Source organism: Tachysurus vachellii, chromosome 18 (assembly GCF_030014155.1).
Source record: "Tachysurus vachellii isolate PV-2020 chromosome 18, HZAU_Pvac_v1, whole genome shotgun sequence".
NCBI classification, from domain to species: Eukaryota; Metazoa; Chordata; class Actinopteri; order Siluriformes; family Bagridae; genus Tachysurus; species Tachysurus vachellii.
In genome coordinates, this window is record NC_083477.1 from 7,936,948 (window position 1) to 8,009,036 (window position 72,089).

Consider the following 72,089-nt stretch of genomic DNA (forward strand, 5'->3'; position numbering starts at 1 on the left):
CGTGCCACATTTATCAATAATAAAAAAGTCTTTTTCTAGTGGTGAAGATTTTAGCCTGCAGTGCTATTTTATTTCTCAGAGATGTTCTGTATATATTCATGAGGCCTGCATATCAAATTTCAACACATGGCTTATTTCCAGCTCTGCAGTGCAGTCTTATCGTTCATACAGTCCGCAGGCTGAACATTATACTTCCTGCTGTAATTTTACCTCCACGTCCACATTGGAGTCGATCCTGCCAGAGGTAAGGTGAGCTCAAGACCTCTCGGTTTTTTCTGCTCGCTGATCACAGGGTTTGAATGTGAGCAAGAATTAGCATAGAGCGTTCTTGTTTTGCGGAAGAATCCAGTTCATGCTCCAAAATTTGTCACAACACAAACAGAAGAAATGAGGAACACGAGACGACGTCTGTAGCCTGTCACTCTCTCATGTTCAGAGATACCAGTGTGTCCAACCAACCTGACCTGTGCATCATTATGGTAACCTTTTGGTGTAAGTGATGACTAATAATAAGTGTTGATGTAACGGTGCCGCCTACACTCCACCCTCCGAAGCGCCAGAGAGAGTCATCACCAGAATATTGACACTTCTCCGTTCATGTTTATGTAAACCACGCTCACGCCAATGTATGTTGAGTATTGTAAAGTATTATAATGAAGTATTGTCAGCCTGCTGCATATCAAGCTGTTTACTTTTTCTACTGTGTCCCACTGTGTATTGACCCTGTTCTGTTCTTTGATTTCACATGTTTTTGCATTGAATTTTTTTTTTGCTATAAGGATTGTCTTCTCTGGCTATTTGATTCTGTGCCTGGTTTTCCCCAGATTGATTCTGCCTGCAGTTTATATCGTATTTCTTCATTAAAACCTCATCCTTACATAATACTTTGCCAGCAGGGAATCCAGCCAGAATATCACAGCTTCAGGTTCACCAATAGCAGTTGTCTACGCAACATCTTTTTGCTGCTAGGCCTGAACCAGCCAAGATGGAGCTTCCAGAGAAATTTAACTTCTCAGCAGAACATTGGGGGTTCCATCAGCAGTGTGGTGATTTTCTTCACGCACCAATCACACGCCTACAGCAACGATTCCACCAAGTGCTCATTCATGTTATTGCTGCTCACAGGGAGAGCCCTTGATGGGCATCATCGTTCTGGGATGGAGATGCTGGCTTTTAATTTTCCTCTGCTTCCCCCTCCGCCACACAACTTTGTTGAGCAGAAACGTATATCTCAATATATCTGATATACTCAAACCAGGCTATCTGGTACCAACAAGCATGATTGATCAAAGTCACAAAGATCAACCGCACTTTTTCTTTATTCTAATGTTTAATATGTAAATGACCTGAAGCTCTTGACCTGAATTTGCATAAGAAAAAAAGAATAATTATTTAAATCTGAACATGAACAACTGGATGCAATATGACAGTTTCTGCCTGAGGTGCTTTGTGTTAATTAGATTTGTTTGACTGTAAGTGATCGGCGCTGCTCGTGCTCTGGTGAGCGTTATAGCTGAGGGACCCTATAAAAGCCAAGTGAGCAGAATTGCTGTTGACTCAGTGCTGATACAGTTCATCTTTACGTCCTCTTACAGAATTCCTTAGATCACAAACTACTTCGATCAGGGTGTTTAAATATCCTAATGGTTTTTCTCAGAATATGTCACTCCAAATGGTCAGCTTTATAGCGCTTTGTACAACAAAACAATTTTTATTATATAGCATGTAGTTACTACACTACATAATGAACTGTTCTGGTTAATTGCTTGGCTTTTTTCTGATACAGTGGTCAGTAGCTTCCACTAACAATGCAGATCATGATTTATTTTACACTGACAGATATACGCAATAAAACACTAGAATACATCACTATTTATAAGCACCATGCAAACTATTTACACTATTTATAAGCATAGATTGTTAGTGTGAACCTAAATCTTGCAAGAGTGAATCCAGTTTGTTCTCGAATTAAGTGTGATGTTCTGTTGTAACAGATGTTTACATTTAATATGCAACTTTTGGCCTCTTCCATTAACCCTGTAATCATCAGCAGCTTAGTAAATATTAATGTTTTTATTCCTCGGGTCATACTTAAGGACAGACAGTCTAGAGATTATTATTACTGCTTTCTTGGCCTCCAGGAACAAATTCTGAACAGGTTGTCTCATTAACGTTGTTTAGCATACATGGCTTAATATTAATTAATAGGGGCCCTTACAATAGAGGATTTAAATAAAACCTCTCCAGCTGAAAGTTGTTTTAATGGTTTATATTGTGTGGTAATAGCTTTGTTACATACTTTGTTTAATTATCAGAGATTACAATAGGGCACGTTATATTCATTCATTCATTTTCTACCGCTTATCCGAACTACCTCGGGTCACGGGGATCCTGTGCCTATCTCAGGCGTCATCGGGCACCAAGGCAGGATACACCCTGGATGGAGTGCCAACCCATCGCAGGGCACACACACTCTCTCACTCACTCACGCACGCCGGACAATTTTTCCAGAGATGCCAATCAACCTACCATGCACATCTTTGGACAATTTATAAACTGTTGTAGAAAGGACATTATTTACATTTCCAGCCACCCTTATATCCAGAGAAACTTACATTACCTCATTTTTATACAACTGAGCAATTGAGGATTAAGGGCCTTGCTCAGGGGCCCAACAGTGGTAGTTTGGTGGAACTGGGATTGAACTCACAACCTTCCAGTTGGTAGCCAAACACCTTAACCACTAGGCTACCACATGATCATTATTTCCTCTACAGTGGCACCCAAATGAGGACGGGGTTCTCTTCTGAGCCTCAAGGTTTCTTCCTCATATCATCTCAGGGAGTTTTTCGCATAGATATTAGTGATAGATATTAGAGATAATTAGTCATTTAATTTTAAACTTTACAATATTTATTCTGTTTCTATGCTTCTATAAAGCTTTTAATCATAGGCACTGAGACGAAGTCATGAAGCAAATTCCAATGTTAAAAGCATTATACAATCAATTAAAATTGAATAAGAATGAAAAAGCTAATAAAGACTTTACACTTCTTGGCTTTTGAGGTAAGGAAAAATGGTTTATTTTTACTTGTCAGGTAACTGTTTTACATTTATTTCATACATTCTAATAAAAAAACAACAACAACAACAGTTTACTTTAGTTCATTGTCCAGACTTTAGTATCTTGATGGTTCGGGGATTCGAACACACAACATTCTGACGAGTTGTTCAGAGCCCAGTGACAACAGTGACTTCTTTCTGAACTATGCCTTTAAACTGAACCTTTGGCTCCATGCTGTTCATATCATGGATGTAAATTTTTTAACGAGTCATTTACGTAAATCGACTCCTTGAGCGTCCTTTTAAATCTCGCGAGAACACACACAAGAGACACTAAAACGGGATGTTGGAGGCTGTTGTGCGTCTGACGACCACGCAGCCTGCGTTGGGAGGTGTTTAGCTGTTCGTGTCATCTGAGAACGGAATCAGAGGAGATATTTTCACGCGTTTTAGTCACCAGATGAAGAGTCGCGACACAATCCTGAGTCTGTTGCTTGTTGTCTCGATGCTCCGGCTTTAGTGTAGATGCGCGTCCCATAGAAGAGAGCAGAAGAGGAGGAGGAGGGATCATGAACACACCGCCGAGGAGGAGGAGGATGGCTCTCCGCTCGCATAACGGTGTCGCTCGGGCTGAGAACACGGCTTTCTCTGCGTCATTCTGACTTTACATAACGCGTATTGGTCCCATTACTGAACCCGTCGCATTTAAACGCGTATCCAGATGGGTGTTCGGGGGTCGAGTGGTTGTAGGCCTGATGTACGGCACTCGGATCCCCAGACCGGGGCCGTGTTGTGCTAGCTAACGCTGCTCCTGCTAATGCCGCTGCACAGAGTCAGTCTCGGGCTCTCATCAGCGACATACCGCTTCATAACGGACACACAGACACTAACAGCCGGCTCGTGAGATGTAAACACGGCTGTTATAGTATCTACAGCGTGGACTTTAACTGCCCGACGGAAAGCAAATGTGTCCAAACGGCATCTGAACAGCGTTTCTGTAGCCGCACAGCTCGAGCTCAAACTGCTACTCAGAATCACTCGCACTTTCAGGGACAAATTTCCCCCCATCCGCAGTTTCACCTCGACACAAACTGAGATGGATAAACTGACCATAATTTCAGGATGTCTCTTTCTGGCTGCGGATATATTTGCCATAGCAAGCGTCGCAAACCCGGACTGGATAAACACTGGCGAATCTGCGGGTAAGAACGTCAAGATTCCTAAAATACTCCACGTGTGTGTTTACATAAGTACATAGGTTATAATCCGAATAGTTAATAACACAGAGGTTTAAATTAAGAAGCTCTGTTTAAAACCCACCAAGAAACAACTATTTTCCAACAGCATCTTGAACTTTCTGATCATTGTTTATATTACAAACCTTTTTAAAATAGCTTTTCCTAAACAGAGAAGCTATGAACAATGAATTTTAAATGGAATTCATTTAGTTTTTGAGCATGACTTCATTTTCCATTGAAGTGACCGAGGCATGTGTAGTGATGCAAGTATTTAGACTCAAAGTTTAACACACTAAAAGAAAACTACTAGAGTTCAAATTCTTTCAGCCGTTCATTATTTAGAAATCACTTTCAGGGAAACAGAATGGATCCTGGGAACCAGCTGCGACGCACAAACACACCCTGAATGGGACAACATCCATCACACATACATTCACACTCGGAGTAGTCCACGGACTCGTACCCTGGGAGAACATGCACACACAAACCTCACGCAGACAGTAATCTGAGCTCAGGATCGAACCACGGACCTTGAAGCTGCGAGGGAACAAACGCTTCTAGCTGCACCACTGCGATGCCCTAATAGCCTTTAAACGCCTGCTCTTTAAAAGTGCACTTTGCTACTTTCCCTCCAGCTTTACGAAAGTAGACAGGGTACTTACTGATGGACCGCTGTGGGTCAGAGTGTCTTCCCTTAGTCAAAGGAGAAATTTACTTTTGTTTCTGGGCTTTGATTCCGTCGGGCTGGCATCACCCTCTTTCCGAATGTGAGCTGTGAGCATCTTGCATAATTTCAGAGGTTTGTGCGTGAATATTCAGTGGGTGTCAAACACATTGCAATATGTAGCAATACAGCTGCAATGGCTTTATTTTCAGGAAGTGTGTTGTGTGTTGTACAAACCTCGCACCTCACTGTTAAAACCTTCTTAATGTCAGCAACTCGGGGGGGAGAAACACATTTACTTTAATGTGTAGATCTCAATAGTCAGACTAAAATATTTTCACTGAAAAGCTGGTTCATACTGTATACAACGTGGAATCGATAACATAAAGTGTATTTTTGGCCAATATGTTTAAACCCTAAACGTATTGAATGTAAAGGCATAAGCTAGCATGACGAAAGGAGCTGGAACCAACAGAGGCATTATTAAAGCTCTGTCGAATACTGTACAAAAACAATGAACGTGAGTAATCAGAGAGCACGTTACAGTTTGCGTTTAAAGTTTTCCGAGCAAGTAGCAAAGTTTCCTCATAAATTCAGAAAGGACAAAACAAATTACCAGCTCAGTTTTAACTTTCATCACAGGCTGATGAAGCTTGTTGCCCCTAAACCTTTGCTCCATGTTGCATGTAAAACCTGATCACTCAGTAAAAACTCACGTGCATCTCCAAAAATCCTGGCTCACACTGTGCGATAATTTGAAAACTCCTAGAGTAAATAGAGTCTTAGGGTAAAACCATTGTCTTTGATGACTGGTTTGACATGGTCACTAACTGCCGATTAACGGCCGTTGCGATCATTTTTTTCCTCAGTGTCAAAAGCTTTCAGACACTTACCTGTAGTGTGACCTCTCCTACGACGAGCGTCAAACCAATAACCAATAGGAACGCCGGACCGAATGATGCACTCCCGCCCAACTTCAAAAAACCTCAGGGAAAATGTCGAGACGAGTCAGGTGGACAGTACGGCAGGAAGAAAAACAAAAATACGTTATAGATTGTTTTCGTTTGCTGCTACCTGCCATTTTAGCGAGAGAATGCTGGTCTGAACGTGTCAAGGATTGATGACATAAAACCCCGGACATGTCTTTTTGTGTGTCCGAATTTTACTCGTCTTGACTGTCGTACAGTCTGACATGATGACAACTGAGATCTTACAGTATGACATGGGGATGGCAAAGCATTATGGGAAATCGCACAGCATGAGCCCGGCTTTAGGCAGCAATTTGCAAAGCTAAATGTTCAATGCTGAAAGTTAAACTCAATCTTATTTGCCAGTTAAAGGTTGTCAGCTGAGGTTGAGTAAAATACGCTTTGTGTTAGTATGCAAGAAAGACGAACGCTCAGTTATCGCTTTTCCACCCGAGGACACTGTTGTCGAAGGGCACCATTAATATAAGCCCAGATCTGTCCGTATCCTAGCGGAGCGTCAGTTTCTCGTTACGTAACGTTCCCTGCGAAAGTCGGAGTTATCCCGAGGATGTAGGACGATGGACACAAATGATTTGTTTGCCTGAAGCAAAATAATTACTACAGTTAAGTCAATAAAAAATAATTAGCATAAAACCATTTGAAACAAATGAATATCTGGCAGGTATGAAATGAAGATTGCTGTGCTGTACTGTTCCATAGAAACACAACCTTACGTGTTCAACCTCAGACACAGGACGGTTTTGTGAAGACTGAGGAGGTCCACCGTTGTATGACGTGACCCTCAGCTGAAATCCCAGCTTCATACAGATGTGTCAGTTCTCTCATTTTTACAGCAGTCTAAAAGAAGCCTAATTAAACTCATGGAGATTTATATCGACTCCATCACACATCAGCATTCTGTGATTAGTTCTGTACAGCTTTCATTGCTCACTGACCGTTACGCCGTTAAGTCGAACAAAACAAAACGGATAAATACGCCGGAATCCTGACGATACCGTGTCGTCGTTTCGACTCACGTGGCGAGTTCATATAAAGGAAATGCTTTAATGATTGTGCCTGGTGCTTGTGATTTTATATATCCATCTTGTTTTCCTTCCTCGTTCAGTCATCGAGATTGCATCGTACGCGCCTCTGCCCTTCCTGCTGAAGACGAGGATGAAGGGAAATTAGAGCGTTCTCTCTAGAGACAGAAACAATTTCCTAGACGCTGGCTTTGCACTGACTAGCTGGACTCCAGAGGCTGTGGGCTTCACTATTTTTAATATGACCTTTAGTTTGGTCTATTCCTGTTTTTTTGTTTTTTTTTTTTCCCCCAGAACATCTGAAACTTTAAAGTAAATCCCAGATTACTTCAGAGGAACCATGTGATGTCCAGACATTTCGTGTGTTATTTTGCCTGTGTGATTAATGATTAACGCTTGTTTAGATGGCAGAAAGTGCCCCGAGGCGTCAACATTTTTTACGTACGTCGAAGCTTTCAACAGCTTTTAACATTACTGTCATTTGCGTTACTCATGCATCAGTGCCAGTGGATGTTTACGCTCTTTCTGGGTGAAACCTAATTGCCACGGCTGTGACGGCTCGAGGGCTGAGAGATGCTGCGAAAAGCAATAAGTAACCGTGAAGGAACACGTTCCTACACACCAAGGTTTTAGTAGAGGAAAAGACACCTTTTTAAACGTCTCTGAAAATCATCTTCCCTTTCCGTCGTTCAGTCAAAATCCATCTCGCAGTTCATCGTTCAATACAAAACAGTTGCACAAGCGATGCTGAAGAAATCATTTTAAACACACCAACCTTGCGTACAACAGATTTATTAAAATAAATGCAAGTCAGCAGCCGGATTGCAGCATTTCCAGTGAAAGTGCAAAGCAGTTTACGGAGCAGAATTCACAGCGTACGTATTTCGAGCCTGTCCCGTGAGCAGCGCGTGAACGCTTCAGCGTTTACTTTTCTCATGTTACTTCACAGACACAGACTGAAGCTCACATCACATCACATCAAACACTTTGCTTCAGGTTGGAAGAACGCATTAATTTCGGTGCTCCTGTTAGCTTTCTTTTCCCCCTCCAGGTGTTAAGCAGCAGTTGTGAAGGCTCACACAGTCACCTGACACCACAGGAGGATTTGGCACACGTATACAACTCGCAAGTCCAAGCAGGGAATCAAAGCACAGTTGAACTTTTCTCACCATTTTCTCATCAAACACAAAAGTGAGGGAAACCTCATGTCCGTCACTGTGCTGTACGGGAAGGTAATTTCACAGCAGAGATTTCTAACACCTCCCTCTACAACATAATCTAAACCACACACACACCATGTCATTAACAAATCTGCTAGATATCTTGGGAATTAGCAAAGGTGCATGACCAAAATGTCCAGAAAACATAGCTTCAGAATCTCTCTCTCTCTCTCTCTCTCTCTCTCTCTCTCTCTCTCTCTCTCTCCCCCCCCCCCTCTCCCTCTTTCTCTCTCACTCACAATGACACACAAAGCCACCTACACCTTTTCAAACCGTTGCTTATAAAGCATCGCAGGGCAGCGTAAGACACCTGAGAGTAAAGCACCATTCTGCCGTCCTACTTCAGCTCCGAGAAACCCACGATTGGCTAGTGCTGCTGTGATTGACAGTACATAATCCCTCCCTCTCAGACGATAGTCAATCCTTCCTAATGATCAGCAGTCAAGGTTTTTTTTTGCTTTTCTTTTGTGTCACATAGGAGCCCAGGCATCTCTACACCCATGCCAACACCTCGTGCCTTGATATTATTGTTTGTGGACTCGACTAACTTTATCAGTTTATCTCGTTCCAGATTTGGTCCTTTTATTCTTTTAATATGCTCCAGTTTTCTGAGAAGGCTTTCCACTCTATTTTGGAGCGTGGCTGCAGGAGAGCTAGTTTGTAAGAGCTAGTTTAAGTGTTTCAGGAAGAGGCAGGTCTTCACCCGTCATTTGAAGAACAACCGACTCAGCTGTTCGGACATCAAGGGGAAGTTCATTCCACCACCTCGCTGCCAGAACAGAAAATGGTCTTGCTGTATTTATTATCTGACCCCTGATTTACATTCTCAGTGATGTTATTTGAAATACCCAATGCAAGCTTGATAGCTCTTGTGTTTCGGATTTCCACGTCCGTCGTCCATCTTGGGCGAGACAGAGTTTTTATGACTGACTGACATCTTGCGTAACACGTCTCTAACACGTGTCTGATTTCTGACACGCGTCTGTCGAGGAATGTTGGCGATGGCCGAAAGTCAGGGTGATTTTAACTCAGTTAGTGATGCGGACACTAAAGATTCTATGATTTGGGTTTCAGCAGGAGATGATGACGTGTCCTGGAGTGTCTTTATACTAAAGAGAAAATCAAGCCCCCGCCCCCCCAGGATTTAACAGAATCTTTAAACCTGTCAATTTGAATCGGCTTTACTAAATTACCTACTGTAGGGCTATTTTAGGGGTCATTTCTACTAGCTAATTTCTACAATTTGTAAAATTTGCAAACGTGATGGATTCAGACGGAACTAAAATCCCAGAGATCTTATCCAAAAAATCTGATCCAAGGACAATACTTTTGCAGCGTATTAACGTACGTGACCCAAGCACCAGTTACCCTCCCGTGAGACTCGGGATTTGTCAACAGTTAGCTATTAAACAAATGCCATTTTTATCCTTAATCAGATAACAAGGTTTTATGGTTTTTACTCCTTATTTAATTCCGTTTTGCGTCTCTATTTGGAGCAACCGCTTTAAGTAAACAAAAGATTGTTTCTTACTTGATTCTATTTTCGAGTCTGAATCTGCTGTAGTTTATTTCAGCACAATAAAAAAAGCACAAGCACTCCAACAAGCTCTGCTGCTCACACAATGGAGAGTCTTCACACTCGGCCTGTGACTAAGTGTGTGTCACAGGGACAAAAGGCGAGCTTGGTGGTTTTGACATTTTGAAAACAACAGTCTCTCCCAGCCTTTCATGTCCAGCAGCACTCTGTGAGCAGAATGATTAATACGCCTCTCGCTCTGCTGTATGCCACTTATTCACGTTACAAGTGGGTTGATTGTGCACAGTAATGGCTTGTTGTCAGACATTTTATTTAAAAAAAAAAAAAGGCACCATTTTCATTCATGGTAAAATAAGCACGGCGGTGTAAATGCCAGCCGCAGCCTGTAGCGTGTTGATGCAGGACACGAGCGCAAGACGTCAAGCACGACGCACTCAGAAGTGACCTCTGCTGAACAAACTGCATTCTGCTCGACTACTGAAATCAGTCAGCTTAAAAAACCACCAGCTGAATATTTCTGCTATTTAAATGTGTTTATAAGCGAATATCTGGGGATTAGTACTGTACTGTACACATCAGAGATTTCGTCTCACTTTTGGAGTGGAATGGTAAGATTTTAGCAAAGAAATCCGGTATAATCCAGTCTGACTAGCAGCAGGAAATGTAAACACTGCCGGGCTTTTTAGTGCTGGAACCGCTGAATATTTAGCTTCAGACAGTGTTACAAATGTCCTCACGCAGGGTTCGTCTTTACGTTTACACCTTTGCATTGCCTTTGGTCATCATCGTGTCAGTTCAACAAGTCTTACTTACAGGAAGAGACGAGCAGCATAATCAGCAATGTGGTTTAGGTGTGAGATGTGCAAGAATTTGTGTGTTTACTGCCGTTTACTCGTCTCACACCCAACACACACACGCACACAAATATTAATGTTTTTTTATATTCAAAAAGTTTGTTAGCTAATAATATTTTAAAACAAATTTATTTTTGAGCATTGTTAGTGAATCATTTATTCATTCATTCATTCATTCATCTTCTACCGATTATCCGAACTACCTCGGGTCACGGGGCGCCTGTGCCTATCTCAGGCGTCATCGGGCATCAAGGCAGGATACACCCTGGACGGAGTGCCAACCCATCGCAGGGCACACACACACTCTCTCATTCACTCACGCACTCACACACTACGGACAATATTCCAGAGATGCCAATCAACCTACCATGCATGTCTTTGGACCGGGGGAGGAAACCGGAGTACCCGGAGGAAACCCCCGAGGCACGGGGAGAACATGCAAACTCCACACACACAAGGTGGAGGCGGGAATCGAACCCCGACCCTGGAGGTGTGAGGTGAACGTGCTAACCACTAAGCCACCGTTCCCCCCCTGAATCATTTATTAGATGATAAATTGTTTATTTATTGCATGCGACACTATTGGCAGTTAGATCAAGTTAAAACACGGATACACTGAATGGCCAAATGTTTATGGACGTCGGACCTTCACACCGTTATGTGAGCCTTTACAAAGCAGTAACTATGAGTCCAAACCTGTCTCAGCGTGATGGTGCCCCGGTTAATGTGGAAGAATGGAAGAGTCCTGACCTCAAGCCTGTTGGGATGAACTGAAAGGCAGACTGCAGCTCAGGCGTCGTAACCCAACATCAGTGCTAATGGTCTGATGGGAAATACTCGTGTCCGTATAGCGTGTATCATGAAGCGTATCGTGTTGACATGATTTTTACTACAGGGATATAATGATCTTGTGATTCGGCCCAACAGTTAAATGAAAAAACGGCTCATATTTGCATGGAATATGTATGATGTCAGGTTTACTGTAAAACAGAATTGGCTGATGGAAGGCATCTATATGACTTTATCAAATATATCAAAATGCGTGTGTGTGTGTGTGTACGTCCCTTCATGTTCTAGCTGGTGAAGTAAACAGTGTAAGCATGCAGCAGCTCCTCCAGTGTATCTGCTTTCTCATCCAGTGAGATGATGATGGTGATGATGATGTTATGGGGTCTGTTCATAGGGTCTAACACACGCTCCAAAATGGCATCCCGGTCACTCCCTTCTATCAGGTTCATTGCGGCTGAGCACAGAGGAAGGTGACCTCTAACCCTGCTCTTGTTGTGTATTTAGGTGTGTCTTAATCACAACAAACAGTTTCTTGCCCTTTCTAATGGGGTGGGCTGCTGGGAACGGGACACTGCTTTGTTGCTTTGACTTCCATGTAATGTTTCAGGTTTATTTATCCAGATGTGTAGCTGCAGAAGACCGATCCAGATTTGTGTGTGTGTGTGTGTTCGTGTTTAAAGCTCGCTTCTCTGGAAGTGCACCGTGGCATGCCAGCTGCGTGTAAGGCAGGAATTTGAGCGTAGTTGTGAAGCAGCGGGGGGAACGGAGAGAGCCGAGGGGAATGTTTACAGGATGCAGACACAAGTCTTTATCGAGCTCATTAAACGCGTTCTTCCCACCAAAACAAGGCACCATTTGCTTTCATCAAACTCAGACATAAACTTTGGAGTCTTACCGTTCTCAGGAAAGCAACAGCACACGATCAGGACCTTAGCGGACACGGGGAAGGGCAATTTTACCTTAAAGCAAGTCGAGTCAGACTGAATCGCTCTCAGATCATGGAGTCTCAGCCATTTGGAAAAAAATCTTTATGCCATTTGGAAAAAGAACAAATATAAACAAATCCTTAACTGAGTTAAAAACCTTTCCAGATATGTGTGTAAGCTTTGTATACACACGTTAGCATGCGTGCTTTACATCGCTAACACTGGTCTGTTTTCAGTAATAAGAAGTAGATGGTACATTTATTTATTTTTTTATTCTATTCTCCATATTTCCCAATTTAATGATATTTTCTAATTTCAAGCTGATTTATGAAAGTTGACACACTCCTGTCTCATTGAATATATGGAAAACATTTTTGATACTGATTGATTATTTTTTTTTAATCATCTTTGAACAAAAACCTTTGGGCAAATTATTGGGGTGCCAATAATTCTGCAACTTGCTTTCAAATACATCTTGTTTAATAGGTGTAACTTACAGTGGGGTCAGTATGAAAATGAGGAAAATAAAGAACTTATAAAATGTAAAATGCACATACAGTATCAGCTTGCAGAGAAGAAGCTAATGGCGTCTGGAAGAAATCCTTTATTCTAAAGGTCTTGCATTCTCAATTTCATTTCCTGCCTTTTATATTTGTACTGATGTCTTATCAGCTATAGCTCTCGCTATGGCGGTCACGGCGACGTTACGGCTGTAGGATCGTGTTGGATTGGATATTGTGGCACGCTCATCCTTGTCCCCTGGCACTTTTTTTTTGAAGAAAGTTCTGCCCATGAGTCAGTGGGGTTTCAGAATGACGAGCTGACTAATTTGCCTAAAGAAAGCTCTCTATAGCCCTGGCTTATTAATACGGCGTAAGGTCACATCCACCTGACACCAGCCTGACGTGCACAGTCCTTTAATAACTAATGCAGGTCGGTCTATTTGTTGCTTAAATAAATGATTAGACCCTTTTTATTGACCTGAAACGGGACCTGAAATGGGGGCAGATCCCGCATAAAGAACGACAATGCCGATGACGGTACAGAAAGTCTTGTGGGATTTGCCTTAAAAAGTTGTAGTTGAAGTGAAGTAGCGCTTTATGAGCGATGAATAATATCTGGATCATTCCAATCTTTAATAATATGCAGACTGTATGATGTCACTAGCATGAATTATGAATGTGGCATCATGATGTGCCTGAAAGAGAGGTGTGTGTGTGTGTGTGTGTGTGTGTGTGCGCACGCACAGGGAACTGTTTTTGCATCCCTCTCCTACCTATTCTAAAAAGAAATTCTAAGTAATTGCACTCACTACAGCAGACACACTTGTCCTATACCTCTCACACCTACACTGTGTGTGTGTGTGTGTGTGTGAGAGACCAATCACACTTGATTCCTCCTGTTTAATCAGTCGCTTTTGGCTTTCACTAGACTCAGGTGTGGCTTCTGCTCGGTTGGAATAAAAACCAGCACTCACGCCGGTCCTTTCCAGATAAGACTGGACACCGCTGCATTAGCAGATTTAATGTTATTAGTGTTTTTGTTCTCAGCTCTTTTGACTGCTGGCACATTTGATATCTACTTTTTTAGAAACGACACGTATTCCTACTCGGTTTACTGTAGCCTTGGGAATCAGAGGAGTCTGTGAATCTCATGGCTACTTTATATTTATATCTTCATCCCTAGGATGAAGGGGCAGTAGTGTTATTGTGGGACACACTTTTTATATTGCTTATCGTTGTGTTGCAGAAATAACAGATGTGTAATCACATCCATCTTTGTTTATAACCCTTATTGAAAGATGACTAGCTAGATTTAAAAAAGAAAGCAAGGTGAAATTTGCTAAAATATACATGCATATTAAAGTGATTTTTTTTTTCTTTGCTTTGCTTGCTATGTCCGAGCTTGTTATTAAGCAGTCAGAGCGCCGGATCACTAGACTGCATCACTCACCTGCTGAGATTTGAACTAATAATTTTCTGATCAGTTCCCCAAAACTACTGAGATACCTTTTGAAAAACACACACACAAAAAAAAAAAAAATTCGGTTTTAATATCTGATTGGCTGAGCCACGTTCCAAGCCAAAGTAAAATCTCGATATACGTACACATGTGACTGTCACAGTAATACAGTCTTTATTAATGCACTAGGTTTTCAATTAAAAAAATGTATTCTTTAGCCTTTGTTCAGGCCATTGCGTATCCTATAGTGTTCCCAGACTTACACATGCTTTCCTAATAAAGAGTGAAGAAGCTCCAGCATGTCGTCTCTGTAAGACAAGAATGATCATACGTATTAACGCACCGTTATGTTCTTAACGACGTCGGACGACGCTTTTACTCTTCAGGAGCCTCCTGTAATGTCTCCCTAAAGAAAATTCTGGAGTTCTTATTGAGCATTAAAGCGAAGGACCTCATATAGGCTGAAAGATTTTATTGTAATCAGCCATTGAAATATCTCACTTCACCTTCATCATGCCATGCAAATAGCCTTGGTGCTGGCATGGGTATAAAAAGATCAATAAACAACAAACAAACAAACCTTATCGAGATTGTTGACTCCAGGAGAACCCTGACTGATGATGATGAGTCATGAAGGAATCCGATGGTTGAAAAGTGAAGCTAAAGTATAGCTGCTCCAGTCTTCTATTCCTCATTGTTCTGACGGTGTACCTTTCCTGTTATTATTTATTGTACTGAATAATTCACAGTAGGCTCCGAACGACCAGTTATAATGAATAACCCAGTCATTTCAAACTGAAATATTAGAAACGAAAATCTGCTAGAAAGAAAGAGAGAAAGAGAAAGAAAACTCTCGAACCCGCTTCAATAATTCAATAGGCGCCCATCGGGAGAATAACCGATACTTCATTCAGGTTTTTAGTCTGTCAGAACGTACCTACGATAAACCGTGTGTTCCAGCTGGAAATCGCCTCGTGACTAGAAATTCAACACTAATTCTATCCATCTGCATTGGCATTCAATTAACAAGCGCTGTGTTCCTCATATTTAACACACACGCTTGAGTCTCATCCCAAGCTAATTACAGTCTCCCACACCTTACAATTAAAGCACAGCAATTAGTTATACCTCCTCCATAGACTGTGTTTTTACATCCTCTTTTAGTGCTTTCCTCATGTCTTTCAAGGCAGTTTTGTTTTCTTTCACCGTCTCTCTTTAACCCATAACATCTTCTAAATGGAAAGATTTAATTGACTTTGAATAAGAGAAATGTATTATGAATTTTGACGATTATTTGATTTGACCCCTAAACAGTGGAGCCTCAGAAACTATCACCAAAAACAGGAATGAACCAAACATTTGTGTTTATTTTTGTAGGTAACAGTAGCCTCTACTGCAGATTCCTGCTCTTGGTTAACAGGAAGTGGGACCGGGATGGGTTTTCTGCTGTTATAACCCATCAACCACAAATTTCAATGTGTTGTGCGTTCTGAGATGCTCTTCTGTTTGCCGCAGTTGTAAAGAGTGCTTATGTGAGCTAATGTAGGCTTTCTGGGACACGTTTGTATCTGCATGATGTAATGCTTTACACTGCTGGTACATGATTGGCTGCTAGGATAATTGCATGCTGGTTGTTGACATCCAGTATATATCTTGTCATCTGCTCGGTTTGTGACGCATCTCACGTTTCTTCTGGTGTAATTATTTAGGAGCAACTTGGCTATATATTTGGTAAGAAAGGAGAAATGAATGATGTTTTGGTTTTTATTAGTAACTAGCGGATGCACCATCAATCATGGAGGCTGCTTCATAACTTGAGGTACTTTGCTATGTAGACTGTAATGAGAAGACTTTTAGCTGCACTAACCTTTTCCCAGCATGCTGAGACACAGCGTGTCCATGTTGTCTTCATCAGTGTTTAGTTAAAACGGTGTGGTTTGATGGACACTTGTATATAGCTTCGGTGTGATACACAATACAGGCAGCTCCCACTTTAGAGAAGCTTTAATGTTGCAAGGTGGGCCGGGTTTTTGTGAGTGTGTGTGTGTTTTTGTGTCTCTGTGTGCGTGTGTGCGTGCGTGTGTGTGTGTGTGTGTGTGTGTGTGTGTGTGTGTGTGCACATCTTTGTGTGTGTGTCTGTGTGTCCGTGCTCAGTCTGCTTGTTAAGAGTTTTTCTAATCCTGGATCTTTTCTTCAGAGGTGCACAAGGAAACACCCCCAGGTGCAGCCTGCATTAGTATTGACATTAATCTGTTTTGCTGTTTCTAACCATGTCTCTAAATCTCATTTCCCACACAAACTTTCTGATCTAATTGCTTTAGGATTCTACCAAGAAAAGACCTGGGCATATTTACTAGGAAAAAGGAAGCTAGCTACGAGTTTACTTCCCTTTAGACTCTCTGCCATGCCACATTTATAGCATTAACACGGTGAATCATCTGCAAATAAAACGCTGTTTTGAGTGTCCTGTACTGTGAGTGTAGGAGAGGCTTTGTTTGCTTCCCTCTCTATCACAAGGAGAGAAAAGCCACTTAGATTCGCTGATGCATGTGAAATCCTGAAATCCACTTATTCCTCCTGGCCAACACACGTCTTTTTTTTTAAACGAGGATTTTCAGATTGTATCGTCAGTGAGACAAATTCCTCTTCAGAGCACACGTAATCGTTTAAGGCAAAATTTCACCATCAATCTGAGTAACATTTTGGTTTAACCGGAACCATGATTTGTGTGATTTAAAAGAGGTGTCGTTTTTTTTATTCCGCTCAGGTTTTTTTTACTAGCAGCAGCATGTCCCTGGGTTCATACATCTCTTAGACGAGAGCTTTTTTGATTACTATTCATTTACATTCACAGACTCCTTAGTTATTTTAAGTAATAGCAGCAATGAGTCTGCATAATGCATGACTTTTTTTATATAAGAACCTCATTTACTTGAGTGGCTTTGCTCAGCCCTCATTTCAATGATTAAGGTGACATTTTAAAGTTTAAGGTGGCGAAGAAATTCAATACTGTATTATTGTGTGTTGCTGGTTTTGCAGTCACAAGGTCTACTATTGGGTCTAACTGGCATTATGGTGACAAAAGTGATGAAATGATGACAGCACATCCAGTATAATGAGTCTTTCTTCCCTCTTTTTTCTGCCTTTTTGCAAATTGTAATGAGTCACAAACACCAGATTTATTTATTTATTTATTTATTTATTTATTTTTTTGGGAAGGATGAGTGTGATACCATGTTGAATCCCACTCTGGTGAGCAACTGTGTTTAAATAATTTCAAGACCCATTTTTAAGATGAAATCGTAATGGGATGCATTAATTGACGACAAAACGTCTGCTGATCAGATCATTGTAAGGACTGTTGGGCGTGGCCTAATATTCTAATGAGCATGCTTGATTGACAGTCCTGCATTTAAGGCTCCCAGAATGTAGGGCTTGTTTAACCCGAAGACTAGAACTGCATTCAAACAAATTGGAGAATATAATAATAAATAATTAATTAAAAAAAATTTTTTTAACCAGAGTTGAATAAAAATGAGCACAGATTTGAATGCATGGCATAACGCACGAACGAATGAATCTGATTCATTAAAAAGACGTCATTTGATCGAAACACGGTGAATCAGGTTTAGTTGTGTGGATGCAACCTCCTGCCCACTAGACCTTATTTACATGTCATACGTATGCAGCATGTTCCGAGTTCTCCTAATATTCATCTGATTTCCATGAAACACATCCACATTTAAGCAGGTGTTTATAGAGTCAGCCAAGACAAAACTAAAAGCATTTGGATGACTTTCAAGATCTGAGGAAAACGTAAACAGAAGAGTACAAATCCATTTCGATGGCACTGAAGTTACTGCAGATGAGACAGTTATAGATGTGTGGTTTGTTGTTATAAAGATGTTTTAAGGCTGTAATCAGGCTGCAGACTGTTATGTGAGCTTTATTTAATTTCATTTCATTTTATTTTATTTATCTTGGAGCTTCAGTACCTTAAATACCTGTAGGAATCTCTTTCAATAGCTTGGGGCATCTGTCCAAGGCTCTTGGGGCATCTCTTGTACACTATATTTACGAGCAGATAAAGATCCATATTTACATATTAGATGCTGACAGTAAACCCCTTTACCTGCACTGTAATATAAATTTGCCATGTAGGTACATTTATTTTCTTTTATTTATCTGGAGAAAAAACTGGATTTTGGATTTGCATGATTAAGGACCAGTGAGATCAAATATTCCTACACTTACTGCACTAGTTACTGGTTGAAGTTACACGGTTATTTACATACATGTGACCTTACTAAGGTCTTAACGCAGAATATTAAAATAGCAACACAGAACGATTTTGGCACCAAGAAATGCACGTATCATTTTGATTCACATAAACTCACACGAATGGCTATTGTTTTTAAGTCGTCGTGTTTGTGTTCTCTGTAGCGTAACTCCGGCTGTGAGACCGGCCTGTAGCTTGTAGATAAAACGGCGCCTCACGAGTCGGTGACGGAGTGACTCTGACCTGAATAGCTTTTGTGTGATGGATACCAGTTATGCTTTGAAGTGTCTTCTCCTTATAGGCTTGGTGAATGATTCGACGACCGAGTCACAAGCTCTATCTCTACCTCTGTCCCTGTCTCGTTTGTTCTTTTCTTTTGCCTCAGGCTTATTTGAAAGTGTGCACATGCTCAAGAGCTGTCCTGTGCTTTATGTATTAGTCCTCAAGCTTTATGTACGTATTAGTCCTCAAGCGTTTCAGTCTCCCGTTCAGCCTATGACTCCTTGTGACTCTGTGCAGGGAAGAACAACAAACTAGGACCATTTTGGAACCTGAACCCAGAGAAACATCTGGAAGATCAGCCTTAGTCCTGTCTTAGTAATGTCATGTGACTAGTGGTGTGAGGGGGCTGTTAAACGTAGAACCCTAAGGGGTTTACCGGCTTATTACTTTTTAGGGTTTTTTTTTTCCTTATTTAGATACACTTTCAAGCTGAAAGCACAACGAGTCTCATTTATAAAGCTAAATTCCTAAACTGTTTGAAGGAGCAGAAAGCAAGAAATTTAGTATTTATGAAAATCCTGTTAGTTCGGGTGGGGGTGGGGGGGGGGATTCATATCCTCATACAGCTGCTGGGTTCTGTACATTTTACAGAAAGCAGAAAGTAACAGAAGGCTTCAAATCACATAATTTGTGGTGATTGAGTTGAGACAAAAGAAATGTCTCAGCAAATTATTATTAATTTTGAAATGATTACTAATATATATATATATATATATATATATATATATATATATATATATATATATATATTTCTGAGCATGCTTTCCAAAACAACATAGAGGATGCGTTCGTGCATTAGAGACTGAAATGTGCAAGACGCTGAATAATAACAGTGACCAAGATGGTTAAACAGATAAACGTAATATGTCCGTGATCATCCGCGTACATTTTATTGATTAATTAATTGATTGATTGATTGATTTAGCTAGCTTTCATGTTAAACCATTTTTTGGTTTTTAACATAATTCACCTTTTTTGCAATAAAAGATTACAGGAAAGATTACAGGAAAGATCCTGACACTATTATAAACAAAGCTTTTTTTTTTTTTTATAGTATGATTGTCATAATTCTGGCAAAATCACTTTTTATTTATTTATTTATTTATTTATTTGGTCATTTTGTCTTTAATTTCTCTTATGGAGTTTTGTGGGTGTCACTAAATGCAGATTAGCTGGACTGTCCATGTGCTTTGCACTAAAGTGGACTAAACTTTTGTAAATGGAGCAGAAATTTGGAGTTCAGCTTTTCTCTAAAATAGTCAAAGTTTATTGTCTAAATAAATCTTAGTTTATAAAGGAACCAGTATGATTATCATACTGGTTCCTTTATAAACTAAGATTTATTTAGACATTTAAACTATGATAATCATACTAGTTTATAAAGGAACTAGTATGATTATCATAGTACATAGTTTTTTTTTTTTTTTTTTTACTCAGCATAGTATAAGTGGAGTCACAGCTCTCTGATTTTGTCCTTGCTTTTTAATTGTGTGTAACATCAGTCCTGGTTGTTCACTGTTACAGTCTCACAGCACCGCTTGTGTTTCAGGTGCTCTGACTGTGGGTTTGGTGAGGCAGTGTCAGACCATCCACGGACGAGACAGAACCTGCATCCCGCCCCGATTGCCGCCGGAGTGGGTGACCACGCTGTTCTTCATCATCATGGGCATCATCTCCCTCACGGTTACCTGCGGCCTACTAGTGGCATCACACTGGCGCCGAGAAGCCACGAAGTATGCACGGTGGATAGCCTTCACAGGAAGTAAGTGTGTGTCCCAGCTCCTGCAGGAGAGCACTCCTACTCCAATGTCAATGCGGATCGGCTGCATGCTCCTTTTAAATGTTTTATTTATGTAATGTTCTGCATTTCACCGAGTCAGAGAATTTAATTAGGATCTGAAACCTGTCAAAAGCAATTTCTGCAGTCTGCCCCTCCAGATAAATGACCAGATTAGATTATGTTCTGGAGAGCTGGACATGGAGAAGCCAAACAGGACAGGACAAAATGGGAATGCTATAACTTTCTCTCTCACAGACTGGCTTTTTGGTGCTTTTGCATTGGGCAGAACAATATGGCAGGGGATAGTAAAAGGGGGGAGGGGGGACGATCTATGAACCCACTGTGTTATTCCTTTCAACTGGTGACTCATGCTAAATTTGGTGACCAAATTCTGCCAGGCTAGCAAGAGTACCAAACAGCAACAAAGAAAGTGCAGCTATAAATAATGCTGACCATAGGCAATGCGTCGTCACTCAAATCAGATGACCGCTGTATTGAGGGGAAATACTCAAAAGAAAATAACAAAAAAAAAAAAAAGGTTCTGTACCGAAGCATAAATCAGTCTACACAGTGGACCAATGGTTTTGGCGAGTCCCTAAAGGAGTATAGGTTTAGTTGATTTAAGATCGGTTTTAAGAAATAAGATTCCAGGATGTTGTTTATTTATCCATTTCTTTACCATTCAAAGACTTTGCCATTTTTCCAACCCTTCATTTATATGGCCATTGGGTAGTGAAGAGATCTAACTTAACAACAAATAATTATTAAAAAAGTTTCATTAATGACAAATGATCATATTGCTTCTTACTTGCTCTTTGCTTAACAGAAAGATCCACTAGGATCTAACAGAAAGATCCACTAGGATCTAACAGAAAGATCCACTAGGATCTAACAGAAAGATCCACTGCGATCTAACAGAAGGATCCACTGCGCTCTAACAGAAGGATCCACTGCGCTCTAACAGAAGGATCCACTGCGCTCTAACAGAAGGATCCACTGCGCTCTAACAGAAGGATCCACTGCGCTCTAACAGAAGGATCCACTGCGCTCTAACAGAAGGATCCACTGCGCTCTAACAGAAGGATCCACTGCGATGTAGCAGAAGGATCCACTGCGCTCTAGCAGAAGGATCCACTGCGCTCTAGCAGAAGGATCCACTGCGATTGACTCCATCATAAACCTAAAATCTTAATACAAGAGATGTATTAAATCTAAGCATTAGGTTTTGCTTGGTTTTGTTTTTTTATCCGTTTGTCTCATCGTTTCTGACAACGGAAATATTAGCGTAGATTGTTGCACCCAGTGTTTCCACCACCTTCATAGTAAACCATGTACAAAATCAGGACCTGGTTACAGAATGTGTTTCATTGATGGCAAGGAATGCAGGCGGTGCTTTTAATCCTCTAGATGTACGAAACGTTTGCAGAACGTTAGTCGCACACGAAGTGCCTCAGAGCACATAGAGTGCGCCATGGAGATTCTCATCAAGCACAACAGGAAACCTGGAAGGTTATGTTTATTCAGCTGCTTTATGTCTCTCCACATAAAACCAAATGGCAAATAAAAAGTAAATTAGACCTTGAAGATTCTCCATTTTTGCTGCTCTTAGTGTTACTGTTAAAGGGATGTGTGTAAGTAGAAAGGAGTGCTATGCAGCTTGTGGGATGGTGACATCTCCCGTGTGACGCATGTAAAGTGATGGAAATGACTACAGATACACAAAGACACGGACACGTCCAGTTAGGAAATCTGCACCATAGCCTCGTCTCCACATCACTCTGTTTCTTCTCAAACACCTGAGCTCCTGTCTGCTCTGACCAGCTTTTAGCCAAGAGAACATTTTCACCGTGTCCACGTCCAACACCATGTCTGAACATGTTACATCAGTTTGGTTCAGCATGTGCTCCTGGAGGAGGTGTGTCTGAGGATGTGGATGTGCTGCTTCACTGAAATCTATTATTTTGTCCTTTTAAAGACATTTCAGAGACACATTCTTTTTTTACCCCCCCTTTAAAAGAACTATCAGTTATAGTCTCCCTCTGGACATCACAGAGAGATTAAAATTAGTCAGCAGTCGACAGTTTCCTCAATATACATTAAACGCTGCGTTTATACTATTGCGTAAGTGCAGAGGTTCATGCTGCTTATATATTTTTCAGCTGTCTATGTTACTCATATCCTTTTAGTCGAGAGACCGTGTGGAACCAAAAAGGTCATTTTATTATTCCAAACTGTGCTGCACTCCACTTCAGGCTTCACTCGTCTCTTTGTTTTCAGTCATGATGCAGAGGTCACGACGAGCAAGTATAGTGGTTTTATGAAGTGGAGCAGGAAGAGAGCTTGACCGGGAGAGCTTCGCTTTTAAATGCAGCTTTTATCTACTGGATATTTATATTTATTTAGTGTAGAGCAAATTTGTTGGAATGTGCTGAAAATAACCTTGTGCTGAAAGGTTGTGTGGGGGGTGTAAATGTCAGGCATTATTTGCAGCCACATAATCAAGTGACAGCTCACGAGTGCGGGACAAGTGGACCTATAAAATGACATTTGATAATAAAAAGCCATTATGTGATCAGACCAGGTTCTGGTCTCAACCTCTTTTCATGATCTCCCAGACTGCTGGCCTGTGTTCTTTTCCCTTAACAAATCACTAATCAAATGCTGACTTTATACATTGAAAATGATGGTATATAGCACGTAGTTTGACACACAGAAAGGAGTGAAATGCACTTTTCCCAGTATTAGATGTGTGGGGCGGGTGATTGTCGATGGGTGTGTAGGTGGGTGTTTATTATGGATGGGCAGGTGATTGGATTATTGTCGATATGGGTGTCGGTTTGTGTGGTGGGTGCGGAAGGGCGGTTGTGGGTGGGGTGGGTGGTCGGGTCTGTTAAGCGGTGGGTGTGGGTGACTGATTGTCTGGATGAGTGTCAAACCGTATGTGTGTGGGTAGTACATAGGGGTCGATGGTGGGTGTGTTGGGGAGTGTAGGTAGTTGTGGGTGTGTCAGTGTGTGAGTGGGAGTGTGTAGGTGAGTGGGGGGTTGCGGGTGTCCGTGTGTGAGTGGGGGTGAGTGTGTTTGGGGGGGTGTTGGCTGTGGATACGTTTGGTTGTAATAATACATTAGACAAGGTTGGAAAACGTTTATTTTAAGGTCCAGCGTGTTTAGTTACAATAACAGCTCAGTCATCGTTGGCCATGTGCTAGCTGTAACATTACTCTCACTGATTTGTCACCGCACTGTGAAAGTCAGTAAGTTGCAGACACATTTTCTGGTATTTAAATGAGCAAGTTTAATAGCATTTGTGATATGCCCATTATAACGGCAATCCCACATGCCAGCAGCAATCAGCTCTGTTAAGTGTGAGGGAGAACGAGATATTATGGCGTGGTGAAGGTGGCAGGAGTCATGGAGTTGATTGAGCTGTAAGATTGATTGCTCTGCTTACAAGCACAGTGTCAGTCAGCCTCAGAACAGCTCACTCGGGCAGAACAAAACTCCACATCTAGATATTTATCCTCCATCACGGGGTTGAAGGTCATCAAGCTAGGAAGAGGACACGAGCTTCCGTGCTGCAGAAACTCTCTCACTTTCAGATTAGATTATTTCTGTTAGCTCTGTCTCCTGCCAGGTCGACCACATGAGCGCATATTAAGGAACGCTCTTAAAAGTCCTTAAATAACGTAATATGATCCACAGACGTTATTTTGCACATTTATTGCAAGGATATCTTTCCTTTCATTGTTAACGGTCAAGCTTAAAAAAGCCATTAAAGCTGGAAATGTCCTTCGTTGGCCTTGCGTAGCTGTTCATGTTAAATGTGTGGTCTGAAGCTGTTTTTCTGTTGTTTTAAACTGCACTTATATAACAAATCATACAATCAGAATTGTCCAGAATTGTTTTTATGCCATTTGGAAAGCGGACAGTCCCAGACAGTTTTTCTGTCACTGCTGCCTCAGATTTGTGTACTTGGCTTACAGGAAGGAAACTCTGCTGCTGCTGTTTCTCTTCTGCCTCATGGTTTGAAGGGGTGTTTATTCTCACATGTTTTTCTGCACATGACGGGTGTAAAGAGTGATTTATTATTTTTTTTTTAAACCATAGTTTTCCTGTCTTCTTGTACCCTTCTCCTGTTTTATCTAGAAGCTTGTGTGTGTGTTCATATCACTGAGGATCAGTCATTTTTATAATACTCATACCAGCCCTTTTGGCACCAAGAACCGTGCCACGGTCAGATGTTCCTCGTTCAGCAGAACATTACCTGGGGCTCATGAACTCTATCTGATTTCTACATTCGCTGCTGCCACACGATCGGCTGATCGCATGAAGTAGCAGGTGTACAGATATTCCTTTTAAAGGGACAGTTTACTTTTTAGTTATGTTTTTTTTTTTTTAAATAAATAAATGATGTGTTTATTTGGTCATGTGAATGCCATGATATCTCACATATACTCATGAACATTTGGAATTGGTCATGTTTTTCACAACACACAAAAAATAAGGTGTGTGTGTGTGTGGAGACCCCATTTGCATAAAGTGGCCTTCTGTGCAGTGACTATCTCAAAGGCCAATATTGTAATACCAGTTGGTAAACAACATATTGTGCAGCCTCATCTCTGGGCTGTAAAAGAAACAAGCAAACTGATGGACAATAAATTTAGAAAATTCAAGTCCTGGACTGTTTATTCTGCTTTCAGTGAAATCAGCATTCACCAACGTGACTGCATTTCTACTCTGGTGCTGCTGGTCACATCAAGGAACGCTGTTTCATTACTGTGTTTAATAGCGACCTCGTGTAATTAGTAAGACAAAAAAAATAAAAAATCTGTTGTGTCTTTAATGAGCTTTATGAGTTCTGCCTGCTGTTTTTTTTTAAAGCAATATCATGTCTGAAAGAGCACTGATAAACAGTGGAGACGCTAAGAAGACGAGACAGGGGTAAAGACATCTGGAAATGTTGATTTATTAGGTTAAACATCATCAAGGCCTCCAGGGAGACATTTCACTGGTAGTTGAGCCGCTGTAGTTGCCGACCACTTCCACCTGAAAGAGGCACTTTGTGTGTGGAGCACAGTGCTGCTGGTGTGCCACCTCACCACGTCTGGGCTTTAGCATTCCCTCAACAAGCTATATTCATGCTGTCACGACTAAGTGCAGGCATAGGCATCGCTCTGTGCGTGTGTACGTGTGTGTGTGCGTGCTGCCTCTAGTTTACAAAAGGTAAATAAAACCTACAGACTTCATGAGTACAGATTTATTTCATGACCACAGTCCAACTTTAAAATATCTCAAGCTTATTATTTGAATGTGTTCAGTAATCCTCTGGCTATTTATTAGAGCTTTTTATTCCTGAGCCTTTGCGTCACAGGACACATTTCTCAGTTATTTAAAACCTGCCTGTTTTTATAAGTCACTGAGGTTTGAAATAAACCCCTTTAGTTCAAATGACCAGTCAAACAGGCTACCAACTGAAAGACATCCAAAAGTAATGTAATAAGTTTAAAAAGAACTAATCCCAGAAATCCTGGCTGTGCTTCACAAACCTTGTGGCTAGAACCACAGGTTTAAAGGTCATAAATGCACTTGTAATGAGTAAATAATTAGGAAGTGGTTCAGTGTGAACTCGAACATCAGACCAAATTATCAAAACGATGCATTATGGGAATGTGTAACAGGGCTTCTGAGCTTCCAGCCAGGCGAATGTTGTGATTGGTGTGTATGCTACATACCGCCTAATTTAATACATTAGCACAATGAAGGGACACCGCAGGAGGAAAAGCCTTAATTCAACTAAAAAATACTTCTGGAAATTAGATCAGTCCACAAACCAATCAGCTGTTGGCCATTTGTAAAGATACGCCAATAACACCAGTTTTGAGCCCTGCGTTTCTATTGATTTAAGTTGTGCCAGTGGTTCATATTGACTGGACTGATCAAAGACAACATTAAAGAGCCGTCTAGATTTTTACCCCGTCACAATGTTGAACGTTTTAAAGGAAAACTTCGCCCTGAAAATCATTGTTTCTGTTGAAATGACTGTGATCTGCTTAGCATTTGTTTGGTTGGTGTTGTATTTTCACGATTCCCAGTTAGGAATAGAAAACGTGTGTAATGCTGACATCACACAGAGGGCCAGTCACTCCATAGGGCCAGTTGTGGTGTTCGTGCAGTTACAGCGGTAATCAATAGAAGAGGAAACAATCGACAGTCTCAGACACAGCGTATAAGCTGAACCGTTGGCGATTAGAAAACAAAATCACCTGGTCTGTGCGGACCTGTGCCCATGATAGCTTCTCATTCTTGTTCTTGGCTGTCAGGAGTAGAGGCTGATGCAGGCTTCATCTGGTGAAGCTCATCCACCTCCAGGTTTGATGTATTGAGTGTTTTGAGATGCTTTTCTGCTCACCACAGCTGTAAAAATTGCTTATTTGAGTCACTGAAGACATCTTGTCTGGTCTTTCTTCTCTGATCATCTGCTCACAGGAGGCTTTTATTTATTTATTTATTTATTTTGGCACCGTGTTCACACCAACTCGAGAGACTACTTTGGGTTAAAATCCCATTAGTTTCTGATCTGACACCAACAATCGTTCTACAGTTAAAGGCACAGAGATCGTATTATTTTCACTTTCTGATGATTAACATTAACTGAAGCTTAATATTACCTGAAGCTCTTGACCTGGATCTGATAGTTTTATGTTTATGTTGTGTATATGAGCAATTCAGTAGATGGAGAGATTTAAGAAAGAATAAATTTATATCTTACTTTCTCTTACTCTCATTCACTCGCACGCTCTCTCTCTCTCTCTCTCTCTCTCTCTCTCTCTCTCTCTCTCTCTCTCTCTCTCTCTCTCTCTTTCACTCACTCACACTCACTCACTCACTCTCTCTCTCTCACTCTCACACTCTCTCTTTCTCTCACTCTCTCTCTTACTTACTCACACACACACACACTCTCTCACACTCGATCTTCCTCATTCCCTACATCCCAAGAGTAAGGCAGCAAATCTGTGGAGGAGGTTTAGGAGCTTTAGAAGCTTCTGTCTATCCAAAAATAAATTGGGGGGAAAAACAAACCAGAAAAAAACAGAAGGAACTTGGATATTTTTCAAGATAAAATGAAGATGGCCAGGACAGACCAGATGTTATTACAGGATAGTAATGCACAGCTTTAATACTGCTCACCAGGCATTTTGTGTTTATTCTGTTACCACACATTCACTGATGCTCAACACCTTCAGTGATTAAGAAAGCCGTGTATCTGTGTGAGCATTTCAGCAGAATCAGTACAACGCACAGGATATCAGGATGTGCGTTTTAAAAGTGCTGTACTGCAGCTGCACATCACAACGGAATGACAGAGCTACTTCCTGTGAGCGAATAATATGACCTTCAGTCCCACACTCCTCCTCCTCCTTCTCCGAAAAAGGATTTTGTTTGCTATTGGTTTATTCCAAGTAAATCTCAATTTCTTCCAATCTCACGGCTCATCTCCCGTTAAAGCTGTCGCGTTTAATTGTAGCTTAGCAGCCCACTGAAGGATGCTATTATCCTGCTAATGGCCGTTGACATTATCCTGGATGTTCTTAGCTCAGCTGCTGAGCCACAGTCTTCACTAAAAGCTTTCACGCCTGCTCAGAAAGAGGTGTCACGTTTACTGTTTTGGATGGAAGATGTGCAGAATGGTCAGAAATGAGAAGCTGAAAGATCTGCTGTGGACACTGTGAATGGCTTTGTTTCGTTTTAACGTTGTTCTCCAGGTGATTCGTTACACCTTAGACGAGCCTGATACTCGTGTACTGTCAAGCGCAGGATTATTGTCACCCTTCAATAGAAAGAAATAATTTAGATTAGATCGATATTATTTTTATTTCAATTTTGTTGATTCAGTTAGCAAGTCAAAACATTTTTATTGTCATTTCAACCATATACAGCTTATGCAGTGCATCGAACAACAAAAATAGAGGAAAGACAGAGGTTTTTTTATACTTAAACATATATACACATGTAATAACAGGAGGTGGATGAGGTACAGCAATTGGGTGGCGTTATAAAGGACGGATTTCACTTCTGGGCTATTAAATATTGTGTAGATGTTGTGCTGAGGTACACAACAAGATCTTAACACAACACACAAAAGTATTTGATTAAAAATTAAATCTATATATTTTTTTTGCGTAAAATGTTTTTTTCTTTTCTGTGTTGAATATTTCATGTGACTTGGATTTGATTTTTGGTTAAAAAAAATGTCTGATGTTAGTAAAGTTGATCTTATTGTTTTGCTGTCAGCAACAAATACTATTGTGATCTATATTGCAACTTGTGTAACATGTCTTCAGGTATAGTCTTTTTGGCCCGGTCGATGGCAGCAGCCGTAGATGGTGAGGAGACGGAGGAGTGAAGTGGGCCGTGCTGCCTGTGTGGGAGGGATGATGTACTCTCTGCTCTGTCAATCACAGTGACATTAGCCAGCCATTGGAGTCTGAGCTTGTTTCACTGCTATGTGGTGATGCAAGAGCAGCAGAATGATAAACCGGATGAAGAGAGTCAGAATAATTGAGATGCATGAAACCAAACAATTGTTGTATGATGGAAGAGAGCAGGCTGGTGAATAAATGAGATCTAAGAGATTTTCATCTTTCCTCTATAGTCCAGAGTGTCACATCATCTTATTGTTCATCGATGATTACATTCTTTAGAAAGTTGAGACCTTTTAGTGGTCCTCTAAAAGCTGTAGTCGGTCACTGCTTACTCGTCTGAATGCTCGAGATGTTCAGTGCTAAGATTCTTACCTTTCTTTTCCCTCCTCTTCTCCACAGTGATTTTGTTCTGCATGGCAGCTCTTATCTTCCCCATCGGCTTCTACATTAACGAAGTGGGCGGCCAGCCGTACAAGCTGCCCAACAACACGGTGGTGGGCTCGTCCTACGTGCTCTTCGTGCTCTCCATCTTCTTCACAATAGTGGGGCTGCTGTTTGCAGGAAAGGTCTGCCTGCCTGGCTGAGGATGCCTCTTCTTCCAAGGATCGTCCAGAAGCTTTTGGATTTTTCTTTTTTCTTTTTTTTTCTTCCAAAGAGGAACAAACAAAACAGCAGTGTTAGCTGTGGAGGAGACGTGTTCGCAAAGTGGGACGGTGACACTCAGATTAGCAGATTAACAGCTAACTCACATAATGCCACTGCACTCACTCATGGGTCCTCGTGGGTCCTGTCAGTTTCCCCCAGAAACCAACCTGAGCTTATTTGTCGAATCAGTTTTTACGTTCAGATGCACTTCCGATTTTTTTATTTTTTTTTGTCCAACGCGCGACCCACGAGCCTCTGAGGGGATCGCATGCCTGTGTTCCAGGTGATTCACGCGCTCACACTGATGACCTCATGCTTATCATCCCTTATGAGAATTCTTTTTCAGTTACTTTAATTTTACTCCAGCATTGTACAGTTTTGTATGGATACAACGTTTGCTTTCGCTAAAAGGAAGACTCGAGGCTCCAGAACGCCTTCGTTGGTCCCTCACTGTGCTCCTGAACTAAGGATGATAAGGGATTTGTGAGCATATGTGAGAGAGCTCGGTGGAAGACACGTTTTGTTAGGAAAACTACAGGAAACGGAAGCACTAGGACTGCCGGTCAGGACCCTGTGAGGCCGTGCCTCATTGTGCTAACTCCCTCACCTGAGAGACTTGTCACACACACGCGCACACACACACACACACACACCCACATAGACACACTAGGTCTGGTGACCAAAATGAACTGCTACATGCCCTTGTATGTGTCTTGGGCTCCATCAGGTCAGTGTTTGAGAGAGATCTGTTTTGCCCTTTAACCTAATTACTTTATTCCCCTCATCTTGATTTGCTCTTCTGACACTCGGGATATGTTCGGTGTTATTCGCTAACGTGCCACGAATCTGTTCCCACCATATAAGTAGTAGGGCGGACGCAGTTAGAGGGAGGACCCTGCATTAAAGCCATCAGTATTTGAAACACCGCAGTTGTACAGATAAAGAAAAGAGAGACCTCTTTACCTCATTGTTTTTTGTAAGACAAGACTTTTTGTTCTTTTTCCTTTGCTAACCATGATGTGTGCCCTGTAAGTTATATCTTGCTTTGGTCAAAGACATTTATCGAGAACAAAAAAAAAAATGCTGTGATCATTGCAACTTATTTATCTGACACTGAATAACAGGAGAACAAGAATGTGTGAGTGACATCCTTTCTTTTTGAAGTATTCCTTATTTTAAATCAGTGTATCATGCAAGAGTGTATATTTACAAGGACTTGGAATCTGTATTATTTTGCTCTTTCTATGAATTGAAGGTCAGTTTTCTCCTTAGGAGAGATTGCTCTGTATGAAATCTGTCGCTCTTGTTTATTTGACCCAGCGTCCGTCCCAGAAAAGAATTACTCAACAAGTGAACAGTTGCCTTTAGTCGTGTTCTTTTAACCGTTTTACACACACAAAGCCGAAAAAGTATTCATCTATACTTTGCGCTTCAAACCCAGGTAGAGGAGTATGTATCCTGTTTATATGATATAAACTCCAGTTTGTTATAGGAATGATTGAATAATAAATGACAGGGTATGTGTGGGTGGGTGTGTTTAGGGGGTGTGTGTCTGTGTGTGTTAGGGTGTGTGTGCTTGGGGGTGTGTGTGGGGTGTGTGTGTGTGTGTGTGTGTGTGTGTACTTGGGTGTGTGTATACTTGGGTGTGCACATGCTTGGAGGGGTGTGTGTGTGTGTGTGTTTGTGCAAGTTAGAGACAACCAGTAGTGGAAGACATCCAGCTTTGGATTTAGGGGGGAAAACTTCTAAATGGAAATAAAAACAAATAAGTGACTTTAAATAAAAGTTAAGGAATAGATATTATTTATGAATACAGACATACAGATTATGTATGAATAACAGTATTATCTATGAAAGGATATTAGCATTCCTTGTGCACAGTTACTGTTAACAGCTCCATATTACTGACAAGGCAATTGTTTTTTTTTCCTTCTGCTTCACTATTTCACTGTATAAAATAAAAGGCCTTAAAAAAGCCTTAATGACTGCTATTAATTGAGCTTTTGAATCATTTCTTTCTAAATTTGCTGTTGCTTCGGTCTCCAAGCCTGGCACAGAGCTGCTTGTGTGAAACACATGGACATGACACTCCTTTCCATAATAGCTGCTGGTTGCCAGATTTCCCGTAACACAGTTAAGGTGAGTATTTTCACCTGGAATTGTCTGATTATTTATATCTTTATTCCCCAGGTTTCAGTTGTGGGCAGTGGTGGATCAAGTGGGGTTCAAACCCCAGCACTGCCAACCTGCCACTGTTTGGCCCTTGAGCAAGGCCCTTATCCCTCACTGCTCTGGCGCTGTATCATAGCTGACCCTGAGCTCTGACCAAACCTCCAAAGAATTTCACTGTGCTTTAATGTATATGTGACAAAATAAACGCTTCTATTCTATTCTTTTCATCTCACCGTCATCTCAAGTCATTTCCTTCTACTATTCTCACCTTCGACACTAAATCTTCCCGTAGTAAGTCTGATGAAATAAATGATGGAGTTTGGATCACATATTCTGATCCAGCATCCCTGTCTCCTTAAGTGATCATGGAACTACCTTGTAATTAAATGTTAATATAAAATGACAAAGTATTTTATATTTCTTCAATAAATAAAAGAAAAAATCATCAGGGCTTGCTGCGGTATAAAAGGAATCAAACGCTGATTATTTTCCTGTAACAGAAAGTGTTTTTATTCGCTTTGTTTCCCAGCCTATTTAGCTTCATCTCTCTCGGTCGGTTTGGTATTTATATAAATGCGTGGTGTTAATCTGTGTGCTGAGAACGTGCTGTTTGTGCGTTTTATCTGCTGAGTAGGTGCAGTGCAAGGTGAAATCTCAAGAGTCGGTCGTATCGATCAGCAGCCATCCTGTTATCAGTGATTAATCTCAGCCTCCTCAATTCTGGCTTTTAGATTCCACCAAGGATTTATGGCACTTCCATGATATCGAGTGGGTGTTTTAAATGAATGTAATTGCAGTATGTACAGTAGCGCACTCTGTGTGTGTGTGTGTGTGTGTGTGTGTGTGTGTGTGTGTGTGTGTGTGTGTGTGTGTGTGAGATCTGCACAGCAGGTAGACTTAAAATATTGTGTATCTCAACTCCTATTGTTTGCATTGCTCATAATTAAGCCTTTATATTTTCTACCTGCCTGTAATTTTAGTAGCAGATCTCACATTGGTTTGGTTACACAAAAACATCGTCCACACTTAGACCTTAGGATGTGATATTTGTTTCTTCATCTTCCTACTATGATGATGATTCCTTGCAACTAGATTGACTTCATTTCTTTTATTCATTTTCATTAAATTCTCCATCCTGCTCAAGGACACTGTGGATCCAGAGACAGGTACAATGAACATTTCCAGTTCATCATATGGTATTACACACAAACACACACACACACCCACTTCTCTTTCATGCCTAGTGGCACTTTTTATAGATTTAGACTAGCCAGGCTACCGAAACCAGAGATATCATCCACAATCGTGCACCGTTGACTTTCAAATAATTTTCTTTTAATTATACAAATATTAACTTTTTTTTGTTGTTGCTTGGGCTTTTTTTTTTAATAGCTTTTCTAATATTTCATATATAATTCTATAATTCTCCAAACACACCCCTGATGGAATTGGCAAGAAACAAGAAAGTCATGTCTGATCTTTTTCCGTCTTTAATGTGTGATCTAGAAAACAAAATGTTTAAACAAAAACATTTAAGGAGGGAAAAAGTCAACAGGGCAGAAAATGAAATCTTGTGCTTTACCCTTTTTACTAGTTCACTCTGTTTCATTCCGCTGACAGAATAGAAATCCACTTATCAGACATTTTCAATCAAAATAAACGTGAATTATTTTATTGGTGCAAGTCTGATCTAAAATGACTCCGGATACTGTTGGCTGTTAGTGTAAGATGTTTTACAACAAGCAGACTTTTTGTTGGCATCTGGTCATATACACCTGGGTCCAACAGGTTTAGCAGATTAGTCAGCAGTGCCCACAAAAACAATACGAGTGCTTGGGGTTTCGACTACACATTACATTGGTAATCATTCAAAACAAACACCCACGCCAAAGACGTGCGCTAACCTTTACTCAGCTTCACAGTCCTTTAAAATACACCATGTGTTACAACCTAAGAGAGAATAATACTGACTTCTGTAATATATAATGATTCTGTGTGTTCCTTTTCATTATAAGATCAGAATCTCAAACTTGTATGAAGATGGGTTTGAACAGTTGAACAAAACATGCTTTGTGTTGTATCTAGGATAAGTTTCTAAGTTACACAATTGCACTTTTTGTCCCTTTAGTACAGTTATAGAAAGGAATGATTTATAATCATAGTATCTGGTGTCAGTCAGATGAGGATGGCTTCCCCTTTGAGCCTGCTTCCTCTCAAGGAAGGTTTCTTCCTTGAATTGAACACTACATCTGGCTATTTTTTTATTTTTATATATATATATATATATATATATATATATATATTATATATATATATATATATATATATTTTTTTTTTTTTGGTGTTAGAAAGCTCATGTTAATTCAAACATATTTCTAACTACATAAGTAGCTGTAGCAAAGTAGGTTAAAAACGTTTGCAGACACCTGATCATCACATACATATGTGTCTTATGAACAAGATTTATTCTCCCCATGTTATAAAAACCTCCAATCTTCTAATAAGGCTTTTTGTTAGATTTTGGTGCATGACTTTGAGGGTTTGCTCATTCATTTCCACTGAGCATCGGTTCCACTTCAGCTCAAACATGTTCGGTGTTGAGGTCAGAGATCTGTGCAGGCTGCTTGGGTTCTTCCGGTCCACCCTTGATGAAACGTCTTCATGGACCTCACTTTATCACTGAAGCATCATCATGCTGGAACAAGGTTGCACCTCTTACATCTATTTAAGGGATTTTGTAATGCTATGACATACAAAGACATTCAACACCATTCTGTGCTTCCATCGTCGTGGTAGTTTGGGGAAATAAACATTTGCGCAATCATTACCAAACACTGACATGGCATCTTCGGTTGACATGTTAAAACATCAAAATATCTGGCTAGCTAGTCCTCCTCACTCAGCTAGCTAATGGCTTTCCCTGGTCCTACCTTATCATGATTAAGATGTTTGACTACTTATTGGAAGGCTGTGATTTCAAATCCCAGGACCTCCAAGCAAGGCTCTTAACCCTGAATTGCTCACTTGTATAAATGTACTAAACATAACCCTCTCTGTAAAAGGGCATCTGTCAGCTGACATCTCCTTGACCTTTGGCTAGCATAATTTGCAGATGATAATTACACCCTTTGAATTTAAAACGAAAGATTCCTGATGAATTGGACCAGACATCCTCACCTGTCTCTGCTGTCGGAGACATTGCTGATGCTGACTAAGCATTTGGCAAAGTGTAGAGTTTCTGCAGGAAGCGGCTTTATTTTGAAACCTTTGGTCCTGAAATATAATCGGCTAACAGACTTCCAAGGTCGAATGCATTGTTATTTTTTGTTTTGTTTTGTTTTATTAATTTCTTTAACAGTGATAAAATGTCAAGAAGCTGAATATCATTATCACCAATATCATTTAGCTCTTACATTTACACTGGACTCTGATTAGATAAAACTGATATCAGACTGTCATTGTACTGTATGCAAGTCTTCAATATCTCCTACTACACCACTTCTGAACTGCATACATCATTTTCAACATTTAAATAATGTGATTATTGTTCACTTGTTGGACTACATAATAATTTAGACTTTACTGTAAGTGTAATATCTCTCGCTACCTCACCGTTTGACTACATTATTTAGTTTACTATTGTTTATTACTGTTTCATTGCTCAGAGCACATCATTATTCCTTCACATGTCTTTTCACTTGTGTAGCTCCTTTTTATAATAGAGTGTACAAGTGTAGCACAAAAACATTTTCGCTCAAATCACTCTTTATGGCCATGACAATATGCTTGGAACATGGTATGGTATTTTTTGTTTTTGTTTTCTTTCACTTAAATAAAAGTAATGCAATTTCGTTACTACAAAAACACAACATTAATGTTGGATGGACATTTAGACAGAAGGATAGATGGATAGATATATAGACTGATTGATTCTTCATCTGATAAAAGTGCACTACCTTTTGTCTTTACAAACAATTGTGTCTTCTTGTGAGTGTCTGCTGACAGAACCATGTTGTCACATGCAACCCAATTCATCTTCCCAAAACAATATTTTCACAGAATATGTTTATATCATGTATTTAAATCTGCCACGCTTTCACATCCCGAGTGTGGGAGTCAAGTAAACAGCTTCATTTTCCATCCTCCTCATTTTATGATGCTAAGTGACTTTTTGCTAAATCTTTCAGAGCTGATGAGTGGGTGAGTGTGAGAACAATATGTGCCTACATTAGTCACCAAGCAGCCTCATGGGACAGGAGGAGGACAGAGTGAGCCGAGCCACTTTGCTCGGGTCTGCTGTATGTGGGAATAGAGCATGGCTCCACCTCCCTCTTTCTGTCCTTCTCTCCTCATCCTTCTTTCTGTTTCACTCTATCCATCACTCTCGCCCTCTCTGTCTCTCTCTCTCTTTCTCTCTCTCTCTGTCTCTCTCTCTCGCTCTCGCTCTCTCTCTCTGTAGGTGGTCGACTAAAAAAAAAAAAAAACACAGCAAAAAATAAACCTCAAGTGAATTCAGGACATTTTGATTCTCTAACCAAAGTAAACAGTGCTTAATTTTATGTCTTTCTATATTTGCTCCTTTACACAACAGTATATACAGGCGCTCTGACTGGCTCACTCAGACCTCTGGTTGCTATTTTCCTTTTCACTTTGTTCTGACTCATCTTCCAGCCTCTGAGTGGATCAATCAGTTTGTCCTCATCAAGACAGGCTAAAAATAGGTAACGTGATTAGTTCTGCCAGAGGAGGGGGGTTTTAAACAATAGTGCAAACCTTTTTCTCCACATCATACACTGACTTCCTGGCACTATAAAGCTAATTGAGGTCCTAGACCAAAAATTCAAGTTTGTTTGTAGAGCTTTTTTAACAAATAAATAATCTAGAGGCAGCAGTGGAGAGGATGACATGAGGAAAAAACCTTGATAAGAACCATCCTCTTCTAGGTGACCGTAAATAGTGGGATTATAAAGAATTACTCTAATTGTATTCTATAAAGTCAAGTGTCTAGGAAAGATGTTCAATATGAACTTCATTGCTTCATGGTTACAGACAAACAATATATCTTAAGCTACAAGTAAAAGTATTTCAGGGAGATGATCAACTGAGGCAAAGATTAGACTTGGTCATAAAATGTTTTTGGGAAGTAAAACAACATTAAATGCAAACATACAATGTAAATATTGCCATTTTTTTACACAATTATGTGGATATAAAAACAATTACTACACTTATGAATTTTATTTTTATTGTTGAATTTTGCCCTTGTTTTTACCTCTTGGTTTTAGCATAATTTTTCATGCAAATAAAATACAAGTGGAATTGCATCAGCATTATACAACATAGGTATACACAATATTTCCCCATGTTGAACTCATCAAACCCATTCAATCTGATGCTGAGAGTATGGAAAAAGTAGATAAATGGTCTTTATTTTATTCTTAGTAGATTGGGTTTTTCTATTGATTGGGCTGGTAGACGTCAAAAGCACTCCATACACAGTCCCATTCTGCCATCTGCTGCACAGATCTGTATTGTACATCCTCAACATGTTCCCTGGAGGTCCCTGGGGGAGTCATTTTTAAATCATTTGAAATACTAATACACATACATAAATTACCCTATAGAGGAAAGTTACTATTAAAAATGTTGGTTGATGTGACAATCATTTGCTCAGTTGCCTTATTGCACTTGTGATCTATTTAACAGCTGGTTTTAATGTTACTATGAAACTGTAAGTAATAATACAGCAAGGCATGCAGTTATAAGAAAATAATCAACATCTGGCTGGTCTGATTCTCCCATTGATAGCCACATGAAGCATTGAGGGATTTATTATTATATAGTCATTTTTCGTGGTGAAAAAACATCAAAGTGAATAGTACCTTTTGTGATAAATGCCTTTAAGGTGCTCGTCTATTTTGTTATTAGTTTTTATTTGTTTTAGTTATTTATGTAAGTATATGTTATGTAATGTATGCCTCACAACTCTGGGGTTGGTGGTTTGATTTCCACCTGTACAATGTGTGTGCATTCAAGACATATGTTGTATAATGATTGCCATTTTTAAATATTGTGTGTGTGTGTATGTCTGTGTGTGTGTTAGATGCCCGTACAGGGTGCCCCTTGTTTTGTGCCCTCTGAGTAATTTTGTACAATAAATTGTATATCACTAGCGTAAAGATACGTAAGCTTGTTTGAACATAGGATTCCTTAACTAAAAAAATCAGGGACCGTGACCTAGAGGAGTGTCCCATACGCTTACTTCGTGCACTTGCGCATCGTAGTGCACTAAAGTGTAGCCCTGAAGGACGTGAGCAGCGGCTCCAATGGGTACAGAGCCGGTGTCGGAACTGTCAAAGAGGCGTGGTTACCGTTTGGCTTGTGGCTACGCCCTTGTGATGGGAAGTTCGGTTCTTTTCCGCGAACCGGTTCTTTCGTACAGTTCGTTTTAATGAACCAGTTCAAAAATCCAGTTCACCAGTTCTTTTACGTCCTGACATAATGACGTAAATTCCTTCATCCCGCCGCTGCCGGCAGATATAAATACAGTCAATTTAACACATTTGAAAAGTTCTTTGTAATCATAACTTTAGTTGAATACGTTTCTTACATTTAAGTTTTGCAACTAAAACACGCAGTACAGGCATTGATGTGCAAACGTGGGTGTTTTACGTGTCTTAAAGATATAAAGTTAATAAACTAATCTTCATCAACATCAAAAGCATAATTTTGAAATGTTTCTTTCGCTCCATCAGTTGTTTCAAAAACTAATGCAACCGAGTTAAACACTCATACGTTGAAAATACATTAAATCATAATTATTTACATTTGTTACTGTATCAGTTCAGTGATTTACGCATGCGCAGTAACAACAACTCATCGGTTCTCAGTATGTCGGACGCGTCCGAAAGAAACAGTTCTCAGTTCAATGTACTGATGATTCGCTGTATCAGTTCAGTGATTCAAGCATGCGCAGTATCAACAGCTCGTCGGTTCTCGGACGCGTCCGAAAGAAACAGTTCTCAGTTCTGTACCTATGATTCGATGAATCGGTTCAGTGATTCATGCGCAGTATCAACAGCTCAAACTCAGTTCTCTCAGCACAACATGTCTCAGTTTAGTGTACAGGAGTTACATATACTCCGGAATATTAGTTTATTTAGAGTCGGAGGGGCTGTCAGGCATGACCGAAAGTGAGTAACTTTAGTAACTTGTGGATCAGCGCTGACTCAAGACGCGAACTGTTTAAAACGAATCAGTCCGATTTGGTGAACTGGTTCATCCAGTTTACTAAAAAGAACCGGTTCAAAAGAACGATTCGTTCACGAACTGGCCATCACTCATAGCACAGCACAGCACAGCACAGCACGTGAAAAAGTACCTAATTTGACAACTTGGACAAACCGGAGTTGACTTCACCGGACACGGCTTAGTTGACCGACTCATGGCTAAAGTACACGGAGGCACGTCTGGCTGTAGGGCCTTCGTAATGGCTGGTCAGTTTTTGTCAAAGCCGGCGGCGCCGCTCACTCAGCCCCAGCAGAACACCGGTCAGCGGAAACTCGCCAAAATACAGCGGCGCATGCTGTCAGTCACCCCCGCTGTACAGGTCAACAAGACTCCCGTTCAGAACCAGCTAGACGCGGCCAGCTTCATCCCGCTTACCGAGCGCGGTGCGTGGTCAAACCGCCAGCTGGTCTACCGGGACGTCAAAGCGTTTCTAAATGAAGTCGGCGGGGATCCGCGGGAGGCTCGTTACTGGCTGACGCAATTTCAGCGCGCTCATGTGTGTAAAGCGCCTGCTTTCGCCGTTCTGGAGGTGAGCATGCTAACTTTAGCAAAGCTAAGTTACTATTTATTTTAAATACAAACTTACATTTTGTAGCTTTGTCTGACCAGCAAACAGGACCTGGTCTTTTAAACAGGGACCTGCTATTTGTTAGGATTACTAATGATCGACCACACACACAATACCTAGTCAATAGTAGACTTTTATCACTTTTCTTAGTGAAAAACATTATAGAATTGGACTGACAGCTTGTGCACAACAACACACAGATAAATCACTAATTCTGTATCACACACACTTCCATTTATATGCATTAATAACCTGATAAAATGACCAGCAAGGTTTATAAATCAGTCAGCTGAATATCAGGGCTCAATGATAGTAATAATATTATAATTATCATTATACTAGTAATAATAATAGTAATCTTATTTTAGGTTGATAATTCTGGAGAAGTTCTGGAGAACTGCTGCTCAGACAGAATGAATATTAAGCTTATTACGAGAACTCGTCATTCCAGAAAACCTACTTTATTCTCTAGAAACATTACCTGATGTTCTTTCCTTTTCACCAACAAACTGTACTAGAACAGTTTCAGACAGCCAGACTAATGGATTTAGTGCTTTAAAGATTCGCAATTTTCAAATTACAAATTAAATAAACAGATTAAATGCTCGAGTCGAGCATTAGCTGCATAATAATATGTGGTTTTAATTCTTTGCATTTGGTTAAAGTGACTTGTGTATACATATATGTTTGTGCTGGTTCGCTCAAACATAACACGATAAAGTATGACGGAAAGTTGAAGATAGTGGGCTTTCTTTAGCCAGGATCTATTTACATACGTGAATGTAGAGATAGCATGAATAGCATTTTGTCTGTTGTGTCCAGATCGACTCCTCAGTGTTTAAGAACTATGAGATGGTGCAGAGCCTGGCTTTCGGCTTGTCTTTCCTGCAGCGCATGGACATGAAGACCGTGGTGGTAATGGGGCTTCCTCCTGAGTTGATGAAAGAAAACTGTGTACCTGATGGCCATGTTTCCTCTGACTCCAGGGCTTTACTGATTAAATATTGCCAAGCTCTTTCTGAGGCCTTGCAGCACAGCTCGGCCAGTGTCATTCCTTTCTTTAGTGCAGAGTCAATGCTGCGACTTCAGGAGCCTCAACACAGCAGCAGGTTGGTCAGCACACTCACCAAGACACCCGTTAAACAATCCTTACAAACACCTCCATACATTCTGCTTGGGTCATGAGCATTGATGATTTTGAGGTTTACGTGGATCACACCACCACATTATTGTCATTTCTTTGTAAATATATAATCTAATTTCTCCCACCAGTGAACATTTAACCTCTGCGTCCCTCGTCTCTGACTCACACTTTTCATCATGGGTGCATTCTTTGAGCAAATAAGTGTCACAGGGACTCTAATAATTTACATTATTACATGGAAAATCAACATTAACATATTGATTCATAAAATAGCAGCAAAACTACTGCATATTGCACAACCCTGGAACTTTGATTCAAACATGTTCAAAAAGTTGTAATTTGTGTTAATCATAATGCAATATGACATTATGTTTCTAATGAACAATGGTTTTTGTGAATTCTGTGACATCTCAGACATATTAGTTAGGACTCATCAGGAGTTTTCTTCTGAGTACTGAGGCAGATTGCTTTCGAAATATAAAGTGATCACTTGTCCCATTCATGATGTGTTGTGGAAGTTCCGAGGTTAGAGAGATTTAAAGAATAAAGTATAACACTGGTAGACACGAGCAAGAGTAAAAAGGTTACACAATATATTGTGCTCAGCTGCGCAGCAGGACCCAACACTCCACATGTAGCATGAGGTCAGTGATTACATCAAGGTTTTATAGACAGAACTCAAGAAAACCGAAGATACGTAAAAGCAAAACATCATCAATCATTGGCTCAAAATTACCTTATGCATCTCCTGACCAAGCTAATCTGACCAGGCCAAGGTCTTCTAGAGGACGTATTGGACATTGTTTAAGGACAACTCGTCCCCAGTCCCTTGTCATAATCTTAACAAAACCTACTGATGACGATGTCAGTCTCTGGTCATGACGCACACAGGGTACAAGCATAGAAGGACAAAGCCTTATGAACATCTTAAGATTAGAAATTTCCACCACAGATGTTATCCATGTAATTTCATTGCATCCTTGTTAAGGCTTCCCAATCCAGCCATGAAAAGATTTCAGTATGGTCTTATTTTTTAAAGGCATTCATGAAGGCTATCTGAAAAAATAATATAATAATCTAAATATGAACATTTTTAAAGAATTTGAAGGTGATTTCAATGTGTTCCCTGTCTGTGTGTTAGCAGTGCTGCCTCCATCGTGGTAGACACAACCCTGCTGCAGTGGAGTCTGGACTGCGGTGCCATTCCCCTGGTGTGCCCCGTGGGCTGTGATACAACCGGCTGCTCCACTCTCCTCAATTCAGTCGATGTCACCGTAGCCATCTCCAGAGCACTCCGGCCCCTCAAAGTCATGTTCCTGAACAGCTGGGGCGGCCTCCGCAACCAGAACCTAAAGGTAAGTGTTATATTTAGGCCAACCTTTTGTACTTTGTGCCCAGGATAAGCAGATAATGCTGTTAATCCTGGCTAGATTGTATATTAGTTTTTACTGTGAAACATTCACAAAACAAAGCACAATATATTGTCACCACATGGTTGAACTTATAGAGCCAACCTGACTCAAATAATCCTTTTTAAATGTGATGTAAGGAAACAGCAACAAATCATATCTGAAAAGTCTGTCATGGTCTGTCTCATTTGTTTCCCTTATTATGTATTAATGCACTTAATTACTCAATAAAGTTTTCAGGTGACCAAAACATGGGAATTATTTGCCCTCTGGGGTAGATAATACTTGTCTTGTCTGATCTGAAACTTTACATTTTCTTGATCATTGTGCAGAGTTTCTTTTAAGAAAAATGGAAATCTGATAGCTTTAGTAAGCCAATATGTTGTATATGTGTGTGTTTCAGGTGCTGGGTACTGTGTCTCTGCCGAGTGACCTGCCGCTGTTGTCCACAGCTGAGTGGCTGTGTGTGCTGGAGCGCAGGCAGGTCAGCGCTATCGCTCACCTCCTCAGCCAGCTCTCTCCTGAGAGCTCAGCAGTCATCACATCAGCTAACACACTGCTCACCGAGCTCTTCAGTCATAAAGGTAGAGACACACAAACACACACTCTCTCTCACACACACACACAATTTACATTCACAATTTATTAGCCAGATTAATCAGTAATCTGTAGAGAGATTTAAGAGAATGTGGGAATGGTGGTTATGGGTTGCAAGTTAAATAGAACAGTTAATAGTTTTATAACTATATGCTTCAGACCTCTTATTTTAATACATTCCTCTCCCTCAGATTTTCCCCTTACTAACAAAGTTTATTTCTTGGTTTTTCCACCTTGTCTTATCAAATCAGTCAGTTTGTTCCGTATTTACTAAGTATTTACTTATATATAATACGTATTTATATTGTATTACACGTTTTATTTGACACATTTCCCGTGTCGTGTATTTTGTTCGTACTGGCAGTGTCTTGGTGTAATTCCAAATAATGTTAAATTATGCTGAGTGAACTGTAACAGATATGCTGAAACCGAACTGGCTATTTTTAGCAAAGGGAAAGGTCAGTAACTCTCATAGCAGTGAGCTGGTTGACCTCCATCCTTTTTATTATTTTACTGCAAGAAGTCACAGTAAAGCTACTTCAGTGAGTTGCATTGATAAACCATTCTCTACAAACACATGTAAGAGATAAAAAAAAATGCGTAGTGTAAAAATAAGACGATGATGTTGAAGATCTTAATGAAAAACAAGAAGTTTATTCCAGCATAGCAGTGACAAAATACATGACGTACTTTGGGTTCATCGGAGTGAATAAGAACCCTGAGCAAATCTTGCTCAAGCATTATATACTGTTTTCATCTTTGTAGTTTAAATGAGGTACTGCTTTGAATGTGTATTGAGCGTAAGAACTGAGTGTCTCCCAAATGGCTGGGTCACACCTTGTTATTTAGCCAGATGTCTTTAAATGTTAATCACGGTCACGTATACCTTGTCTTGTTATTGTTACAATTGTTATCAGTCAAATAGTCCCTTTAAATGGTCATCGTGGTCACGCAGACCTTGGCTTGGTATTGTTACAGTTGTTATCAACCAAATGGTCACTTTAAATGGTAATCGCAGTCACGTAGACCCTTTGTTCGTGGTGATGCTTAATGTCCTGCTGCCGTTCCCATATTTATAATCGAATCAACTTTATACGTTTAGAGTCCTAAACGTATTACCTTATGATACTTAAACCTTTTTAGGAATGAGCTCTTTTAGATGTGTACCTTGGAGTGGAATTTGGGTGCAATTTCTGTAATTTCTTACACACATCAAAATGAAGGTTTGGGATGCCAGTTACTTATAGAAATGCATAAAAGAGAATATATAAATGTGAAGGGGTTTGAATCATAGATCACTGAAAATGTTGATTTATCTTTTTTAGGTGCTGGCACCATGTTCAAAAATGGAGATCCCATTCACAAGTATGTCATTTTAATTAGATTAATTTTAATGAAAATTTGGGACTTTTATTTACCTAAAACATACTTATCTACAGTATATTCATCTATATGATCTATGGTATTAAGCATTTGTGTAAATCCTACCACCTGGTGGTCCTGCAGCAGGATCCTGTGCTTTCATTGCCCGAGTTCGATTCCTGGGCATGGAGCAAATCCGCCCAGTGAAGAGTTAAGTCTCACTGCCAGTCTCAAGCCTGGATAAAAATGGGAGGGTTGCATCAGGAAGAGCATCCACCATAAAAACATGTGCCAATCGAATATGCGGACCAGATTAACTGAATCCAAGAACTTTGTTGAAAGCAGTCCTCAGGGCTTTGATGCTACAAGCTTGATAGACTTGTATTTGGAGATGTTTTTCTTGACTGCAGTAAGATTGAATGGGGGGAAACGGCTCTGCTCTATTTTGGTCCACTAGCAGTGTGCTGTAGAGATGGAAATGGTACCTGTCAATTTTAGACTCATCAGATTACAGAATCCTGCTCCTCTTTGCTTGAGACTCCATTCGGGTTTAAGTGAGCTTTATCCTAGAGGACACTGTTGATATTTCATGAGATGATTGTCTCTTTCTATCAGGTACAGCAGCCTTGAGGGCATAGACATGGACCGTCTCTTGGCTCTGATAAACAAATCTTTTGGGAAGTCGCTAAAGGAAGACTACATCAGCTCTATTAAGGACAGACTTCATTCCATCTATCTGTCTGAAGGGTAACATCACTTTTTATTGCATCTTCAGACTTTACGTAGATGAATGTTCTCTGAGTGGTACTGTGGTCATGCTCCTCAGGTACAGTGCAGCAGCCATCATCACCTCTGAGCCAGTCAGCAGTGGGGCTCTGTATCTGGAGAAGTTTGTGGTGAGTGACAGTAAACAGGGCCAAGGCACGGGTCAGATCCTCTGGGAGTGTATTCGCCAAGACGTGGGGAAGCTCTTCTGGAGATCCCGTGCCACCAATCGTATCAATCCTTGGTGAGTTAGAGACATCACACACACACACACACACACACACACACACACACACACACTACACTACACACACTCACACACACACACACACACTACACTACACACACACACACACACACACACACAAACACAAACACAAACACACACACAACAAAAAGCTTAATTAAAGGAAAATTACATGCACCTTCTCAAAAAAGCTACATACTAAACATACAAAAGATGTACCATTGATAGTGCCACTACAGTCACCATAGCAGCACAATCTTTAAAGGTGCTCTGCTGTTTACTTTAATTTCAGGTAGTGTTTATAAATAAGTATTCCTTGTTTACTGATTTCCTGCTTATTTTTGTTTTAATCTGCACTTAAAAAGAAACAGATCCCAGCTTTAACTTTTACCTTTCCTCAGGTACTTCAAGCACTGTGATGGCAGCTTTGCGAACGGCCGCTGGATCGTATTCTGGTTAGGCCTGTCCGATATACGCGAGTCATTCGAGCTGGTAGAATATGCCAAGCAGCTCCCAGATTCATTCTGCCAAAACTCTGAGAGTGATGCATCTATCCATCAAACACCAGCTGGGTCTTAAACACTACTACTGTATTTCACACCCTGGATTTCAGCATAGGCATGCCTCTGTGCCTTTCACATTAAACTACTGTGTGCCATTGATTTCAAAGCTTGGGGTTGGTGAGAGTGGCTTCCTACTTGTGTTTGTAGTTTTCATTCTGATTTGGCTTTAGATGAAGTTCTGACAGTTCTTCTCTTACACAGCAGAGGTACAGGTCTTTATACCGGAAGTTCAGCTGGAATTTCAAAGCATTAAAATTCCCCATTATAAATGTTTACAGTGTAATCTCCAGCAGGTGTCAGTGGTACACTGTGGAAGTGTTGCACTTATTAGGATATTTTTTATTCTATTATTAAAGCCTACTTTATAGCTATTTCTTAGGATTGACTGTTATTTAAGTCATTAATTTGATCAACACCACTACAGAGTCTGATAACCAGGCTTGCAGTAATGTAAGTCTCCTATTACAGCGCATTGTTGTTATATAATACATTCATAATTATGGCTGGGGAAATTCACTGAATTTGTTTACATTACTCATTGTGAGCCATACTGTATTGTGATGCACAATTCATTTAGATGTTAGATTTCCTGAATTTAAATTGCTGTAATTTTGTTGTTTGACTTCACATATGAAACTGGAGATAATCGAGGACTTTTTGCATTCACATTTGCAAGTAATTTTACTAGAATAATAGATTTGAATTTTATTAAGGCTTTGGGAACACTGTGGAGTTCTGAATAAGTTTAAATTGCAATAAAACCCTCTTTAGGTTTTACTTGAATTCTTTGATCTGAAAAAAAAATTGGTTACATTCTTTATTGGGCTCCATATATAAGAGAATTAATATACAGTTTTTAATTATGGCGCAAAAAGAAAGCCTTTTTTAGGATGAAAGCTCTTGACAGAAGTTTTGTGTGTTTATTATTATAAAAGCTTTATTTAAAAAAAAAAGAAATATGAGCAGGAACTGCTCTTCATATATTAACTTCAATCTACTTGAAGTGCTTGTGGGTGACACTCTGGGCAAATGGATGTTACACTAATGAGATTTTGCGAGTGAGACAGACAGACAGACAGACAGACAGGAGTATAATGATTGTGGATGCATTTTAGCAAGTATAATTTAAGTAGGGCAGCTGCTACCTCAGAGGTAGGTAGGTGTGTGTGTGTGTGTGGGGGGGGGGGGGTCGGTAGATGGATAGATGGATGTAATGCTGGTGTCAAACCTGCTCAAGTTATACTGGTTTTCGCTAATGAATCTTTTGCACAGAAATCTATAATTAACAAAAAAAAAATGCAAGAAATTTACATTGATAGAAAGATGAGGGGAGAATGGCCAGACCTGTTTAAGCTGATGGCAATGATAAGTAACCAACTTTACAGCTATTCTGAGGAGAAAAGCATCTCTAATATGCAACACATTGATGTACTACAACATTTGGCAGACGCCCTTATTCAGAACGACTTACAAACATGCTTTGAACTCTCCATCAATGAATACATTAACACTGGTTCACTAGGTTACAGACTTAGGATACCATCAACCTAAAACTTTTTTTTTTAATATACACATAAAACAAACAGGGAAAAAGTGCTAGTTTAGTGTTTCAATTAGCGGTAGGTCTTTACCCATCGATTGAAGACTCTGAACATTTAGGGGAAGGTCATTCCACCACCTCAGTGACAGAACAGAAAAGGGTATTGTATACCAACCAGAATACATGTTACTCTGGGAGATTGTGGGAACACCTCTACATCAGGTTGCCATGTCTGTAAGTCAAAAACAGGAAAAAGTGAGCACAAAATCACCAAAACTGGTGGCTTAGTGGTTAACACGTTCGCCTCACACCTCCGGGTTCGATTCCCGCCTCCGCCTTGTGTGTGTGGAGTTTGCATGTTCTCCCCGTGCCTCGGGGGTTTCCTCCGGGTACTCCGGTTTCCTCCCCCGGTCCAAAGACATGCATGGTAGGTTAATTGGCATCTCTGGAAAATTGTCCCTAGTGTGTGATTGCGTGAGTGAATGAGTGTGTGTGTGTGTGTGTGCCCTGTGATGGGATGGCACTCCGTCCAGGGTGTATCCTGCCTTGATGCCTGATGACGCCTGAGATAGGCACAGGCTCCCCGTGACCCGAGGTAGTTCAGATAAGTGGTAGAATGTGAATGAATATACTACTGTTAATTGGCATGTTTCTGTAAGAAATCCTAAAATGAGCTTTGTTCAGTGCTGTATAGCTTTTTTGTTCTTCATTTTTGTTCAAACCACTCTTTAAAGGTAAAACAATTTAGCACCAATATTTTATTGTGGCTGTGTGGATTTCTGCTCTTTCAGTCAATGAGCATTAGTGATGTCAGGTACTGATGTAGACTGAGGAGGTCTGAGGTGTCTTTCACCACTAGAGGACAGCACTGACTCATGAATTACCATGTAAACAGATATAATGCATTTCTGTTGCTTTGTAACATTCAGCAATCAACAGTCACCTTCTTTAGGTTTCACGTCTGTTATCACAACAACAAAAGGGTTACACAAAAGAAGTGGCTTAGTGCCTAAAGCTCACCAGACATCATCATAACTACAATTTGAATCACATGCTGTGGTCAAATGAAACAAAAATCATTTGATTAAAATCAAATGATTAAATGTGAAATATAATGCTGGGCCTTTGATGCATTGCAGTTTTATGCTGGGATCCTGTAAAGATTGATAAAGTGAGTTTTCATGAGCACACCATGCTGATTGCCTTTGCTCTAGGGCTTTGCTCAATAGCAGCTTGGAGGACCCAGGATTCAAACGCATGACCTTCAGATCAATAGATAAACACCTTAAAAAAAGCTTAAAAAAGCGTAAAAGCTTCTTTACTTGACTAAATATATAAGAATTTGACCTTATCCACTTTTTCTCCCCTACCAGAACACTAAGATTTTATAACCAACTTCTTCTATTTGTCCCCTAAGTCAAAGGCTAGTCAAGTCTTTTTGTGTGGTTGGTCATAAACTCGGGAAAAATCTCCCCTTTCACATCAGGTCAACTACCTATTCAGCCATATTTAAAGCTTCTCTCAAAACCTATTTGTATAGAGTCTTAAATGTGGTTTGTAAATATTTCTATTAAAATACAAATAAGTCTAAATAATACAATAATTGATGTCTATCAATTTACATAATGATATAATTAACCAGGACATGAAATGTTTAAGAAAAAAAATGTAACACTTGAAACTTGCTGCTGAATATTTTGAGCAGTTTAACTTTTACTTGTACTTTAATTTATATCCATATAATTACCAAATGATTCAAATCACATTTAAACATTATAAGTTCAACTAATACAAAAATACCTTGACTGTGATTTCTTTTTAAAGTGCATCAGTAAAGTAAAGCAAATATGGTATGTTCTAAAACTATAAATAACATTTCAAAGATATATTTAAAAAATATATATATATTTGTTTTTTTTGTTGTTGTTGTTTTTTTGTTTTACAGAAAATGGAATTAAGCTGCAAATCTACACTTAAAACAAAAAAATACGTAAAAAAAAAAACAATAAGAAAAGAACTAAAAAAAAAAAAGAATGCATGAGGCAACAGAGAGAGGAGGAGCATTTCTCTGTGATATTCGGGACTTCAGGTTTACGTGTCCTGCTTAAAGCTTCACACATGTATAGAACAATCTATAGAACAATTCTGCTTAATCTAAGATTGGACTTCTTGCACATTGTGAGTATTTTCAATACACTGTAAATAGGCTGGTTTTACATCTGGAGTGGTGACAGGAATCCCATGACTCATTACAGATGGCCTGTTGTGCTTTCCTCACGGTGTGTGTGAACACCACCTTGTACTGGAATCCAGGAAAAAACTTGCCAGAAAAAAAGAGTTTCAACAGAAAAGTACAACTAGCAGAGAAGAGAATATGTTCTCCACACAATCTAGATCTCAATCTTTGTGAATGTTATAGCAGAAATATTATAGAAATAAATTTCTTTTTTATTACTTTTTTGTTGTAAATAGAAATAAAGGGAGAACATCCCAGAAGACTAAATCTGGAAACTGTGCCAATTTTTGTACACTAAAAAAGGGAAGATGTGTAAAGTGGAAATCTTCAAAGGAAATCTTCCAATTGTTTGGAGAGAAAACAAATTTGTCTGACAAGGTGTCTGAGGCTTGCTACTTTCAGTTTGTCTTTGGGATGTCTGTTTATTTACCTGTGGGGCCTGACACTTACACCATGAGTCAGACTCTTTGTTGAGTAAAGGTGTAGAAGTTAGACAATGCTGAGAATGTGATGTAAAATAATGAAACCCAGATCAATCTGATTAGACCTTTTTCTAATCTGAGGTTACATTAACCTGGTTTTCTAAGAGTGTACAATCTTTTATAATTGGGGATGTGGCTGTGTTCAGAATGAACCAATCACATTCAATCTCATGTTTAAGGTAATTATCATACAGCTCTGATCAATGAACTGATTCAGATTAACTCCATATAAAGACTTTTCTTCACATCTTATTGGTTTCATCTGACTCTTGAAGCCATAGTGCACAATGAGCTTACAAAGCATGTATGGTATCTCACAAGTGGTTAAGGCTCTGAGTTGTTGATCAGAGGATCAGGGTTCAAGCCCCAGCACTGCCAACCTGCCACTGTTTGGCTCTTGAGCAAGGCCCTTAACCCTCACTGCTTCAGGGACGCTGTATCATAGCTGACCCTGTGCTCTGAGCCCAACCTCTAAAGTTGGGTAATGTAAAGAAAGAATTTCACTGTGCTATAATGTATATGTGACAAAATACAGGCTTCTTCTTCTTCATCAACAAATGGAGAAAACACCAAAGATATCACCAAGAAAAGGTAGTCCCTTCAAGAACTTCCTAGGAAGGCTGCCCGGAGGCCTACAGCAACATTAAATTACTCTGTTCTTGTGACAGCAATATCTCAAGTCTTCACATGTCTGGGTAATAGGATAGAGAGAATGGCTAGACAAGCCGTTTCTCACAAAAACATCCAAGCTCAGCTAAATTACCCCAAACCATGTGGCAAAATGTGTTATGATCTGATGAGAACATTTCCAAAAGTCCAAATAAATCCATAATCTCAAAAGGTATGTTTGGTGCAAAAAAATCACTTTACCAAAAGAACAGCATACCCATGGTGCATCACGGTGGTGGTAGCATCATGCTTTAGGGCTTTTTTCTCCAACCAAAGCTGGGGCTTTTATAAAGGTGGAAGGAACCCTGTTACGAATACCAGTCAATTTTAGTTTCATTTAAGCAGAAGATAAAAAGGAATTTCACCTTTCAGCATGACAAATACCCAAAGGACACATCCAAATCAACAAGGGAATGGCTTAAACAAAAGAATAAATGTTTTTACAACATTGCATATAATTAATCACGAATCACAAAAAATAGGAATTTATTGTAACTTGAAAATATTGCATACTGTTTGACTGATGTCATTTTGTTTTGTGCGTTTTATGTGTGTCTGTAAAATGACAGGTCAGGATTTGTGTCACACCTATGGAGTGTGTCAGCGTGTCAGTGGGGTGCACTGTATTATTCTGTATCATAACTTCTTCTCAGAAATCTTGTCCTAAGGTGCTTCTTCTGAGCATGCTCTGTGTTTAAAGAGCGTGGGCAGGAGCATGCAGCTCACAGTGTTTAAGGGTGAGAGCAGGCCTGAACGTTGTGTGCCACGCATGTACAACCTACCGCAATACGCAATTAGCCTGTGTCTGCTGGGCTTTCGGGCTATATATAGTCCTCTGAGGTTCATTTTAATTAATGCTCTCTACCTCACTGTGTCTCAGGCAGTAAGTCGGACGGAGGGAGAGAAAGAAATGGGATGAGAGTCTGAAAGAGAAATATGGGATGGGCTTGTGAGAGCAACAGTGGGAGGGCAGGCAATGTCGAAGCAGAAAAACAGGCAGGACCCAAACATACAAACATTGATTCTCTACAGTGTGTATTTCATTCTTTTAAGTATTTTTTTTACAGCTGATAAAGGTTTAGGTGAGCTAAAGTGAAATATCTTCAGCAAGTACTGCACAAAATGGCAGAGTAAAGATCACATGTCAAAAAATCCCAGCTCCCACAGTGTGAGTCTCCTGCTTTGCATCAACAATGGAATGCTCTCTCTCTCTCTCTCTCTCTCTCTCTCTCTCTCTTTCTCTCTCTCTCTCTCTCTCTCTCTCTCTCTCTCTCTCTCTCTCTCTCTCTCTCTCTCTCTCTCTCTCTCTCTCTCTCTCTCTTATTTCTCCTGTGTGTTTGTGTGTCTGTGTGTGTTTGTAAGAAAAAGAAAAAGAGAAAGCTCGAAAGGGGTAGGAATACTGAAGCAGGGATATGTCTGGGATCTTTTTTCGCTCTCGCTCTCTTCCCCAGATGTGTTTCTCCCATGAGTATGCTAGCTGGCTAGTTTGACCCTCTGACGAGACTTCCAGCTGTACAGCAGCCAAGTGGCTACAGCTGCTTCTAATATGTGTGGTGATGCAGCAAAGCCTTAGTAAAGATTCAGCAACGGCAATTACTGAAAAAAGAAGAATTTTTTTGTACATTTTCATACATAGTTTTACAGGGATACCTGTGATACATATGACACTAAAGCATGTTGTACTTGTAGAAAACTTACCAGTGTAGTCCAATGTGTGTGTGTGTGCGTGTGTGTGTGTGCGTGTGTGCGTGTGTGTGTGTGTGCGTGTGTGTGCTTCAATACTGTCAGGATGCCAGATGTGTTTTGTATTTGTGATCTGTCTGTCTGATGTTCATGTATCTATTTGATTTTTTAAAGTGCTGTATGAATTTATTTACACTGAAGTAGACCGGGGGTTTTGGAGCTGTGTGTGTGTGTGTTCATGTGTGTGTATATACGTTTGTGAACAGACTGATTTCACGTTATCAACTATGAGCAATTCTCTGATTGTTGGATTGAAAAGTGTGGAGTAGATAAAATAGGAAAAAATCAGGTAAATGTTTAAATCTGACTATTTTGTCAATCACATTCAAAAATACCTTCCTATTTATTCATGTCTTATGTTTCTGTAGAGGTCTGGTTATATGTAATGCACATGTAAACCAATATTGACTGACGAAAATGGGAGTATGTAAATACTGAGATCCACAAATTGGACCCCTCCTATCTCTTAAAATGGGGATTTTGGTAGCTCTCACATCTCACATGACATTCAGCTGATGAGATCTAATCAACAGCCAGTGATATTATTATTATTATTATTATTATTATTATTATTATTATTATTATTATTATTATTATTATTATTATTATTATTATACTATTTGATGAATTTGTGTGAAGATATTCTATTATCAATTAAATAAAATATGTTTGAAATGTAAGCTGTCTCCCCTTATTTTATGTGTAACACTGTTATTGAACACTCTGTATACAGTAACATGCTACACACAGAAGCAGGAATATTTTAGGAATATTTCAGTAAATAAATAAATACATACATACATACCTTCATTTTATATTTCTAAACAGAAAATTCTTAGTATACTGTATTTGAGCTCAAACATTTACACGAATGGTTTGTCTTTTTTTTTTTTTTGATACCTGCAAAATCCTTTCTTCAAACTGACTTCACCCTTTATGTCGAAACTATATATGGTTTTTTTAAAGGTATTTTTTTTAATGTTTTTAATTTATTTTATTTTTTTTAGGGAAAATGGACAGAGCTTTTCAGTCCATTTCTGGGTCAGAAAAATATTTACATAGAAGCCAAAAATAAATAGAATAAAAGCAATATTTTAAAAATATAGACCTAGAAATATGTTTTAACATTACAAACTGAACCTTTATTTATTTATTTATTTATTTATTTATTTATTTATTTATTTATTCATTCATTTATTTATTCATTTTTTTATTTATTTGGCAAGATATTTTGATATATTCCCTTTATAATAACTTGTGGTGCAGTAAAAACATTAAAAAGAATGCTAAAAAAAAAAAATAGCATTATAACATTGTTACTAATACATACTAAGTGAATAATAAAGTTAGAATAATACATGTTGAAATATGAGAAAGACAGAAGAAAACTCTTCACTTCTCCCGGTCCAGTGTTTTGTCCCTGAGAGATTGCAGCTCTAGATCGGTTTCCACTAGGGAGTAGATGTGTTTATTCTGGAGAAGCCTCTGAGTCTGCAGCTTTCTCACCTTGTCCTGTGGTCCATCCCGGATATGTCTGACCAGCGGGACGCCGATGATCACACTGCAGGAGGCCAGCGCTGCAAAATATCTCTTCTGAAGGCAAACCAAATATATCACATAGAAACTGAGGAAGAAAACAGCAGGATTTCAAACGAATTTCACAGCTTCTATGTATTAAAAAGAACTGTATTTACTTATACTATATGTAAAGGTGTCGGTTATGAAATTGAGATAATTATAATGATTTCAGTTGATGTAAAATGTCTGAGTAAAACTTTTATTCTATGTTTATTCCAGTGTTATTGTTCCCGCTGATCTGCTGTTTGATTTTTATATCTTTGTTTGCAGTCCCTCAAAGGAATGGACTTTTCTTTTCATTTCTTTTCTTTTCTTTTCTTTTCTTTTCTTTTCTTTTCTTTTCTTATAGTTACAGTTATATTATAGTTAAATTTAAATCTATCTCTAGGCATTTATGGCATTCATTTATGAATGGATTCATAATTATTTGTATGAAAGGTCCTCACGTGGGTAATAATATAAACAGTTTAAAAAAAACCCGGAGGATTCCTTTCTGTGTGGAATTCAGTGGCAGGTCTGTAAAACTACTCAGAACTCTGTTTTGCTCCCAGCTCCTTTTTTGTTATTCAGTTTGAAAAGTGTACTGATTGAGACGTGGGTGGGAAAAACGTAACCTTTTTATTATTCCTTATGGTGGAATAACTTCAATTACTGTGGAATGGTAACCAACTCCTTCTTGAGTGTTTTTGGACAATATTCTAGAATCCTCTCTCTTTCTTTTATATCTTTTTTATCTCTAGATGTAAGTGTTTAGCAGCAGTTTTGAACATTTTGTGATGCTTTTGAACACTAAATTCAGCTTTTTTTTAAGCCTCGTCTCTTCACAGTAACTCCACATGTTTATTTGGGTAAGCGCAGTGTACGACGCTGCTGAGATGGCTGTGGTTGAGCAGAGGCCAGCTCCTTTTGGCTTTCTCTTCTATTCTCATCTTCACTTTTTCCATGTTTATCCCAAGATACTTTATTTCTTTCCTTTTGTGCTTCTTTCTGTTTCTTTCTCCAAGTACCTTATTGATACCTTATTGATACCATTACACATAAATTTTATCTTTTTCCTTGTATGTGTGTGTAAGTTTCTTTCTTTATCACCCTACCCTTGTCACACCTTCTGTCATTCAAACAACCATCTGACTCTAATCTAAGAGGAGCTCTTCCTTCAGGTCTTCAATTTCAGCTACAGTCCCAGACATCTCCAGCTGAACTCAGATCAGTGCGCTCTGCTATGTGGTATATCCACTCCCATTCCTTGCCTCTGGTTGAACCCAGACCCCTACACCCTACACACACACACACACACACACACCTGGCAGAGTGCAGGCTGAAAGCTAAGTGACTTGATGAATAGATATCCTTTATTTTTGATATGTTTGAGATGCTGAGGCAAATTCTTTTCTTCTTGCAACCCCGATCCTGCAATTTCCTGACATTATGCCAATCTCCTCAGGGATGTAGAACAATTCCAGAAGAGGGCAGCATACTGTTTTCCCAGATCCATGACAGACACACATTTCTATAAGTTATAAATCTCCGGCAGATCTTAATACTAAAAGAATAAAGCTCAGCTGGTGAATAGTTATTGGGTCAGTTTTTAATTTGTTTGACAGGCAACACTCTTCAAAGCTAAGACAACCTGGCCGATCGAGTTTCAGAGGAGTTGGAGAAAGCAGAGGGGAAGGAGATGGAAGGAGAATGAAGAGAAAGAGGAAGAGAAAGGAGGAGGGTATCGAAGGAGCGAGAAAAAGAAAGAATGGAAGCCAAGGAAGCTCAGCTCTCTTTCATTTGGAATGTAGATTTGTCTGCCGTCTGGGGAAGAGCAGAAGATTCCGACGTGGTGCTTTCTTTAACCTCAATTGCCTTCACCTCTTCAGACAAGAAGTAAACATTAAAATGTCAGTCTGATGCACTGCTTGTCTATTGGCAAGAAGCTTATTAATGCCAAATCAGTAAAGTGGACAGTGTCTGCAGTGTGGAGATGCACATTGATTATTCAGCAAAGTACTTTCAGTATTTCTTTTAGTAAAATTACTATTATTATAAATCTAATGATAATTCTTCTTCTTCTTCTTCTTCTTCTTCTTCTTCTTCTTCTTCTTCTTCTTCTTGTCACGCTGCAGGCCAGTAAAAGCAGCTAATACATCCTGACCAAAAAAACCCCACTTTTTTTATTCTTATAGTATTCTTATTTATTCTTACAGTAAATCCATCAAGTACTTTTTTATTCCATGATTTGTTTGTTTGTTATTATCCCATTTCACCATATCATTGTTTTTATATCGTTTAAGTCTTCCATATGTATTTGGTGCAATAAAGTACAATGGGTTCTAACCAGTATTGTATTGGAAAAACCTTCAGTGTAAAAACTCCACCAAACAGTGAACAGGCTGTTGATTGAAGAACTCCAGCTATGCTGCAGACAGGTAGGGACAGGCAAGGAGGCAAACTGAAGAGAGTGAGAGAGAGAGAGAGAGAGAGAGAGAGAGAGAGAGAGAGAGAGAGATTTAAGTAGTATGTTGTGCGTCGGGTTTGTGAGGGATGGACCTGTTATTTGATATGTATATATAGAGTGTTCCTGGTATGCAATGGTTAGTACCTACCAAAAGAGGTCCAAGAAAGGACAACCCAATCTTGGGCATCCAGAACTCACTAATGCATGTGGGGAGCAAAGAATAGCCTGTCAATTTGGCTGTATAACTGCAGACCGGTCAGAGTGCAGATGCTTCTGACTTACGTCCACAACATAAAGCACACAATGGTCATGGCCACCTTCAGAGGTCTAGGGGGTACATATCTCGACAAGGGTAGGTTGTTTTGGCTGCACAAGGAGGACCTACAAAATATTAGGCAGGTGGTTTAAACCTTATAGCTGATCAGTGTGTGTATATTATATACACAAATGATTGCAGACACATGGCTAATTAAATAACTACAAAATAAAATTGTACTATTACAGAGTTTGCTGTCTCACTGTGAGAACTTGCCTGTATCTTCATAATAAAGGAAAGAAATCAAGTGCTTTATGAGCTATGTTTTGGGTAGCTACTGTAGGCTAGAAATATTAACATGACTGTTTTATTACTTTAAACTCAGGCAAAATGCTGGTTCAACAATAACAATTGATTGATCAGTTGGTGAAACTCCAGCATTTTATCTTTAGCCCTGTGTGGAGTTTCACCTGTTCTCCTTGTGTCTGTGTGGGTTTCCTCAGGGTTCTCCAGTTTCCTTCTGCCTCCCAGAAACATGGCAGTAAGTACAGTATATTCCAAGTATTCCTAGATTCAAACAAACATAGCTGGGACAAAGCAAATAAATATGTTCTATGTACAGGTATATATACATTAAATATGAGACAAACAAACTTAATACTGATTATTAAAGCTTTATATTTCTCTTTAAATGTCTCCTTCTCACACACACTTTTCAAACACATCAGTCTGTCAGGCCTCTCTCTAAGGCATCTCTGCTATCACATCTGTTAGCATCATTTAGAGAAGCCCCAATACATATCTAGTCCACCCCTCTCTCTTTCTCTCTCTCTCTCTCTCTCTCTCTCTCTCTCTCTCTCTCTCTCTCTCTCTCCCTCTCTCTCTCTCTCTCTCTCTCTCTCTCTCTCACTCTCTCTCTCTCACACACACACGCGCGCTTGTAGACTCCATCACGCTCTTTGCATTCCTCTTATCCAAAGAGTTAAAAGTCTGTGAGGAGCTAAACTCTATCCCCCTCTCCTGTTTGTGGGGAAGAATGAAATCCCTTGCAGGGGCTCACAAAATGGCTGTTAGCACGTTGTGACTGGTCTGCGTTTGGACAGCACTTTAGCGTGACATGAAACATGTGTAATGGTGGGAGACCCTATGCTTTCAGAGATCCTTCCCCCTGCTGGTCTGAGCTGCACTCGCTGACATGTTTCTCAAAACTCTTCTTGTATAAGTATTACGTTCAATAATTTTTCAAAAATATGTGTCTACATATATATGGGGGACCTGAGGGATTGCTAAACAGCTACAGTACAGAAGTGGTGTTTCCCAAAGTGTCAGTGAAGTTTATTTGACATGAACTTGCTTTTTAGACTCTATTTAACCAAAACTGAGAACTATAGCTTAGAACTTATTTACTAAAAATATTTATTATTATTATTATTATTATTATTATTATTATTATTATTATTATTATTATTATTATTATACTTGGATCTTCAAACAGAAGTGGGTTTTTGGTAGTATAATAAAATACTTAAGTACACTTAAAATACTTAAATACACTTAAGTTTCTAATACAGACAATGCATGTTTTGAATTAAAAAAAGAAATGACTCAACATCTCAATCTCTCATTCAACATGATGATGCAAATAACCCTCTCATTAAGTCGTGAAGAGAAAAGTGAAAATGATGATTAACACACACTGTTTACCAAGTGCTCAACAATTTAATTACAAAACCCAGGAAAGACAAAATTATGGAGAGACAAAATGGGAGACATTTTTGATCCTTTTGTCATTGAGTTTGCTCTCTCTCTCTCTCTCTCTCTCTCTCTCTCTCTCTCTCTCTCTCTCTCTCTCTCTCTCAATAGAAATCAGCTGCAAGGCATGTGTCTGCCTTTTTCCACTCCCCTATTCTTGAGTTCGACCTCGGGACATCCCATTAACTCCTCCCTCTCTGGATATTTTTTTTTCCTCTGTAGCTTTCTTTCCTCATATTCTGGCAAGCTCCCAATGTTGATGTGGCAGTCAGTTACATGAATCTTTTCTGAAGAGAGACAGAAAGAAGAAAGAAAATAAAGCAAATCTTGAAAAGCAAAGCCTGTCAAATCTTGAACATCCAATTCTGTCATTGACATGGATCATGAATTAACCGGATGCAAATACTTTTCAAACACTAATAATCAGAATAATAGAATAATAGATAGCAGCCTTTATTACAGCCTCGTGAACTGCTTTCTTTACATATCCCAACTTTGGAATTTAGGGTCAAAGAACAGGGTCAGCCATCATCAGCACCTCTGGAGCAGGAAGGGTTAAGGGCCTTGCTCAAGGGCCTAACAATAAATGCACATAGATGAACAGAATGGAGTATGAACTTATAGTTAGATAAAAAAAATCAAATAATAGAAAAGGGCTACTCAGATGATTATATGAAGAGAAAGACAATAATGTAATGATGAGAACAGTACCAAATATTTCATATCTTTAAAATATTTTTAAGGAGCTAAGTGTTTCTCAATAATAACATGACTTGAAAATAAGATAAGCAAGAGCTTGTAGCCAGACTTTCACCAGATGGAAATATAGACAGTTAATGAACACCATACATCAAAATACAGAAAAGTAATAAAAAATAGTATCATCATTTAAATGTATGGTACTTTATATTATTGATATTGGTAACTATTTCTAATTAATTACGTAATTAAGTAAAAGTAAAGCATAAATCATTAATGCTATACGTTTGGAAAGCAACCCTGGTCTTGTGTATGAACATGGTGATGATTTAACACAAGCATCTTCCTCATTCACACGTCTTCTCTCATGACCTGTGACCGATATTTATGTTAATGTTTACTCATATTTCAGACTCTTTTATATAAAGTTAAGAGTTAAAAGCATTGCTTAAGGGACCATCAGTGGCAGCTTGGCAGCATTGGGATTTGAACTCAAAGGACATATAATAACATTGGTGTAGGATTCAACAAAAGCTGTCAACTGATATGTTAGTATAAGATCTTATGCACAGATTACAATGAGTCCTAAAGTGTTTATCTTTTTTGACCAATTGGCTGTTTTTGCTTGAAAAATAACTGGATAAACTATTATATTTACACTGCAATTAGGGGTTTTCTAAAACATGTTATTAGTTAGCTTTCCCTTTTTGCATGAAGACTACATGATGATGAAATGATAAACATAGCTAATTATTTAAGGTAATGTGTTGTAAAGATGTTAAATATATAGGATTAAGTTTTGTCCATCTCCTATATGATATAGTCCTAATATAATCAACTACATCTCATGAAATTGAGACAAATGAGCGCACTGGGACTGGATTTAATTTAGTTTCATATAGAGGCATAAGCAAAGATAGCAATAAAGCCAAATGTAGTTACAGTGTCTTGAACTTTCCATTCATTTAAGTAGATACTGGACTTTAATATAACCTGTCACCTGTTCATCCAGGATTGTGATCGGTCGGTTGTGATAGAATGCATTAGTTGGTTTTATCTGGTATTTGGTTTTGGAGATTAACACGTCTGTGTATTTAAAGACTGAGCTCTGTTTCAACCAAAGTGCCAGGTACAACCTTAGAATTATAAGGTAACACTAAACCTTTTTTTTTTTTTTTTTGAGGAGAGAAGTGGGGTGGGAGATAAGACATAAAAAAGAGAAGCCATATACAGAAGTCCATCCTGCAGCCACTCATCTTCCAGCTCCAATAAGAGCTACAGAGCATGTAGGACTCCACCTACAAAGAAATATGTCTAAGCTTGGCTAAAATTGTCCTTTTTATCTCCTCATCCCTTGAACTGAAAGCACTGTAGAGTAATTTGATAGGATTTTTTCCACCCATTCGCAACAAAGATTGAAATAATTTGTTGCATATATATTTTAAAGTGATATAGTAAAGTGTATGTGTGTTCAGCATGAATGTCTTTTTCCTGGAAACTGAGAATATTCATAAACCCAATCAAACAAGCCAAACTCCCAGTATTTACACTGAAACTGTGATGTGATTTGTAATGCATGGTGTATTGTTACTCCTCAGCACACCATATCCAAAAAACTACTACTGTAAATCTGAAACCTATATTTTCCTTTCTATTATTTATTTATTACATTTTTTAAAAAAATCATTAACCTTACCACCACTAGGTGGCTAATTCATAGCTGTAGATCTTTTTCCCCATTCTCCTCATATCCAGTTACAACCCTTAAAAGAGAGTGGGACTGGTCCTGTAGCGTTACCAGAACCACTAATCTCATATCAGTTTAATCATCATATCACAGGCTAATACTTCATGTCTAATTTCAGTCATCGGTTTAGGATCTTTCTGCAGAGATTCATTCTGCGATTTATCCATCTGGAATGATTTCTGACAGTTGTTTTACTAGATTTAAAACTAGAGTGGCATTAAAGTGGTGCTCAAACCTCTGACTTTTATTAAATAGTTTACAACATTAAAATGATCTACTACTGATTCGTATTCTTGGTCATTTGACACAGTGACCCATTCTCTCATGTATGTCAGTATACAGTCCTGCCACGCTGGCTGATAAACACAGTGCAGCAGCCTCATAACAAGAATGTTTTTAATGGAGATCGCTCCCGTGTGTTTCCATTAACTGGTCGTTTCCACAGGCTTGGAACGTCATAAAAAAGACCCATCACACCATCTTCCTTCGTTCCCTACCTTCTGCTGCCTATTATCTCACCAGGATTCAATAAGGGGGTTTATGGGGAGTTGGGTTCCGTAGGAATGGAAGGGTCCTTGGGCACCTTTGAAGTCTCTGCCTACTAGGATCTGTTAGTAAAAGACATCAATTCCGGCCCTGGTCCTAATCAGGGTCCTCTTTTGGGTCAGGTAATGAAGGCATCTGCTTCTGGGAGGGATGACAAAGTACTACTGGAAGCTGGTCTGTTTCCTCCAGGCCCACAGGCCAGTACAAACCTCACAGCAATATAGTGGTAATGAGACTCTCATCCTGCTAATATAGTCTTCAACAGATTTTGGGGTTCAAAGAATAAACAAAGATTTTTATCCCATTATCATAATTTAATCCTAACTAACAGACTAACAGTTTATCATATTTGAAATGGCAAAATGTTATAGAATATAAACTGTTAAATGAAATAAATCTTTGAATATCACCTTTGAATAACTGGCACTTGTATTTCTGTTTGTTTGTTGTATTTTAGGCAGGCTTTAATTTAATTCTAACCCATATGAAAAATGACAAAATGACATTCTGAACATTGCTTGAAATCCTTCAGCTAGCTAAAACAATAGAGTTGCTAACTATAGCTAAATTTCAGTGCTGACGTGTACTTGTTATCTTTTCCACAGAGGCAAGGGATTTTGTTCCCCAATGGTGCACCATTTCAATCCCTCCCAAAGGTTGCTAAAATCCCCCCTTGCCCATTTAACAGCAATATCCCCTACTGGCTCCTGGAACACCATCAAACCAACTGAAAGCCCCGAAACACCCTATTAACCCACCAGGGTACCCAGCATGCCCAGGCTCCTGAGGCCTTGATCCTAGGGTTTGTAAAAAGGGGTTGTTGGTCATAAACAGCAGGTTATGCACAAAACCCCTGCAACTTCCTGAAAGATCCTCTACTGTAAGAAGGCTCTACTTGTGTACACGTGTACATACAGTATGTACAACAACAAAAATGCAGTTAATGTTGACTTTGTTCTCTTTTCTCAGCCACCACCATGCCTAATAAGCACACAGCTCTTAGGCAACGAGGAATTTGTTAGGAATAAAAAACATGTATATGAATTTATTATTTCTTCATACAGACTGCATGCCTTGTTCTACTGAGCATTATGTTTAGTTTGGAAAATAGCATGTCAAACGCCATTGCAAGTGAAATGTGCGGTATTTCCAATTAAGATTTATATTGAAATCTAGAGCCACAAATCAATAACTGAAATCAACTGCAATCAGGACAATAATCTAAGTTTATTTATTTCAGATTCTAGCAGTAATTTACCTAGTTATATTTGGCACTTTTTCCTCCAGTAAGGTGTTATAGGTGTAGAACAGAACTAAGAGATGTGAAAGGAAGAAGAAAGAGGAGAAGAAGAAGAAAAAGAAGAAGAAGAGGAAGAAGAGGAAGGAGCAATTATCTGTCGCATAAATTACAGCACAGTGACTTTCTTCACATATCCCATTTTGTGAGAAAGTTGGGATCAAGCCACAGGTTCAGCCATGGTACTCAATTCATAGAGCAGAAGGTGCTCTTAGATGGAGTTAGCTGGTGTCCAATGCAGGATGTATAGTAATACATATAATAATACATATATACAGTATACACATATACAGTAATACATATAGTAATACATCCTGCATTGGACACCAGCTAACTCCATCTAAGAGCATCATCAATTTTACCTTGATAAAACACTTAATAAAGATGAATGAATTAATAAATGATTTTTTTTATAATAACATCAAAAACTATTACTAGGACATGATATTTATATCATGTTAATTGTTTTCTATTTTGTTCATCTCTTTTGCTCCTTTTTTTCCTTTATACTCCTTGTGTCATTTCCCCTCCTATTTTTATTGAATTTGCTGTGTCCTGTCTCTTTTTCCCTTCTTCAGTTCTTCTTTCCTCTCTCTTCTTGTCTCATATTCCACTCTTCTCATTGCCAGGGAGAGAACAGGAGCAGCAGCAAGACAGAGAGGAGCATGCAGGAGACTGGTGGTCAGAACATTTCAGGGCTGTTTGTCTACACTATAATCTGCGTGAGGCTGAGAGGTCCAGCCACGTCTGCATATCCTCTCATTTCAGTTTATTTTCAGCCCTTTACTGGTCTGACCATTCCTTGGCCAAGACAAAGAGAAGGCCTTAACAATTACATTGGGTTTTTTCCATCTCAGGACATTTCACAGGCTCAATCTTCTTCAGCCACCCGACTTCAAACATTTTGGATATTCTCTCACAGTATGAGGTTAATAAGTGCTTCAAAATTTAAATTTCCCTTCTAAATTTAGGGGAAGCACACACACACACACACACCATCACCTTCTACAATATATACATGAGAAAAGAGCATATTTCTTCATAACAGAAGTTACTTTTTTTCCAGAACTTATCCCCCAGGTCATGTTCTCATAGAAAATAAAATTAAATCTAGCACCTGAAAAGGTTCTCCTAGTATCTCCTTGAAGTTTCTATGAAGAACAACGGATTTCCTTTTCACAAACAATTTCAAGTTAAACCCCTTTTAAAACCTAGAAGTGTTAAATATCCAAAGTCCAAAGAACTATCCATTTAAATTATTAATGGCTTAGTTTGTTATCCATAATCATAGCCGCAAACTGGGAGGAACTGCCCTTCTTTTATTATAAACTTTGTATTAGCTGCACGCTGAAATCTACTTTTTGCATTTTCAAAGAGGAGGCAACATGTAGAACCAGGACTATATGAACAATTGCATAAACCACAGACAGAATTGAGGCATTTACTAGAGTTTACTCAGTACAGTAGAGAAAACTAGGACACCCCATGTCTGTTGTCTCACTCCTAGTTCCTTTATTGGCTACATTTTAAGAAAATGTTAAATTCTTAACCTAAATCATCATTTCATGATAGAAGAAGAAAAACATAAGAATAACATATTTTCACTTTAGATTGTTATTCTTACTTTAAATAAGAATAACATTTTTTTACGTTATTGATGGTACTAAAGTAAATGTACTGTACTGTAACAAGAACAAATGCAATATGCAATTTAATTCAATATCTTTTATTTTTTTCTAGATCTTTAAAAAAAAAAAAAGAAATACACCACCTACTTGTTCCAAACTTGTTCCATGTCCAAGACATGTCCAAAACACCTGGGTTGGCATTTAGCTATAATTGCAATTAGCTGTTTTCATTCATTCATCTTCTACCGCTTATCCGAACTAGCTCGGGTCACGGGGAGCCTGTGCCTATCTCAGGCGTCATCGGGCATCAAGGCAGGATACACCCTGGACGGAGTGCCAACCCATCGCAGGGCACACACACACACTCTCATTCACTCACACAATCACACACTAGGGACAATTTTCCAAAGATGCCAATCAACCTACCATGCATGTCTTTGGACCGGGGGGAGGAAACCGGAGTACCCAGAGGAAACCCCCGAGGCACGGGAAGAAGATGCAAACTCCACACACACAAGGCGGAGGCGGGAATCGTACCCCCAACCCTGGAGGTGTGAGGCAAACGTGTTAAGCACTAAGCCACCGTCTCCCCCCCCCCCCATTCTGTTTTGAATGTCATTCTACTGTATAACATACATTTATTTACTCATGGATAATTGAGTGTTATTTAATATGAATTCATAATAATTCAGATGAATTTAATTCTTCATCTCGCTACATTTTTCAATCTAAAGTATGCCAGTGATCAGGTTTTCACAGCTGTCTCGGGTAACTGAATGGACATTTTTATCTCAGAATCAATAATTAAAATGAATTATTAGACTAAACCAAACATCCACAGATTTAGAGTTCTCGTGTGGTTTTGGAGTACCATGTGTGTTTACAGTAACCTGAAGCTGTAGGAAGAACAGAAGGTGAGCTAATTGGAGCCAGTGGAAATGTCTGTAATGACCACCTGTGTGCCGAGGTCCAGGTGTGTGCGCTTGTAAAGAGTGAGGTCCACTGCTCAAACCTTCACAACCTACAGTTAATACAGGAATGTGCTAACAACTACAATAATAAGAGCAAGATCCATTTTTACTGAGGAATGCAAAATTCTATGAAAAAATGCGAAAGTACTGAAAAAATGCGGCCATAAATTTGGATTACCTACAAAAAACAACCCCCAAAAAACCTAAATGTATTTCTCAGAACATGAGAAAATGCATAAATAAATGTATAATAATGTATATATATATCTTATATGAATTTTTGTTGATGATAAACATCATAATGATCATGATGATAAACAACATAAATACAGCCTTTGTCTATTTTTCTTGACCGCAACAGTAATCCTGTTTGTAATCCTGCTTCTTTTGTTTGTTTTTTTTAATTAGATTTCAGTTGAATGAATTTTTGTTGTATATATATATATAAATGAGTTGCTGACTTAAAACTAAATACTTCTAATAGAGATGTTTGAATAATAAAATATAATGTGTTTGTTAGGCTCAGTAAACTTCATTACAGTGTGTAAGTGTGTAAGTATTGAAACAGAAACATCCCTGATGACACTCCTGTTGAGTGCCGGTGATGACTAACAGGAGTGGCTTGTGACCATAGATGTTATTGGGACAAGACTATATTAATAAATATCTTACTTACAGTACAGTATACGAGAGGCTACTATATAGGGAATTTTTAGATTAACCGTGTAACAGGCAGTTGAGAGTCATCAAGATTTAAATGAAAGAGAACAAACTCATTATACGTACCAATTTTTAATGACAGAACAGTAGCTGGTGTTAAAGCCAGAGGTTTTCATCTCTCTTTTTCTCCCACTAGGTTTTCATCTCTCCAGGTTTTCATCTTTTCTCTTGCAAGGAGAAAATCAGCCTGAAATGACTAACGCAGATCTATGATCCAACCCAGTAAATGTCCAAAAAGGCTTTCCAGCTTTCCATTCTGGATTTCAATACTTTACTATTTCAATACCCTTTAATATTAAATAAGGTATTATTCCCTGTTAGAAAATTTAATTTTGACGCACTTGATTTTTTTCTTTTTTTTTTAGGATTGTTTGAATAATTTAATCCTCAATCTCCTCCTGGGTCTTTCAATACTTTGGATATATCTTCTGAAATTCCTGCCAAAATCCATTTAACTTTGTTTTGCTATGATAATCATTTAAAATTCCATTTTATCTTGAAATACATAATGAACCAAGTCTGATTTAATTTATTTGTTTATCCAACAAAACCTCTTTAAACAAGTTACTTAAAATTTCATTTTCTTAGTAGTTCAGCGCCTGAATCTCAACAACAACCTGTTTTGTTTTCTGGCATTATTTACACTCATATATCAGATTACATTTTAATTCTTGCCTTCGCATTCTTTGTTCCGAGCAAAGCTTTAATGCATTTTGTCATCTAACCTTATGGAAAGTTTTGTTTAAAAAAATCTGAGAAATGTCTAGAAAAGAAGAGACAGTCACAAGATTCTGAAGATACGACCGCACAACCATCAGTCAGTATCATCATAAAAAAACATCTAATATTTGATCACATGACATTAACTGTCTAAGAGAGGTTAGGTGATAATGAAGTGTTGGTTAAAAGGGCAGGTGTAGTGTCAGTATAGTGTAATGTGGTGCAAAATATTCATCCATTTATCTTCAGTTTAACTAGTTTATCCTGGTCAGGGTCATGGATACAGGATAGGGTTAGAACATCAAATGAAGTTAAAGATCACCATCTTAATTAATCATGTGTGAGCTACATCAACCATAACAAGCTATTTCTATTTGTAAATCAATTTGCCTGTGAGTTGGTGTTATCAGGAAGGTTCCAGGAGTATTTTGTGACTGAGACAGCCCTTAAAATGGTCGACTCCCTGATTAGTGTCCTGGCTATTGAATTAGAGAGCTGATTGAGACGCACCATATGAGTTGCATGGGATACCTAGGAGGCAGATATGTACCTTGGATGGGAACCTAGTCTATCACACGGCACCACACACACACACACACACACACACACACACACATACACACACACACACTCATACACCAACGGGCAATTCAGAGTAGCCAATCCAATTTTTAGGAGGTAATTTCCATCTTTATATTGCTTTTAAATGACTAAGATATGTATTAAATATATATATATATATATATATATATATATATATATATATATATATATATATATATATATATATATATATATATATATAGCTAAATAGCAGTTACATTTTAGCACAAATTCCATTTGCACAATAATGTTATAAATTAAATATACAAGTGGCTTTGAAGAAGATTTTAGAATAAGTCTGCATTTATAGCTACAAACATAGAACTACTGTTACTATCTAGATTAAAAATGATTTAGTAATATTTCACCTTAAATCTTCTGAACCCCCAATGAATACCATTGTGTGACCCATTTCTGATCCTCCTTAACACCAGTCCATCCTCAGCTGGCACAAACCTGAGGAAGTAGGGACGCCCCTTAGCTGCTCCAGATGCTTATTCGCTTTCCTCTTTGTCAAAAGCAGATGGAGGGAAGAAGGAGCACTCGTGGTTCATGACAAGTTACAGAATGATATATGAATCAGACAGGTTCTATTACAGAGTGCTTTGGGGCAACATGGACAAAGTGCTATCTGAAAAAAAGGGATTCTTTTTCATAACAGAAACGTTCCAATGGTCTATTTTACCTATTAATATATTCCATTTTTAGATCTCTACTCAAGACAAGTTTCTGTAGACAAAACAAAATCTTTCTATGATTGGACAATTAAAAAAGTAATGAAATATATTTGGTCATAAAATTTTATTTGTTATTCTTGAATACAATAGTGGGAGTGCAAAATTAATAAAAATGCAAACACTACAATATTCATTCATTACCATCATTAACATGATGAAGCTGAATATAATCTGAATGGTAGATGGAGATCAAAGACATATTAAGAAAAAACAAGATGAGACATTTCATCCTATGAAGCACAATGAATCACCGAAACACATTTTCAGCCTCAGTAAGGATAATTGTGTAGGTGTTAACCTGCCTGTTAAAAGACCCGCTCATTAAACATCTGGGTCCAGAGCAAACCTCCTTTTAGTATTCCTTTCAGTATTGGCATGCCCCAAATCCACTTCCAATCTTTCATTATCTACAGTATAGTCTCCTGTGTTTTGCATTAATGACAGGGCTTTCCTGTGTGCTAATAAAAATGTGCATTTTTTTTAAATTCCAGAAATATTACATTTGGGCTGAAAAACAGAAGTTACTCCACGCCTTTTGTGTAAAAACTACTAATAAAAGTTTTACACTGCCTGACTGAACAAATATGTGGAAGGAATGAAATCCATAAAAAACGCAGACCTGGTATGATATGTGTAACAACATGATGCTATTCAGGAAGCTCTGATAAATATGATAAACACTAATATTGCTTCTAACAAAAAAGAATGTAACAAATTGTTTAACAAAAAGTTGAGATGTTTCTCACACATAATCTTTTTTGTTTTTTTACTGAACATGTTTAATTTATAATGTTTAATTTATAATGCACACTTGATTAAATCTGTCCCTCTGGAGGAACCCTTAAAGGTCCTGTGTAGAACCAGGCTCAAAATCAGAGCAGAAGCCTTTTTTAGTCTTGAACTGCTTTGGGAATCTAAGAACCCTTAATTATCTTCATGTATTAAATAAATAACTGGAACCTGACAGTCTGAATTTGAATTGCATGGAACCAGACAGTTTGGACTGGAATTCAGTGGGACCAAAAGGGTCTGGACAGGAATTCTATGGGATCTGATAACCTGAAATGGAATTCTATGAAACCTTGGAGTCTGAACTGGACTTCCATGAGACCTAATAGTCTAAACTGGAATTTCATGGGATCTGACAGTCAGGACTGGAATTCCACTGGACCTGTGCGACCCAGCACAAAAAGCTGTAGGAGAGATATGAAGATATAAAGCTTGCAGGATAAAGAAAGTTCCTGAGTCTTGGGCATTCCTGAGAGTTGGGAATGGAATTCCATGGGATCTATGGGATCCCCCTACCAAAAAACATTTGCACGATCTGGACAAGAGCCGGCAGTCGGTTCTGAAGCTTGCAGAACATTCATTCATTCATTCATTTTCTACCGCTTATCCGAACTACCTCGGGTCACGGGGAGCCTGTGCCTATCTCAGGCGTCATCGGGCATCAAGGCAGGATACACCCTGGATGGAGTGCCAACCCATCGCAGGGCACACACACAATCTCATTCACTCATGCAATCACACACTACGGACAATTTTCCAGAGATGCCAATCAACCTACCATGCATGTCTTTGGACCAGGGGAGGAAACCGGAGTACCCGGAGGAAACGCCCAAGGCACAGGGAGAAGATGCAAACTCCACACACACAAGGTGGAGGCGGGAATCGAACCCCCAACCCTGGAGGTGTGAGGCGAACGTGCTAACCAATAAGCCACCGTGCCCCCCCACAGCTTGCAGAACAATGAAAATTTGCTGGGAGGTGGAAGGAAGAACTACTGAACACATTAGAACATTTTGGTGAGCATAGGAACAGCTGGAAACATTGTGGAAAGTGATGTGAATTCTTTGCATATTGACAATATCATAAAATATCATGCCTTCAGGAAACATTCCTGCATGAAGATATAAACCATTCTAAACTGGTATTGCATAATTTGAGTGCAATGCCTAAATACAGAATTTGCTTCATACCCAAACACTCCTATTTATTCATGAATAATAGTAGACAATTCTTTGTCCCAACAAGAACACCTCTGACTGATGGGGAAGTTGAACCACAGCATGCAAATACAGTAACTAGAATTTATGGCTGTATCCTAAACCAGCGAGAATATGTAAGTAAAATCTTTCTTTTTTCCAGTGATATAATTAGATTTAGGGAAAATGTTAGCTCTAACTCAGCTAGAGAATAAAGATGATATATGAGAGTAATGAGAGATAAATTAAGCACTTTTAATTTGATTTTTTGTAACTGCTAGCTGAATTGTTCACCCTAGTCTATGTCTATCATTTGTATCTTGCTCTAGTGGACAGTAGGGTGCATGAGCAGGTCCAAAGGCAACACTCAGTTATTTCCTCACATAAACAAAAGCCATGCAATGAACCATTTTACCCTGCTGAGCCTCCCAAATAAACAACAGAGAGAGAGAGAGAGAGAGAGAGAGAGAGAGAGAGAGAGAGAAAGAAAGAGAGAGAGAGAGAGAGAGCACTGAGGTCAGATCAGGTACAATAAATTGGGAAAATATGGGGAAAAATATTATACAAAAAAGAGAAGTGTAGCAGTGAGGGACATATGATCAGTGCTGGCTCAGTTGTTTTTTTTCCTGGCTTACCTATTGGCTAATCCCTGGAGCTCACAAAGTTACCTTAAATTTGGATCATCATTCACTGCAGTGAAATGATATTTCGCTCTCACTTAGCACCTTCCTGAAAAGCCATTCAACTTTTAGCAGCTGCTTGGCAACTCTGGAAAATCCTCCACTGCTGATATTTTGGGTCAGTAACACAGTGCTAAGTCAACTGTCTCAGTATTTATCCACATGAGTACATAATGCATTATAGTGCCTATACATGCCCCTTCTCCATTCATTATGTCATTGATACAGTATGTTAGCATGAACGGAGATATCATTCAGCATTGTTATCATTCATACTTTTGTTATAATTTCATTCTTGTAAAACTATGCAAACTTCTGCCATATTGCTGTTATTTGCTTACAAATGTCTTCAGAGAACAAAAAAAAAGGTATTTTGTATTGATTTAAGAATTCCACCTCAAGGTGTCAGGCCACAAGACCTGTGTTGTAAATTGTAAATATAACTACAAGTTTTTTTTAAAATTAATAGTTATTTAAGACATATTGGAAATATAGGAACAACAAAACAGAGTGATGGGTTGAAGGGTTCTGTTGACCGAGTAATCAGCAAGACAAAGTTTTCATAATGGAAAGTACACTGTGGCTTTGTTAGTTATACAATAACAGAAATTGCTACCAGGTTGTGGAAGGTCTCTGGATGGGTGAATCTGCTCCTGCTGATTGCAGAAACCAGGTCTGAATGCACAATTGGTCTACAAGTTCTACTCGTCTGCACTCACATTCATCACAAGCTCCACAAAAATGTCTTGCAATAAAGTCGGATTTTACTAAAGTAAAATAAACTGGACACAAACTCAAACTGGAATATGATAATCTATGCCTGCACCAAGTGGGATGAAAGCATTTTAATGACAAAATCAGGTTTAGCATTTGTAGATATCTGTGTGGTTGATAGAGATCATTTGGACTGTTGGCTATTGCTGGATTTTGACAAAGTCTCAGAGTTTTTTTCTCTGTGGTGCAAGAAATCATACAAGGCTTCCAATTTAGTCCCATTTAGCATCTGCTTATTTTTATGTGACTTCTTTAAACATCTCAGAATTTAAACAGACAGAATTCCAGATAAGAAAAGTCTCCTGCTTAAAAATGGAGTAGCTTTAGCTTTAGCTGGGTTAACATCAGCAGAAAACTTAGTGCTCAGTTTGAAAAGATCGATTAAGAAAAAATCAAAGAATCCTGACAGACCATTTGTGTCCATGTAGCATTAGGGGAAATCTGTTTATGGTTCAAAAATGTTGTCAGCAGACGACACGTGTGTGTGTGTGT

The 72,089-nt window shown here is 39.1% G+C and overlaps 2 protein-coding genes across 3 annotated transcripts; both read left to right on the forward strand.

Annotated features, from left to right (window-relative positions):
- Positions 1 to 3,387: 3,387 nt before the first annotated feature.
- Positions 3,388 to 31,666, forward strand: mosmoa (modulator of smoothened a). Its single transcript, XM_060891983.1, has 3 exons — positions 3,388 to 4,265; positions 20,375 to 20,587; positions 29,426 to 31,666. Exons 1-3 carry the CDS (start codon positions 4,160 to 4,162, stop codon positions 29,608 to 29,610), a joined length of 504 nt encoding a protein of 167 aa, XP_060747966.1. The 5' UTR covers positions 3,388 to 4,159; the 3' UTR covers positions 29,611 to 31,666.
- A 7,258-nt stretch (positions 31,667 to 38,924) lies between these two features.
- Positions 38,925 to 46,571, forward strand: nags (N-acetylglutamate synthase). 2 transcript variants are annotated; one of them, XM_060892945.1, is made up of 8 exons: positions 38,925 to 39,662; positions 40,524 to 40,810; positions 41,987 to 42,200; positions 42,658 to 42,838; positions 44,177 to 44,216; positions 44,829 to 44,960; positions 45,040 to 45,222; positions 45,627 to 46,571. In XM_060892945.1, exons 1-8 carry the CDS (start codon positions 39,288 to 39,290, stop codon positions 45,802 to 45,804), a joined length of 1,590 nt encoding a protein of 529 aa, XP_060748928.1. In that variant the 5' UTR covers positions 38,925 to 39,287; the 3' UTR covers positions 45,805 to 46,571. The 2 variants fall into 2 exon arrangements, with proteins under 2 accessions (XP_060748928.1, XP_060748929.1); XM_060892946.1 differs by having other exon boundaries at positions 38,926 to 39,662; positions 41,990 to 42,200.
- Positions 46,572 to 72,089: the final 25,518 nt, after the last annotated feature.

Coding starts and splice junctions, on each gene's coding strand:
- mosmoa (XM_060891983.1), top strand. CDS start 4,160: ATGGATAAACTGACCATAATTTCAGGATGTCTCTTTCTGGCTGCGGAT. Junction 4,266..20,374: donor AAACACTGGCGAATCTGCGG/GTAAGAACGTCA, acceptor CTTGTGTTTCAG/GTGCTCTGACTGTGGGTTTG. Junction 20,588..29,425: donor GTGGATAGCCTTCACAGGAA/GTAAGTGTGTGT, acceptor TCTTCTCCACAG/TGATTTTGTTCTGCATGGCA.
- nags (XM_060892945.1), top strand. CDS start 39,288: ATGGCTAAAGTACACGGAGGCACGTCTGGCTGTAGGGCCTTCGTAATG. Junction 42,839..44,176: donor CGAGCTCTTCAGTCATAAAG/GTAGAGACACAC, acceptor TATCTTTTTTAG/GTGCTGGCACCATGTTCAAA. Junction 45,223..45,626: donor ACCAATCGTATCAATCCTTG/GTGAGTTAGAGA, acceptor ACCTTTCCTCAG/GTACTTCAAGCACTGTGATG.